This window comes from Pseudochaenichthys georgianus, chromosome 4 (assembly GCF_902827115.2).
Source record: "Pseudochaenichthys georgianus chromosome 4, fPseGeo1.2, whole genome shotgun sequence".
NCBI classification, from domain to species: domain Eukaryota; kingdom Metazoa; phylum Chordata; class Actinopteri; order Perciformes; family Channichthyidae; genus Pseudochaenichthys; species Pseudochaenichthys georgianus.
In genome coordinates, this window is record NC_047506.1 from 10212864 (window position 1) to 10284952 (window position 72089).

Here is a 72089-nt window from a genome sequence, read left to right on the forward strand (position 1 = left end):
ACACACACACACACACTTTAATCAATAGTTGACTGGCAGATGCTCTCTGTGTGTCTACATCTCTCTCTGTGCACCATGTTAAGTCTGTGCAGCGCTCCTTACGGAGTGTGTGGCCCTGGGCGGTTGATTTAATGGATGAATGAAGTGCTTGCTAATAGCTGCACATATGTATGTCTTTGCACTTGCATACACACACACGCAGACAAACAGACATACACACAAAAGTCACCAGTATGCACGCTTCCACCCGTAATAACAGCAACTCAAATCGCTGCCACTCGTGTCTTGTGTCTCTTCCAACACACTAAATTGTTTGTTGTGTGTATGTAAGGAGGACGTTGATCAGAGATGACTAGGTCAGAGAGCAGCCACTTGTTTACACAAAGCTGCCTCTCATCATCTTGTCATGAGTGAGATAATGATTGCACAGGCGGAGCGACTGGTATGGTCCAAGTCTCTGACAGTTGGCCCCATTTTTAGCTCCCAAAATTCTTTTGACTGCAGCAATTTGATTTCTTTCATGCTGTCAGAAACTGTTGCATAATGGAGTCATAACATCAGTTATAAAAGAGGAACGTGTCAAGCTGTTGCATAGCAGTTCCTTTAATCAGTCCCAGTGAGATTGTATCACAGAGACCTCACACACCCTCCAAGTGCAGAAACGACTTTAATCTAAATGCAACATTTGTCAAAGTGCCGGTTACATATTTCAGTTGAGCGTGTATGTTTTGTTCCTTGTATATGTGTTTGTGTCTCGTGAGGGAAGGATAAGCTTAATGTACAGAGAGAGAGAGAGAGAGAGAGAGAGAGAGAGAGAGAGAGAGTGTGCTACAGAGGAGTATTCAGATGCAGAAGGGATTTTCATCGGCTTCATGTAATGACACACAGCAGCTTGTAATCAAATTCACATCACCGCTGCGCCGCCTGCCTACACTGTGTGTGAGGGCGTGTGTGTGAATGACACCACGAGGATGTTTTCCATTTAATACAAATATAGATTTTTCTATCAAAGTTTAATGTACTTATCCAAATTACTGCTGGTATGTTCGGAGATCTTCCAATTGCGAATGAAAGTAAGAAAGTCTAATTTCTACATACCTTTTGAGTTACATTAAAGGGGCCCTATTGTGCTTTTTGGGGTTTCCCTTTCCTGTGGTGTGTGTAGGTGTATGGGGATCTAAATGGTCTGTAAAGGCTAACATCCCAAAGTTACTCTCACACACACTCACTGCCTCCGTCTCCATTGGACTGAAAACACAATGACATCACCATGTAACACTCGTGCTTCTATTGGCTAGCGTTCCAACACACTGTATGTGATTGACATAAGAGGTTGACCAATCACAACAGAGACGGCCAGCTAACCAATCAGAGCAGACTGGGCTCTGGTTTCAGACAGAGGGTGAAAATATGTGCTGCAAAACAAAAAATAAAGAGCTTTTTGAATATGTCATAGTGGAGGCACAAAACACAAATATGAACCTGAAAGTGAGCAAAATACGGCCCCTTTAAGTGTGTGCCTGTGAGTATTTGTGTATATCTGTGTGCATACTTTTTTTTTCGTGTGTACAGCAAATGAGTGGATATGACTCTCGTGGCTGGGACATGGATGTCAGCCGTGTAATCCAATCACAGGGCTGGTAAATCAAATTACAGAGAGCAGCTAAGAGATGGGTGTGTCTATATAGTGCCAGGAAGATAGATGGTGCTGGGCTCTGTGCCTAGAAACACTGTTAGTTGTCATGTTGGTCAACTGGTGTGGAAGATTAACACTGAGAATGAATGCTTGCAGTTGATAGGTCTGAATCAGGTATCCAATGGGGCTGTGGATAGTCAGTAACTACAATTGCAGTTCTGTTGAATTAGCTAGCTCATAATTATTTCTGAATGTGTTGACTAATTCACAAAAAGGTGACTCTAAATCTTGAGTGCAGGGGTGTCAAACTCAAGGCCCGGGGGCCAAATCCGGCCCCCGACTTCATTTTATGTGGCCCCACAAGAGCTTGCAAAGAATATACTATGTTTGTTATACGGTTACATGGCGATTTACAGAAGCACGTTGCCCATACGTGGAGCGCAATGCATCTCCGATTTGACGTGTTTCTGAGAAGAAGGATGGGTTGGGGAATCTTAGAGTATAACAGAGCTGGGAAAAAGGACAGAGGCTGCTTTAGTCAAATTGAAAAATTAAATACACGGATGTAAAATCTGTTGAGCTACGAGGAAAAGATTGAAGTGATAAAGGATATAAAGGGTATGGAACAAATTAAATGTAAATGGCACTTGAATGTAATTGTATGTCTCTTCTCTATCTTTTTTTCCATCAGCAGGAAATGCTATTAAATCTCTATCGAGGCCTTGGAAATGGAAAACAAATCACACTTGAAAGAAGCTACCTTGTTAGAAAGTTCTCGTCTAAAAAGCCCCCCACCCACTTTGAAAAAGGATAGATGCCGCAATGCTGTTGAAAACGTTTAGCGCATGCCGTGTGAATCTAAACGGGGTTAGCAATTGCAGCTTGTGCTTTGGTAATCATGACGTTTGTTCTCTGCTGAATGCTAACGTCGATGCTAACCCAGTTTCATCAATGCTAACGCTGTCTTCCAAATTGAATTAATTCACAGGAGGATGTCAACAATAACCCCTAGAGCGTGTATGAGAGGGAACAGCTGAATCCTGAGTGTCTTCGCCTCTTTTTGATTCTGATACACACGCAGCCTTGCCTCGTCTCGCAGTGTCTATTTCAATTTTTCCTTACAATCTTCTCCCTTTTTTACTGAAAATCAGACGTACATTCACTCAACATGCCGAAAAGATTCAGACCGATTTTAATCTGCCTTTTGCATCAAAAATACTGAGTCTCTGTGTGTGTGTGTGTGTGTGTGTGTGTGTGTGTGTGTGTGTGTGTGTGTGTGTGTGTGTGTGTGTGTGTGTGTGTGTGTGCGTGCGTGTGTGTGTGTGTGTGTGTGTTAAACTTAATGTTATGCATTAGCTAAACTTGTCTTCATCACAAGAGACTGGGTTGTATAATACAAGCCTGTTTGAAGTATAAGTGTGTGTGTGTGGCTGTACACACACACACACACACACACACACACACACACACACACACACACACACACACACACACACACACACACACACACACACACACACACACACACACACACACACACACACACACACACACACACACACACACACACACACACACACACACACACACACACACACACACACACACGTGTTCACGCTTGGGTCCATGTGCACACACATGCTTGCCCGGATGGATTATTTGCTGTGTGCAAGAGATCCAACGGCCTCAGCCAATTCTAATGAACCAATTATAGTAAAGTCTTTTCCTCCTCTTCTTCCATTTGATAGTGAGAGTCATACTGTGGACTAAGCTGCTTTACTTTATTGCATCTCATTAATTGAACCAAAACAATGTTTGAAGTCAAATCAGCAGTTTGAAAAGAACATGCCTTCGAAATAAGTCGGAACAAACTTGTACCGCATGGGTAGAATGTGGAGTTTTGTCCAGGAAATAATCAATTTGGTCGTGTTAAAACTACTAAAATGGAACACCAAATATACTTGGGTGGTCGTTAACATATCTTTGCGGAACACTCAATGTATAAAACACTGGTTCTTGATTTGAATATATACCGAAAGCAATTGAAATGTTTGTTGAAGCCTTAAAAAAACCTTTTTACACATTTAACCAAAAAGTCACAGATCTATGGTCTTAGAGGTGCAGCAGCTCAGGGGGTTGGCTTGGAAACCGCAGTGTCGCTGGTTTAAGCCCCAATTGGACCAATCAGGGCACCTAGGCCCCCTGGCTCAGATACCACTCCTTCAGTGCATGTGAATAGGTACATTTTGTGTACGTGTGTATATTAGTGTGTTATATCTAAAGCAACAACTGTGAAGAAGTTTGAGGGATTAAAACATGTCTGGTTCTTCTTGGTAAACCAATTGTTTTTGGAATTGAAAAGTTAACAACACAAATTGAAAGTGCATATGTGTAAAATATGGCTATGATTTATGTTTAAAATCTTAACTTCGATCCTCACTGGAGATAGAATATTACCGTATGCTATAACAGGTTATCCTTCCTAGGACACGGGTTTGTTGTGTAATGTTATGCTTTAACTTCTGAAGGTGTTTGCCTATCTTTATTTGTTTACATCTTGCATTTGTTCAGTTAAAGCAGTTGTTTCTGGTTTTCATACAATTCAGGTGTTCTTTGTTGCTATAGGAACCATAAAGGTCAATAGAATGTGTTTTGAGTGGGTCTGTGAAGGCTCTGCGTAGGAGACACATTTACCTGTCTAAGCGACAGAGAGAGAGAGAGAGAGAGAGAGAGAGAGAGAGAGAGAGAGAGAGAGAGAGGGAGGCAGAGCAAGACTCTTTCTTTCTTTTTTGCATCTCCCTGTTTTTGGTCCCTCCCTCAAAATAAACCCTTTCCTCCCAGCCTCCTCTCCTCACGGCTTTATAGACAGATCTCATCTCCTCTCTTGCACCCCACATTGTACTTCCAGAGCCGCATTCTCATCGACACTGACAGCTATCTAATTGCCCTTGCATCCCTATGAGTAGCCGTGAAGCACAGCCCACCCAACCCCCCCCCCCCCCCAGCTATTACCAGAGCTAGTTCTCTGCTACATTGTGTGGTATTGTATAGTGTGTCTTTCATTGTGCAGCGCCTGTAGCCAGTAGTGCCTCATCAACTTACAGTTCGATAGAGTTTAGTTCAGAACGGAGGATTTCCGTCAATGATGGGAATTGGTGGGGGAATGAGGGGAGGAAGAGACGGAGAGCAACCTCTCCTTTACTGATTCAGTTCAGACGTGTTTCCGTGGGCTGGCATGTCAGAGAGAGAGAGCGTGATGGCAGTGTTGATGCACAGATGGACATCGCAAATATCAGCATGATAAATCTTTGTTGCTTGGTTTTATGCATTTCTACACAAAGCTATACGGCCATAAACACACACACACAGACAGACAAACAAACACACTCGACGGTTCTAAACTAGTTTTGCTAAATTCTGTACATTTTTAAACAGTGCATTTGATTAGCATTTGTTTATCACGTTTTAAGAGGCAATGAAATGGAAAAGCACAAACAATCCTTTGCACACATACAGACAAATGCCCACATTATCAAGAGTGAACACACACACACACACACACACACACACACACACACACACACACACACACACACACACACACACACACACACACACACACACACACACACACACACGCACGCACGCGCGCGCACACACAGATATACAGAGTTTGACGAGACAGATGGCAAACGGCTGGTGGAGGAACCAAACTGTCCGTGTTATCTTTAGGTGTAATGGTGCGGTTAATGATTCTGCCTTGCTTGAATGCTACAGAATATTACATAAATTACAATGTATGCATTATCAGTTAGTGTGAGAGACAGAAGGATTTATCTTAGTTTGAGTAGCTGTTCATGAGCCCTCTCTCGCAGGCTTCGCGTGATATGAGAGTCTAAATCAGCCAGACGAAGACTCAAAGTTTCGCCCTGAAACTCGCCTGAGGATGCAGCGCTTAGCTTCAAGGCTGCAGCATGTTTTATAACATCTAAACCTCAGAGTGGATGGATTCAGCTATGGAGGGGGAGACAGCGAGAAGCATACAGACTGTGTGTGTGTGTGTGTGTGTGTGTGTGTGTGTGTGTGTGTGTGTGCGTGCGTGCGTGCGTGCGTGCGTGTGTGTGTGTGTGTGTGTGTGTGTGTGTGTGTGTGTGTGTGTGTGTTAGTGTGTGTGCCAATGTATTGTGTCGTATCTAGTGTCTGTTTTAGGAGGATCGGATGGACAAACCTCCTCTGAGATTATTGATTCTGAACTTTCTTATCCTCCCCTAGGGACCCCACAACTACCTTCTACACTGTGTGTGTGTGTGTGTGTGTGTGTGTGTGTGTGTGTGTGTGTGTGTGTGTGTGTGTGTGTGTGTGTGTGTGTGTGTGTGTGTGTGTGTGTGTGTGTGTGTGTGTGTGTGTGTGTGTGTGTGTGTGTGTGTGTGATGCCCCTACATGAGCACTATCTGGCGCTATGTTGTGTTGTTTATTGCTACCTCAGTGTTACTCCCCTGAGCATACAAGAGGCGCTGCGATGATCCCGGCCGGTCTCACGTCACCTGAACCAAGTCATCAGTCGTGTGTGTGATTGTACATAATACATTATAGCTTTTTTCTGTTATTTGACAAGGTGAGAGTATTTGTGAACAAAACAATACCAGTGTGTTGTGTCTGTGGCTACACATGTGTCTGTGAAATGATCTGTGTTCCTGCACATGAGGGAATATGTGTCTGTTGAGGTGCTACATGCAGTATGATAAGCAGTGTTTTGTTAGGACCAGCTAAACAAAGATACAATATTAAACTTCATGGGGAGTATGACAAGAATGACAAGAAGAAATGCTGTAAAAAGAAATAAGAGTGCTTCACACATTTAAATATAGTAACATTTTAATATAGGTTTGTATCCATGTTACCAAACTTCTGATTGCTGTATCTTAAGAAACTATGAACACTGCTTTAGGCTCCCACAGACATTTTTCACCGCAGACATTTAGACGTGTCATAATGTATAAAGCCCTGGTGTTACTAAACATATTGACAGTGCCTCGGTTCGCTCTAACAGTAAGCCAGCGTGCACAATACTCAAACCATAAACTGAAGCAACACAATTGAATTCAGAAATCATTTGTTTTATCATTTCATTTACGCATGTGCCTTTCTTACTGTGTTGTGACAAACATCTCTATAGACACAATTCTAAAACATATACAGTTGAGACATGCATACTTTATTTAATTAATAACCGTATATCCTTTTGTGTAAATACATCAGATAACTGCTACTATGTTTATATTGAAAAAAACATCTTTTACAATAAAAATGTATTCACACAAGTTTTTTAATACGGGTTTTAGTTACTAATTGTTACTAATGAGGCTTAGAATGAAAGAAACCAAATGTATTTATTACAGAAGAATATAACAACAATGGTGTCATACAGTTACCGAATGCCTGAGCATAATAACAGCATTGTTTATTTAACTTAAGCTGCTTAAATGATTGAACAATAGTTCCCTTCATATTGATTCCCTTACCTCTAATACGGTCATGACTGGGGCTGCAACATATGTAATGTATTTCCAATGAGACCATGAACCCTACCTTCTAAGTGTTTGCTCTGGGGGAAGGGGCTTTATGTCTGTAGGACATAGCCAACCGGGTCAGAGGTCAGGGCCGCAGTGACAGCAGCACATTCTTACACCTCCAGGCAGGTCTCATCTAAATGCTGCTCTGGGGTCAGATGTGTGAGTGTTGCACTGTGTTGTGGATTGATGCTGGCATGGGGAGCTGATTTGTGATCAGACAGAGACTGGTAGTTTATTGAAGTCGTCTGGAGGGCTAAAAGGTGAGGTAATTGGTTGTAAGCTGGTGCTTTCAGGTTATAGCAGCAATGAATTGTTGTCCTATAGGTGCAAGAGAAGGCTGCCATATTGATGCAATACCGTATCACCGCCAGGCAGTGTTTCAACCTTATGAAAGATACATTATTATTTTAGAGAAGGACATGCCAACATCTAAACACTGGCAGGGTCTGTTTTTTATTATGCTTGCTTACTAAATAAATTAGGATGGAGGGCTTCAATTTCGGTGCCAATATTACTTCAAGTCCAATTTGTTTCCCACCGTAGCTCTAAATTGAAGCGATCGAAATAGAAGTGCGAGCGCTGGCAAATGTATTACTGACTTTGGATCAGAGCTTCATTATACATCTAATTTTGTTCGCCTAATATTGTGCTGCGTGTAATTTCCCTGCAAATAGCCCAGCAGGATCTATTAGTGTGATCAGGCTTTGGGCTCTGATCTCTGCTCATGCATTTGAAGGTCAGACCTCATGGAGGAAATGGAAATAAAAAGTATAATTTAATTTCAAGTGTATTATAATAAAACTAGACACACAAAATGAACCATAGGGACAAGCGTGCGGTCCATTGTTTTAAAAGCTGAGAGACTAATTGTATTGCAACAAGTACCACTTTGGAATAAGAGAACCGTTCCGCGGACACATAATGAAATACAAAATGAATTGATGGGGGATAGGGAAGTGCTTTGAGTGTGTGTGTTTATGTGTGACAGAAAAAGAGAAATGCACTCCCAGGAAAGCCCATTCGTTTATGTAGATCCATGTCTTTCCTTGATGTCTTGTTTTTTATCTCCAAATGATGTATTTTTGTTTCCCCTCTGTTTATTCAGAGTGAGCCTAAGAGGTCTCAGGCTGACTATGTGTTGTCTCCCACCCCGGCTGATAATCACTAATGTGTTCGCTGTTTCCACAGAAAGTGCCAGACGTTCAGAGGGAAAGCAGCATCCCTTTAATTTGCACCTTGTCTTTCAGTGCGGTGTGAACAACAGCCAGAGAGTGCGAACCAAAGCTGTGGGGAAATGGTCTGTAAAGAAGTGCTTGTATAATGCTGGTTTCCAAAGGAATACGTGTGAGAAAAGAGGGCATCATCATTAAGAGGATGTGGTGTGTTCTTAGAGGACTCCCTATGCGACGGTGTGGAGGTTCTCCTACAGTATGTTCAGCCGGAAGATGCAGCGCAGATTAAAAATGACGGTGATCCATCGAAGGCTGAGCTTCATAGATAATGTGAGACGAATCGCTGGCAATATAAAAGACCATTTTGTTCCTAATGTGGGGGATTGGGCCTTTGTGACAGTCCCTATAAAGAGCCTTAGCGTCCCCCTCAGTGAGTCCCCTGTCCCAAAGCCTCACTGCCACCTCTTCATACATATACATGGCTTTTAAAGCGGTGCTTCATGAATACTATCAAGGACTCAGCCTCTGATAGCATTCTCTGTGATCCAACGTGAGTGTGTTTCAGAAAGTGTGGTCATTTTGTTTCCTTCTCATCATAAATGCTATTACTGGCTGCATGTATTCAGTTCTTCTGCATGATCAGCGCCGCGCTCCTTCGTCTTCATGCAGCCCTTGTGTTAACCAATCAGGCTTTGAGTTCATCATCCTCAGCTGTGGTGTGTTTTCTACAGGTTGCTCCACTGGAAGCTTTGCGCCTAATGGGTTTCTCCCTAGTGGGAATGTGCGCTTAAAGAAAAGCTTTAATAGGGTTAACCTCAGTATTGTGTGTGTTTTACTGTGTGTACGTTTGTGTCTGTCGGTCTTTTAATCTGTGTGTCTGTCCATGAGGGTGCACTCTTTTAATGTAACTGTTTATTAGAGGGAAAGCCTGAGGGCAAACATCTCGTTCTCACTCGCGCGCAGGCACGCACGCGCCCTTTAATGAAATGTTAGCTGCTGCAGAATTTGGTAGTAGGCCTGTGTGTCTCGGTTGTGCGTCTTCATCAGTAGTGACTTGATAGTGTGCATCTTCAAGGGGAATTAGCCGTGTTACACTGCAGCTGCAAGGCTTCTCTTTACTCCGCTTTTTGTAGCTGAGCTGGAGCACTAGTCGCAAGCATAATCTCTCTGTCTCTCGGTGTGTGTGTGTGTGTGTGTGTGTGTGTGTGTGTGTGTGTGTGTGTGTGTGTGTGTGTGTGTGTGTGTGTGTGTGTGTGTGTGTGTGTGTGTGTGTGTGTGTGTGTGTGTGTGTGTGTGTGTGTGTGTGTGTGTGTGTGTGTGTGTGTGTGTGTGTGTGTGTGTGTGAGCGAGCTGGTGCGTACCTGCGGCAGGTGTCACGAGCATATTGTCGAATCATCCAATGTGTCACTCTTCACAGTGGAGCATGCTCCGGTCTCTGTCACTCTTCCTGGGAGCCATCTCCTCTCGGTTAGTGTGTCAATCAGTGTGTTAATTACACCGCGGTAGGAGGGTTTCTCGAGGGCGAATTTTAACACAGCAGCTTTAAAATGTATACTTTAATAGTGAACGTCTCATTTGAAGCCATGTTAACATTTTTAAAACCAATGACGAGGCAGACGGCGAACTGAAGAGTTGTTACTCGAAGATGGATCTTACTGAGAGCGTTTGTACATTGATGCGTGTTTTGGATTCCAGCATTCCTCCATTTGAGTTGGTTGTTGCTCAAATGGTACATACAGTAACTATGAATTGAATGTTGACACTATTTGATGTTTCTTTCATCTGAAATTCTTTTCACGCCACGGAAAAATCGGAGTTGCGGCTTTAAGAGTCAGAACGGCTATTTCAGATGACAAGCTATCTGAAGACCGACTTGTAAAGGCAGCACTCCTCACTGTGTGAAAGGGGTCCTTCAAAAACATCCCCTAAACACTGCCACTGCAGACCCTTTCATATCATTGTGTATGTTTACTTTGATCCTCCAAATCCTTTTCCTGACCGTTGACTGATTTTCAATAGACTGTATGGTATGTTGGATTTTGTGACTAACTATACGTCCATAGTATTTTACTTGATTTAACATCTTTCCTCCGGCCTCGGTGTCCAGATATGCTGTTTGTGAATATATTTAAAGCGTTACTGACACCTTGACTGCTGCTGCTGCTGCTGCTGCCGCCGCCGCTGCCGCTGCTGCCGCCGCCGCCGCCGCCGCCGCCGCCGCCGCTGCCGCCGCCGCCGCCGCCGCTGCCGCCGCCGCTGCTGCCGCTGCTGCTGCTGCTATTCACCACGAGTGTCCACAGCAGAGGCTTTCTCAAAGACACAGCTTAGCTTTAACAGCAGCTCGATGTGAAGTTGTGAAAATAACAACTTTATGACAGGACTGAACTTGTGATCTTTGAATAATTGGACCCTCGCTGGTGAAAGACGTGATGATGACAGTGAGTGGACTGCTACCGAAGCCGCACTGTGACTGGAGCGGTGAGGAGGGTGGCAGCATGTGACGAAGGAGGCCGCGCTCTCTGACACTTTTTGCTCTAACGCTGTCTAAAATGTGACTCCAGGTGACGCTAATTAAAATTGATTACATAACCCTGCTGGTTCTGTGCCCTTCAGTAATAGTTCCCCTCTCTCAGCTCTCTTGGTCATTCATTCTCTCCGGTTCTAACAGCTTTTGGTGTATTCTCGTCCTTCCTCCTTTGTCATTCGATGCTTAACTCCTCCATTTGTGACGTGCCAGTTGGCGACGCATCTGAAAATGATGGTTAGACTATTTCCATTTATTACAGTTACACAGCGTGCGTTCACATCCACGCGCAGCCACAGACGGGCTCAAGGATTTCTCAGCATGACCTTATTAAAAGAAGTCATCATCATTGGAGCAAAAGAGCTAAGTACCTGTGGAGAAAATGACACCACTGCTAATGAGGACACTCACGATGAGTTCCTCAATGAGCGTTAGGGATCGAGATGGAGAAGAAATCAAATGGGGGAAAAAGCCTAAAAAGAAAGGACAAAGGGAGAACAGGTGGGATTGATTTGGTCGAGCCGGGCTGCAGGCTGAAGAGTGCTCCGAAGCTGTGTCTCTGACAAACGAAGCACAGATGTCTATACATCAGCTCCTCGTTCTCCTTGACCACCTGTATCTCCGAGCCCTTCTGTCAGCGTCTCAACCAAAACATTTTCCCTGCAAGACTTCTTTATAGCTTTATTTCTCACTCTCTCCGCCTGTCTTCTCCGAGCAGTTGAGTTCACATCCTCTCATCGCTCTGAAGGATCCTTAGGTGTATGCTTGGAGTTTTGACTTATGTTTCTGTGTGTGTATGCGAGCAGCTGATAGTGTGTTTATGTTGTGTACGTGTGTGCTCTGTGCATATACGTGTGTTTCTCGACCTGCCCAGGCTTGGGATTAAACGTCAGTCTCGTGGATTGATGTTCTCTCTGATAGAACGCCACTACAGGAGTGAATCTATTGCAGCTCACAGATGGGACAAGAAAGACACACTTCAGAGAAACATATCGAATATCCAGTTTAGATGTAGAAGTCGATGCGGCAAAGGCTCAAGTGCAGGAGTTTTCGTAGATACATTGTCATATTCTTTCAGCATTTACCTCACACGCATAGAGATGTGTTGACTGATATTAAACATAGGACGGGCTTTTATGAGATAGTATCAACAGAAAAGGGCAGGAGGTTAAATGCTTCTTTTTCCAGCACATGCAGGGGTCACACGCTGGTAATATGCTGTGAGTGGCTGGCAAGGTGCCAAGCAGAAAGGGCACACTTTCAACGGTGTGTGTGTGTGTGTGTTTTTGTGTGTGTGGACATATGAGTGAGTGTATACTTGTGAAACAAAGTGTGTGCAAGTGTATGAAGAGCGAGTGATTCATGGTGGAGGCCAGGGAAGGATGTCCCTCTGCAGTTCTGGCATTCATCCATTACTTCAGAGCATTTATATCCGACTCTCCTCTGTGGGTGACCTCCCTAAAGTCTGTGAGCACTTCTGTATGACTCAACTATTGTTTATGCAGACATGTCGGGTGTAACAGTATCTGCTGATGGGGGGAAATAGTGCTAAAACAAAGACATGTACTTAGGCCTGTCACGATAATTAATTTTGTTGGACGATACATTTTCCCGGAAATTATTGCGATACACGATAATATTGTCGGCACCGTTGTAAGACCATTTTAGACCACTGACATAATGATAATATATAATAATAATAATTCAAGTACATCCTTTTGTATTGAACATTCAACTTTGAAATGTGAAATAATATATAAATTATATACAATAAATAAAACAAATACATTTCATTATAACAAATTAATTAAAATCACACACAACCAAAACAATCAATTAAATAGACTCAGGCTGGAAAACAGAGCTCTCTCTCGCATATATATCATATATGTATATAAATAAATAAATATGAGCACACATTGTCTCACAAGCTCCTTAAAACAACAGTCAAGTGTACAGTCCACTGTCCATACAAAGACCCAGATGCCTCAACAGGCCATATCCAAATCTGTTTTTCAAAGTGTTCGAGCAAGGAACACCAACACGTTTGCATTGTCGGGCAAATGCATCTTTGATTGTAAACTGTCGGGACGGTGGGGGCTCTCCATCTCCAGCTGCCGTGTTTGCTCCCAGCTGGGAACACGGAATGGGTCGCTTGTGTTTCAGGTGCAGTTTAAGGTTGGTCGTATTGCTAGCTTTTGTTGCTACCTTTTTAAAACAAATGCGACACACCGCCCGGCTCATTCAAGTCCGTAAGTTCGCCTCGTTGATTTGGCATGAATCCTAAATATTCCCACATCGGAGATGTGATATTAGGTTTTGCAACCACTTCTATTTAACTTCAAATTCCCCTCGAGTAAGTCACACGTTGTCTCCTGCTTGTCTCTATGTTATTAGTTTGGCTGCTACACTGCTGCACGCACGCGGAGTGTCCTGCCCTGGCTGTGTCATGGGCTGTGTGTGAGCCCCGCCCCTCACAGCGCACGAGCCCCGCCCCTCACAGCGCGCGAGCCCCGCCCCTCACAGCACGCCTGGCTAAAATGCTGGTCACATCCTTATGTAAACAAACACGCATGTAAACAGCAATTTATCGAGCTCAGAAAAGTTACCGAGTCCATTTTTATTTATCGTACGATAAGTCAATGTATTGATTATCGCGACAGGCCATGAGTCATTTACCAGTGATATACTTTTTGCAGCTTCTAAACGTGAGGATTTGCTTATTTTCTTTTTGTTTATTTCCCTGTTCATACAATCTCTTTAATTGTTAGACTGTCTGACAGCCCAAATAAGGAGTTTGAAGATATTATTTTAGGCTCTGGGAGATTGTAATGACCATTGTTAGCAGGTTATTTGATCAAATGTATTGTTATTCGACAAAGCCAACTATCTAAATATCTGAACATCTCTTTTTTCTTCCCTGCTCTCCTTGGAACAGCTGTAAGAGGTAAGTACCTTTTCACTATGTCCATCCCCACCGTTGTACGCTGTGAATGATGCTGAGCAGGCTCTCTTTATGTGGTAGCAGAATGGGTGAATGACACGAAAAGAGCCCGGAGAACTATTATACGGCCTCTCTTTACTGTTGTTTCCCTTAAATGATGGTTTAAGATCCCGAATGGCTCTCAATCCTTCTTGTGGGATGTTGTGGTAGCAGACAACATTTACAGTGTGTTTTCAGCGCGTCCACAAGAGTCCTGAAGACGTCATACTAGATTTGTCATTTCTGCACTGAAAAGACCGGCATGGTACATTTACAGGCATTAAGTCAGAACTAGTAAGTGTGGAAAATGTAATTCATTTGACAAAGTCCCATATTGTCCGGACTCTCAAGTCTATACATGAGCCTCTACAAATCCCCCCAAAGTGGAAGCGTTCTGAGCGAGCTGCAGCAGAGGATCTGTCCTCGGTGCTGAACTCACAGGAGATGTAAGAGCTGGAATTCGCCGCCTCTGCTTAAGTTTTCTGCTGCAACACCGGGTAATAACCGGGCTGTTTGGGACACATGATTGTATCTAAGACATTTTGAGAAGTTGTGCTTTTATGTCGAGTAGACAGTTTGTGGCAGAACTCAGGAGAGGAAAATGTGTTGTTTCACATTGTAGGTTTTTTTGTGGCACTCCGACTGTTTAAGTCTTTCTCGCTCGGACACTTTTCCCCCCACAGTCTCTGCATGCACTTCCTCTCCCTCGTTCCGAAGCTTTCATCGTGAGTGGATCCAAATAGTGGAAAAACAATCAATAGTGGTTCAACTTTTTGATGATTTCTTCATGCACTTACACTTGTGAAATATCCATCAAACACACTGACTGCATGACATAAATATAAGGGCCCATTTGGTCCTCCGCCTTAATGAATACTTTAAGGCAGAGCTACAGATCCAATCCTGTGTGTCTGTGAGGAATGAAGTATTAGTTGATCTGACGCTGGCTGTGGATGTTTGGAAACCTGATTGATTTTGGCTCAGTCTGCAGGACAGCAGTGAATGTGGCAGCATTGCATCATGGTGCTGCTGTCTGACAAAAACCCCATACCTTCTGCTGATGTTTTATCGTTCCTGACTGAGATTGAATTTTGCTTTTCTGAGCGCTGTTGTTTTTCCCCGGGTTTTTCTATGACCGAAAGGGCCCTCGGGGACCCATTACAAATCCGTTGTGTAGTTTAAAAAATGCCCAGGCATCAACAGGAATATCTGACAGTATGTGAATCAGTTCCTTACAAAAACATACATTCCTGCAGTGCAAGTCTTGAGTCTGACAGCATCACTCGGTGCGAGTACGGAGTGTGTGTAAACAGATGGTGGCGAGCGGAGATGGCAGAAGGCTCAGAACTGTCTTCACTTCCCGCTCGGCTCTCTCCATGCACGGGAATGCTATCTCACTGAGATGGGCCTCAAGCAACATCTTTCCTGCTGGTGTGCATTCCTCAAAAAGGCACAAACAAACACCATCTCTCTTCTTATACACACAGTCTCCTCTCCATTGAAAAGGATGTCTGCCAGATGTGTATATGGTGTTGTCCATCTGCCTATTTTCTTGTGTGTGTACAGTGCATGAGTGCATGTGTTCCTCAGTTGTAAAAGACACACTCATTAGATGTACATTCTGAGGTAAACTAATGAACAGCCTCGTTAAGACTCAAGCAGCTCTCCTGCTGAGGTTGAGGAACAGTCAGACCAACACACACACACACACACACACACACACACACACACACACACACACACACACACACACACACACACACACACACACACACACACACACACACACACACACACACACACACACACACACACACACACACACACACACACAAACACACATATACCATGTATACATCACTTCAGGGGACATTACATTGACTTACATGCATTTCCTGGAGACTTATCCTAACCATAACCATAACCAACACATGCCTAACCCTTACCCTTACCCTAATCCTAAACCTAACCAAGTCTTCACCCTAACATTAATGATTCCCCTCATGGGGACCTCCATTTTGTCCCCATAAGGGAGGCAAGTCCCCACACGTGACTGTGTAAACAGATTTAGGTCCCCACAAGTATAGTAATGCTAGTACACACACACACACACACACACACACACACACACACACACACACACACACACACACACACACACACACACACACACACACACACACACACACACACACACACACACACACACACACACACACACACACACACACACACACACACACACACACACACACACACAGCCATCATAATAACACTGGCAAACAAGCTTTCTTTTAATAAAGACACCAGGATGAAAAAGCGGCTGCCTTTGCATCAATAAAGGTCAGTCGTCATGCATGCCAAGTTATTGTTAAACTGTAATTCTGCATTAGGAGTCAGCTGTGGCTGCTGTCGATCCAACCTGCATATGTCACAGTGTGTCTGATTTCCCATGACACATTTCCATGGGAACCAGAACAGCCCTGCGTCAGCCGGCCTCCAACGACCCCTTTTCTCCACGTATGTTAGTCCTCATCCCGTCACTGGCGGTTCTTCAGTGATGTGCACATGTGCTGCTGGATTTGTAATGATAGTTTATTGCAGTGACAGCACTGCACTTATCAAATGCAGTGGCCATGCATAGCAGACCGTAAGGTTACACAACATTTTGACATGCCAGAAAATGCCTATCCAAGCAAAAGCTTTACAGTAATCTCCATTAAAAAAGGTTAGTTGAATGTAATTATATTTAATTTGAACGCAGCATTTCAGTTCTTATTTGTTGTAATCACACTCAGACTATCATTATATCTCATTTTTGTTAATCGCTGTATGATTACTGTATTATATGCTCCTGTTTGTGTACAGTTGTGTTGTGTGACAGCACTGCACTGTGCTTGCTTTGATAGTCCCGGTGTGGATGTGTGTGTAATGCTAATGTATTGTGACTGACATGTTGTACATAAACACTCTGAAGGACATGTTTGTTTCATCTGTCTCCCATTATGTCGAAACGTATGTCCATCCTCCTTTTTTATAGTAATGTGTATGACAGAATAATACATTTTAAATTCCTGACTGATCCTCACTGTATTCTCTCTGTGCCTGTGGACCATTTTAACACACACAGTACAGTACTACCCACACACACAGTATCAAACACACACTGACAGTGGAAAGGCCATTTGCTCCTTGCTGCATTCTGTCTTCATGTCGCCGCTCTCACCAGGCAACTCATAGATCCCATCATTTAGCCCTTATCTTGCTGGTGGAGGTTGTTTGTAGGGGAATGTGTTTTGTGTATGTGTGTTGGTGTGTGTGTCCTTTCAAGCAGCCATGTGTGTGCCTATGGACCAGGCACCAGTAACTCTACCACCACCTTCGTTTGCTCCATTGTTTGAGTCTTAAAAACAGTTGCCATTTGAAATCACTCTCCACTACTTTGGTTAATTACTGCGTCCCATTGAGTAGGCGAGCCAGTGAAAAGGCCAACTGCAGGCTGCGTGTTATAAAATACACGATGATAAGTCAATCATCCAAGTGATCCAGTTCAGGTTTGAGAGTTTAACTTGGGTGATGGGTGCAGGGGTGGAGGTTTAGAGGAGGTGGGCTGGCTGGCCTTGAGCAGACGGCATTTACAGAAGCAGGAAACCGAGATGGGATCAATGCTGCAGGTCTTGTTTAGATTCCAATTACAGCCATTTCTGATCAATTGGCTCTTCTCCAACCCCGCAATCTGGGGCTCTGGCTTTGATCAATGGCCACACACACAGTTGAGCTCACACACTCGGAAACACAAGCGTGAACACACTTCCATTCTTCCTGTTTGCTGCACGGAGGCAATGCCAGCCACATGTGTTTGATCAATGTGCACTCGGCCTGAGAGCAGGATCTGCATTATTTCATGCTCTGTACTTTTAATTGATCGCAGGATAAAATGATTAGTGAAGGAATCTTTCATGTTGTTGTTTTCCTCTTTCCTTACATTGAGCCTCATGGAATCCATTTGCCAGGAGAAGCATTTGTCCTCGGATGTGTGTGTCTGTGATCTTGGGTTTGATGGTTAAACACGTAGCAGGTACATGCTCAAGGCGCTTGCAGACCCCAGTCGCATATTGTCATGCTTTGTGAGTCAGAAAATGATGGATTTATCTGCTCGACACCAGTTTTCTATTGTATTCCCTGTTATGTCTTTTACTGAAATGATTTCACTCATTTTGGGAAGAAAACATCCTAATCAACACAAATCATTAAGCGTTCACATTCATGTAACTTTTCGTCTTATAATGTAATAGTCTAATAAAGTTCCACATCGTGCTAGCTTTCCAAAGGAGGAGAGTAATGGTTCAATCTACCCACTAGTGGCTAACAGTAAACACATGGGCTGTAATAGTGTGTGAATGTGAAACATACAAAGGCAGTCTACCAACTTTGTTTTGGACTGTATCCATATGTGTGTGTTAATGAAGAAGAAGTCACACTAGGGGAAGACATATTTTTAATTGGGAAGTGTTAGTGATCATTGTTTACTGAGAGGGAAACCTCTGTTTTGTTAAACAAGCAGTCGATGACCTCAAGTGATTGCAGATGGCTCCACACACACACACACACACACACACACACACACACACACACACACACACACACACACACACACACACACACACACACACACACACACACACACACACACACACACACACACACACACACACACACACACACACACACACACACAGCCGAAACACCTCCCGTGCTCTCTTCCAGCTTGCGTGTGTGTCAATCTGTTTGCTTTGTTTGGATGAGTCAGTTCATTTTGTTGACTTATTTTCTGCATCAGAAACAATCGCTGCGGCAATTTGGGAAGGGGATTAATTTTATGCAAATGAATGCAAATAACTGTGACACGGAACTCCATCCGCATCGGTTCTATGCAAATGATGTTTGCTTAACAGACGTATTGGAAAGGCCAGCGTTTCCCACCCAGCCCTCTTCCCAACGCATCCTCCTCACCCACTGCACCCTCCCCTCCCCCACTAGCAGTGCCCTATGCTTTCTCATTTTAACATTTCCCCGTTCGTCCCCCCTTCAGTCTCCCTTAATCCCCTCTCCACCCTTTCCCTCACTTGGCTCTGCAACTCTGCCTGGGCCGTTCTCCCAAGTCTCACCCGCTACACTCCCCCCCCCCCCCCCCCCCACCATTCCTCCCCCTATCATGCTTCTGTGTGCTGCATGGCTGTCAGCAGTGTGAGGAGGCACTAATGGGGCTTGAGGAAAACATTGTCATAGTGCCTGGAAAGCCGTGCAGGAGGCAGCCAGGACGGCCTGACATTAGACTTGCTAATGGGGGGTTAACAGAACGCGGAGAAGACGGGATGGAGAGGGAAAACAAGGACCAGAGGAGATACACAACGGGAATCCTGAAGGGGAGATGGAAAGTGTGACTAAAGGGGGAGAGAGAGAGAGACAGATAGAAGATGGCAACCAGGCTCATCCTCTGTCGTCCTGTCCTGCAAGTATTGGGGGAGGAAAGGAAGGAAGCAGAGAAAAGGGAGGGAGGGAGGGTGTCTCTTTCCTCCCTTTATGCTCCAATCCTCTTTTCTGGTTTCATGAGACGATTGTGGCATCACGCGTGACGCTTCCCTTCAAAGGCGAGGGACAGAGGGTTTGTGTGTTCAAACGTAAGGGAATTCATAAAAGCCCTCATCCACCCAACTCAGATTCCCCAGTGACACGCATCACAGCAGGGGAGACATTATTTTAAAACCTACCCGTCCATGGCTTTGCGCTTGTATGCAATGGCACCAAGGGAAGTGCCATTGCTCAAAAATAGATGGCCATACAGAATTAAACCTATTAAAGAGAGTTTGCCTCACTGTGACTGAAGTGGCAAAACAGAACTGTGGTGACTTCTGTGAGTGCATTGGTCACAGGACGGGGGCTCAGAGGGAAACTATTTCCACACGGCTTTTGTGGAAGCACAGCCAGCCACAGTCTCACGCCTAAATGGCATTTGTGAGTAATATGCTTTTCTCTGCTGCAAGTGCAAGCAATGCAATACAGCTAAGTAATATCTCTCTGCAGAGCAATACTGGCTGTCAGCATTATATGGATGAGTTGACGTGTGTGTGTGTGTGTGTGTGTGTGTGTGTGTGTGTGTGTGTGTGTGTGTGTGTGTGTGTGTGTGTGTGTGTGTGTGTTTCTATGCGTGTTAGCCATGCATTGTTAGCATTTGTCACCAGTCACATGCTCGACTGTGTTTCAGCCATTAGGGAGAAAGTGTGGAATGAGGGAGAAAGTAAAACACAAAAATCACCAACAATACAAATGTTCTTCTCAAACACTTTATTAACCTCCATCTTAAAGAAAAATCAACTTCAACTTGGGTCATATAAATAATTGCAATAGCTGTCAGACGAGAGTCAATACTACATTATCCAAACCACCGTATTTTGACTTAAATCCTAAAATATCTGTAAATCTCCGTGTATGTCTAAGTGTGTATCTACATAAAGTCTGTTACATCAGAGGCGATATCTCACAGTTTGCTTTGTTTTCCCTTCCAAATAAGACTGATCGCATAACTACTTGTGTTTCCAGATCTCATCATTCAACTTGGTGAGCACACAGCATCAACAGGAATAATGGCACATCCTACAAAACAAAAAAACACACGTTGTAGTAAAACACAATTATCCTTTAATTCACACTGACAACAATGTGAAAGAGTAAAGAGCTTGTGAAGCAGGCAGAGCAAAGCGAGAAACAGACCAGGCGGGAGTAACACACACATGCACGGATGCACACACTCACTCAGGGCACCAGCAAATACAGATGTATGTGGCAATACAATGGCGTGGCAGTCGGTGACAGCCATTGCGGGGACATCTAAAATCAGCAGGCCTCTGGCTCTGTTCTCTGTACTGTATGTACACACTGGTGTCTCCAGCAGCTCTCATCTGTCATGGCTACAGATGGCTGCTGTGCCACCGCGCGACGCTGCTCTTTGACAGACATTTCGCTGTGTCTGTTCCTACGTTGCTGTTTATGTATCTGATTTGACAAGCTAGCTAAACGACGGAACTACACGCCTTCAGCTCACAGCCCAAACAAATGTGCATTCACTGCATACACACAGTCTTGATCTATGAACACTTATATCCATATCTGCTGCTAGGATTTGTTTTGATCCCATAAGGCCAAATGTGTTTTTCTGTCACTCTCGATACCATGCGGCAAAGTTGTCTGAACAACAGCCGCTCTGCTGTTCCCGTCGCCTGCTTTCTGATTCACGCTCTGTCTTCCCGCCGTAGCGGAGGAGAGGGTAACGAAGTGAGGACAGATGGATGGGCGGGGGGGAAGGAGCACGAGGGGTGACGTGGGGGGGGAGATGGAGAAAGAAGGATGGTGGAGGAAAAGGTGCGGGTGTTTGAATCTTCTAGTTGTCAGAGGTGCTGCATTATTGATGTGCTGAGGATCCCACATTGTCGCCGAGTTTGTGTGTGTGTGTGTGTGTGTGTGTGTGTGTGTGTGTGTGTGTGTGTGTGTGTGTGTGTGTGTGTGTGTGTGTGTGTGTGTGTGTGTGTTCTGTGTACACGCGGCGTTGTACTAGAGTTTGTTGTGGTTGCACAAGTCCCGCCGGAGTGCTACCTGTCAACACCTCCGCATTACATGCAGCTCAGTCGGTGACAGTGCTGTCTCTGTCGCGCTGACCACATGGGAGAGCCAACTTACACACACTTCCTGAGCGATTTCTGGGAGGAGGTGATTGTGTGTGACGGGTATTCTGTTGTACTTCGGGTTCTCCTTGGTTTCCACTCACTGCGTGTCTGTGATGTGGCTTTGTCAGTCTGCATTGTGAAGTTAGAAGTAAGCCGGAGTAGCTCGCCTTGTGTGTGTGAGTGTATTTTGGGATGAAGAATCTCTGACATTGAGCGATGGCCCTTCTGCTCTGAGCTTTATCTCATGAATTCTTTAGACTGTCTCCTCAGCAGACAGTATACTTCACTATTGGATACAGACACAGCGGTGCATGATCAATATATTCATGTCACACTGGTGCAATAACAGGACTGCAGCTAACAATCTCTTTCCTCTCTTTTCAAATTAAGTGGTTCATGTTTAGTCTATAAAATGTCTTCTGTTAACAAGTATAAATGTCAACTATGTTTACACCAGCTCAAGGTAACATCTGCAAAGAGATTTAAATACATAACTCAAAAGACAGAAAGCAAACATATGTTCATATATGAGAAGATTAAACAAGCATACGTTTGGTAAATGTTACAAAATGAATTTTCTCTAGACTTATTTCAATCAAGGACAGCGTTTTTTTCATTCCTTAATGCCCAACTGAATGAAAGTACCGTGCTGCAGTGTTGAGGGCAAGGTAAAGGTTAAGTGTGCACTTTGAGGAGCTCTACAGAAATGAGTTTTCTCGTTGTTCCACCTCATCCTGCCTGTATGCTTTAAACAAGCTCCTATACTCTAAAAACACTTTATTTCCACAGCTCCTTTTTAATCAGACTGAGACGCTGTGCAGGTATCAGTGCTATAAGTCACTTTACTTAAACACTTGATATATTCCATTCTTATGTTTCAATAAACACCGACCTTTGTCAGCTGTTAAAAATGTGCTTATTTACTCTATAAAACAATTATTTGAAGATACAGAATACAAAAAGAAAAGCAACTTAATAGAAAGTTGCTGCAATTTATTTGTACCCTTCCAATGTCTAGTGAAATGTAATGTCTCATTACGGGCCCGGCAGCGCAGTGTTTGAATGTATCCGTGAGAGCTGATGGCTTGTTTCCAATCTTCTATATGAAGTGTTTCTTTCACACACACGCAGGGATGTGTGGTGTTGTAGTGTAGTGTTGCTAACGGTAGCACATCCAATGAAATGCCAGTGCTCCTAATAAGTAGTACATCAAGTAGAGTCATGAATGTTTTTGACTCAAATCATATTTCATCCGTGCTTCTTTGGCTTGCATTGCCGTGACCTATACGCCTGTATAAGCAGTCGCTGCCTTTGAGCTACGGGCGAGCCCCACCATCAAGAAGACACACACACACACACACACACACACACACACACACACACACACACACACACACACACACACACACACACACACACACACACACACACACACACACACACACACACACACACACACACACACACACACACACACACACACACACACACACACACACACACACACACACACACACACACACACCCTTCAACTCGCAGAGCTCCCACTCGTATTTTGTTTTTATCACATGCCATGAACTGAGCTCTGGACTCCATCTTTCGGGCACTTTAACGCTAGAACTTATAACTTTTTACGAGGATTTGTTCATCAGCGAAAGGCATTCACTTCAAGAATTATCTTCAGTGAAAAGCAATTATCTGAGAAAACATAATAGAAGCCAAATGACAGACAGAGTGGTAAAAAAGAGGGGGGAGAAAACGGAGAGAAAGGAATAAATAGATGGAGAGAGAGAGTGTATTGTGCTGGCCCTCTTCCCAGCACGGAGGGATCGATCAGCAGAACGAGAGAGCCTCACTATTTCCTCTGTCGGTAGAATGAGCCAGGCTAATAATGGAAAGCAGTCATCATCTCCCCTCTCTCCCTCCCTCCCTCCCTCCCTCTTTCTTTGCCTTCATTCCGTTCAATTTTTCTAAGAAAACGATCATAGCGTAGTCGGAGGGCTGCCTCTCTCTCCCACAATGATCTGACATTTGGAAAACAAACGCGTTTAGTGGGAGAAGTGGGCGTCAAGCGGCAATGAGCCTTCTGAAACACTGACTCGAGACATCCGGGGAGAGCCAACACACAGATGCACGTAAGTGGTACACGGCGGGAAGCTGTCACCATCCCTCAGTGTATATCCCTGCACCAGAAACAATATAGGAATCAAGAAGGCCAGAACTCAATGGTCTAATCACGGCGGCTGCAATCTTAGCGCCGCTACCTGCTACTCATAACGAGCTAAACAACCTTTTCCCCCGCACTTATTTCTGCCACTCACTGTCCGTCACTCGGAATTACTGCCATTCAAGAGTCCACATGTTGCCAATTGTCACTTATGCAAGAATGTGTTTTTGTATGAGTGTGCATGTGTGGCTGTGTTGGTCTTTTCAACCGGTGGTGGTTTTATGCAAATTGCTAACAAATGTCTTCTTAAGAGAACCACAGATAATGGCTGAATGTCTTGAAGGCCTGTACCTCTGATCACCGCGACATGTTCACATGGAAATTGTGATCGTCTTTGTTTTTTTTTCAGTGACTCCTATTCGTTATTAAATGCTACATTAGTGTTTGTTGGAGTCTTGGGTGCTTTGATAAGCTGTTAACACAACATTATAACTTTTATCAGATGCTCTGAGGAAGAATGTAGGCAACATTTACACATCCACAAGACACCAAGTAACATTTGGCATCATCTAGCAAAATGATCTCTGTATTCAGGCGCCTTGCACCTTTTACCCTTCTCTGGTCTACACAAACTCTTTAGCTTCTTATTGCACCACAAAGATTCTACCTTCATCCTTTCTCTTTAGTCTTCATCATTGGCAGCAGCTTGTATCAAGTTGTTGTCGTGTTGCTCTTACTCAACATACCTGCAGTCATGGTCGCGGTTTGGTCTAAACTCAAAATAAAGAGGCTCCATGTTGCTGTGTAGTTTGCACAAGGCTGCACAGTACTTAACCTCAGAGTAAAAGTCATATGTGCGTGTGTGTGTGTGTGTGTGTGTGTGTGTGTGTGTGTGTGTGTGTGTGTGTGTGTGTGTGTGTGTGTGTGTGTGTGTGTGTGTGTGTGTGTGTGTGTGCGTCTTGCTGATGTAGAACAAGCTGTCATTCAGACTATCAGATCACAACAGGGAAGTGGCACCAGTCTGTGACACATGTCAGTGACGGCTTACAGGCAGCCACTGTGTGTGTGCTGTCTGACGTTCAGCACTGGGAGGCAGAGGCACGCAGACAGATGGATCACTGGTGGACTAGTTCTACATACTGTAGGCAGATAAACAGACATGTCCTTCTAACCTCCCTCTTCCAGCTAAAGGATCCCGGTCTTCTTTTATAGATCTTTACAGCTATGTCATCATTCCTCTATTTTGTCTCATCATGCCACCACAAAAAGACTAATCTGGGTCACGCCCTCTCCAACTGTCCTTCATCTTCTCTGGTCCTGCCATCAGTCTTCCTTTCCTCTCTTTTCTTGTCTTTCTTAATCCTTTCATCTCCCTCCATCCCTCTTTCCTTTCCATTCCCGTCTTACGTGTCCTCTCCCTCTATCTATGATCTCAACCAGAGAGTAATCTGGAGCACAGTGAGGGGTCATTAAAATTCAACAACCTTGAACAATAACTTTAAAAGCTTCCTTTTTAATAACACTAATGAGCAGCACTTCCTATCCGCTGCTCAATAAGCTGTTTGTTTATTTTCTCTGTTTTCAAATGAACTAATGAGAAACGTGGTGCAGTACATCTTCTTATCTCCAAGTATAGGATTTTGAATATTCAATTTAAATACTTGTTATATTTCAAACCACAGGACAGTCAGTGAATGAATCCAATGATTGTCCTGTATAGTTGCTTTTCCCTTAAAGGTCCCTTATTATACTATTTTCATCAATATATTACAGGTCTCAGATATATACAAAACATGTCCTCTGAAGTGTTTGGCTCCAAATACCAAACAGATGAAGCATTGCAGCATTACCCATAATCCCCTCTGTTTCAGCCCCGTTTCAAAAGTGCTGATTCTCTGTCTGTTACTTGAGATGAAAATAAGGAGCCACTCCCCACGCCCCTCTGAGAGAGATTTGGTTAAAAAGAACACAATGGTGCTCTAAAGGTAGGGACACACCAAGCTGACACCAAAGAACTCACACAGACGGACCCGACTGTTGTGTCGCCTCGCGTCTCTGCGTCTCGGCCAACAATCGCACTGGAACACACCGCAAAGACTTCAGCCGACGGCCAAGTAGCACGTACAAACTGCGATGCGTGAGTGGCAATAACTCTCCTTACCAGCAGGTGGCGGTAGTGTGTATTCGTCATTCAAAAGAGGCAACAACCGGAAGACAGACTGCGTGATAACCGAGAGAAGAAGAACAGACTGCGTGATAACCGAGAGAAGAAGAACAGACTGCGTGATAACCGAGAGAAGAAGAACAGACTGCGTGATAACCGAGAGAGGAAGAACAGACTGCGTGACGGCGAGAAGCTCATGGGGCTTTCCCGAACCTGTGTCCAGAGCTGGAGTTAAATGAAATCTCAGATTTGCCTTCTTAATAGTTTGTTTGTTTGTTTGGGTCCCTCACTTCCGTTTAGCTTCTTAAGGCACTGACTCGCTACCTGAACAGCCAATCAGAGTGATTTATTTGACCGACAGCCTTTGGACGATTGCCTAGGTTGTCGGCCAAAAAGGTGTCGGCACGGCCGAAAAGACACGACGGTGCGGGACACACCAATCTGAGTAGGGCGACAGGACGCTCATTGTCGGCCTGACATCCATCGATGGCCAAAATCGTCTTGGTGTGTCTGGGGCTTTAGAGGAGATTCAGGTGATAAGGTGGGGTACCTTGGTTGGTGATTGGCTAATGGTTACACAAGCCAAAAAATCGTTATGACATCATAAAGTGGCCAAAATCTGATCAGCTCATTTTCAGACAGGTTTTTATAGAAATGGATCAGGACAAAAAGTGAGAGAATCTTTTTTCCTGAAACTTTCAGATTCTCTTTACACAGAGGGGACACATGTTTATGAATAAAATATGTGAAAAAGTAGATTTTGCATAATAGGTGACCTTTAATATCCCAGTGTAAAGATGTAAAATAATGACTTTAATTCACCAGCTTTTTCTCTAATACATGTTTCTCCATGTGTGAGTTTTAGTGTGTACCTGTGTGGTCTTTTGTGTGACTTTGTGGTCATTTATTCATGAAGTGTGGAGGATCACGAAAGCTCGTACCAGTGCTTCAGACCTCAGCTTCACTACACACTCTTTATCAGGCAAATAACCTTTTGAAAGCTCGGACTGGCTTCGTAAAGATGATTAATGGTTTCAAATTCTCCTACACACCTCCTTGTGTATCAATTAGCCAGCGGACGTGAAGTAGAGTAAATGAATGAAGACGGAGAGCTTATAGTTTAATGCACTTAGTTGTCAGCATTCTATATTATATTCATCTACATTGTGCCTTTATTTGCTCGCTTGGCAATTAAGTAAATGTAGAGATGCCTTTGATGTAAACAAATGTTTCTGCTTTGTTTGCACTGCATCTCATTTCAGTAACCCACTCCCTGACTTGTTAGTTCCCTTGACCGGCTTCTCCGGTGTGTGATGTGCACGACTGAAGCCGTCAGATAATCCTCAGCCGGGTGCTCACATGTCTTTGATCATGGCGGCAGAGCTGCTCTGTCAACACAAAATCGGCATCTTTTAAGACAAAATATGCCCATTCTCTACTTCTTTCTCAGCTCCTGCAGTCAGCCATGGGTGGTGTGTGTGTATGTGCACGCCTGTGAGTGTGTGTGTGTGTGTGTGTGTGTGTGTGTGTGTGTGTGTGTGTGTGTGTGTGTGTGTGTGTGTGTGTGTGTGTGTGTGTGTGTGTGTGTGTGTGTGTGTGTGTGTGTGTGTGTGTGTGTGTGTGTGTGTGTGTGTGTGTGTGTGTGTGTGTGTGAGTGGGAGATAATTTGTAGTGTGACATCTGCTGCTGACTAAGTGTTTTGAACTTCTGTTGATATGGACTCTTGGCTTGTCTAGACATTTCCTCCTACATCTGGGTGGAGAAGAGAGTGGGACAGAGACTTTGATGTTGAAGTCTACATAAAAATGGACAGGAGAATGTCGAAAAGCAAAACAAGACGAGGTGAATAAGAAGCATAGATAGCACAACACAATTAAATGTTAAAGTCATACAAGTAGAAGAGGTTTATTGTACCAGATTTAGCTACTAGCTCATTTCCATCTGCAGAGGAGCAAAGGAATTCTCCGAAGATGTATTCCCGGGAGCCATGGCAACTACAATGGATGGATATGCAGCAATATAAACATATGCATATTCATACAGGCAAGCACCGACTACAAACTGTCATACAGTCTCATAATCTGATATGTGGGTGCATGTATGAGTTTCCATGTGCAAGACAGTGTTTTGCTGCCGGGTTTCTGTGCGAATAGCGGGTTTGGGAATCACTTAACTTCTGTCACTAGCTGTTATGTCTCTTGCAGCCGGAGGGACGAGAGGGATAGCAACAGAGTGGGAGACCGAGAGGGAAGGAGAGGCAACCAGCTAGATGCACAGATATGACCTGAACTGAGAGGAAGGATCACAAAATGCTTCTTATTGTAGTTTTAAAATGTTGATCTTTTATTCTCCTACTGTCTCTTTTCTACACGCAAACATACGCTTAGTTCTCTTCGTCTGTGCTTCATTCTTGAAAATTGAGAGACATGCAACGTCTGGCCTTTTTAACCCAACCCAGGAGCCCTGAGCATGGTTGAATATTCCTCCGCTCCTGCTCAGCCTCTTCAGCGCAGTATCCATGTCATATTTTGAATGATCTGTAGCTTTTGACAAACATGTACATACTGTACCTCAACGGGTGCCCTCCATGCCCAAATACACAAATGCACGGCCTCAGAAGCATACAAGGGCACCCATCTTTCTGAGGGGTCTGTGTCACCCAGCCCCCCCCCCCCCACGGCAGTATGTCTCCACATCCTCCTCCTCTCATCCTGAAAGGTCAGGGCTCGTCACTGTGTCGGATGGAGTTTATTCATCCTCCTCTCCCACCAACGTCATTCTCACCAAGTCGGCTGTCGGAGTGGCTGAATGTCGTGCACTTGTCAAAATCACATCTCCAGGACTTTTGTGCATCTGAATGCTTCGACTCCCGTGTCTCCCTCTGGATACTGTATGTCTCCTCTATATGCATGCATGCGAGCAGGCTGGGATTTCGTCATTGTTCATCTGCCTGTTTGTGTTTCTGATTTGCTTGCAGGTGAGAAGAAGAAAGCATGTGATGAGATTTCACTTAAATCCAGCCATTATCTTGACTCTTAGCTCAGCCTCTCTGGCTCTGCTGCGTATTATCTCATTGAGAACAGAAATTCCTTGATGCCGCCTGTGCAAATTGCTTTGCCAGACGGCGTACACATGAAGGAGAAACTGAGAGACGGAGAGGAATCAGTGGCAATTAACATCATCTCTTTACACAGGCTACTAAAAACCCTCTCACTCTAAGCATAAAAAACACCCTCTTCTTCTCTTCATCTCTTTGCTCTTGTGGGCTTTCCCACTCCTTTTTATATTCTCACCAAGACATCTTTGAATCCCCCTGTTGGAGTGGAGAAGTACAGAGCGATTGCTGAGCCTGTCTGCGCACACTCAGACGCTTGTTGGAGAATTGCTGGTGTCAGGATGCATTAAGCAGGTCAGACTGAGAGCAGTGTGATGTGGGCTAATTTAAGGCATTAAACCAAACGAACATTAATGTTTTGCCAAATAGCCCAAAGCTACAGTCAAGACAGATTAGAAGTGGGGGCTGAGATCTAAAATTGAATCTCACTGTCAGATGTGTTACACTAAAAGCAGAAATATTACATGCCAGAAGATGCAGCTTGCCGTACTTGGCCCTTAATTACCCGTCTTGTAAAATCCTGGTTTGAAATGAACCGTTTGTGGTTGCTGGCAGCCATAATGGCCATCATTAATTCTTGTCTGCTTTGCTGTTGTGGTCCTCCAGCTCCTATTGTCCTTAAAGCGGAGGCTAATATGAGTGCAGTGTATTGGGCTTTCATTCCGGCTCGGCAGCCAATTAGAGCGACAGCAGCTCGTGTGTGTGGCCCAGTGGAGCATGACTCTGGTTCTGTCCAAACCTGACCCGGCTCCTGCTCCCTCACCTCCCGCTGAAAACTGTGGGTCCATAGCGACCGCTCGTTGCTGTTTTGGGCGGCAGCATCTGTGGGAGGATATGTCAAGTACCAGGGGGCCTGAGGGCCTCTGTGACCGACCATGCAGAAGATTTGTTCTGAGATTTTCAAGAAAGTTACATGGATTGGCACTGCATGTGTGTGTGTGTGGTGCGGGGGCACAACATGGCTTTTCCATCAGCCAGGCAAAGTGCACTGATCAACCAATGTCAACAGAAACTAATACTGTAGGGGTTAGCCGAAATCCCCTCGCTTTTAGAGAGTGCAGAGAGTGAACAATAATAAAAGCGAGAGAATGGCAGGTGAATAAAATGCTACAGGTCTCGCAGTGATTGTTTCTGAAGAAAACATTGCAGAAGGAGGGAAACAGTGACAGAAAGAAAGAGGTGGCTTGAAGAGATTTAAAATGGCAGCACGAAGTGAGCAAATGGGAAACTGAAATACATTTAAGTCTGGTTTATTGATGCTGTGGATTTGAGGCAATAGCGGATGTGAGTTCCCTTTCAACCTGCGGCACTGCAGGATCACAGCCCCAGACTCCCTGGGGAGCTACACTTCATCAAGCACCCCACTCTGCTATGGATCGAAAAATAGAAAATGAAGGATTTTCTTTTTTTATCCCATGACAAAACAGCTGATGGAAATAAATGTGTCTCTGTGTGTCTCATACTTGTGGGAGTCGTATAGGTCAGCTACTTCAGAGAAAGTAGTCATGTTACTCTTGTTGTAATTTCGCCTTACATCAAACAGCTACCCATGGCCTTTGCACTAGATCCTTAATTATAAATGATAGCTTTTGACTAAATGTACATGAGTCCTAAATTACACTTTTCTCTCACACTAACAGTATAGTCTAACTTGTGCATGCACCACATTCATCGGTGTAAGCTGGCTGATATAGAGATACAGGGAGTCCAGTCTGCAGCAGCGTGTCCTGATTACAACTATGTGTGAACAGCCCGCACTGTGCTGCAGCTGTCAGAGAATATAGGGAATCCATGGGGGGAGCTCACACCCACCCTCAATTACAGGCTCGCACTGACAGCCAACCCACCCAGCCATCAGCCGAGCCTGACTCCCACTCGAGGCATCCCCTACCTACACGCTGAGCCTTCACCAGCCCCTGCACACTAGCTATCCTTTGCTATCATACGGCTGAAAAATGTATGTGTGCGTGTCCTCTGCAGCCAAAACGGCTTCACTCTTATCCTTGTGCTTCCTTTCATGAAAACTAAATGTGTCTAGCTTGTGCACATGTGGTGCCTGTTGTGATTACTTGTGAATGTGCAAGCTGTCATCTATCAGCATGTGGCAACAGTCATGAGACTACTGTAGGTGCCATAACGCTACACATCCCAGCTAGATCCAACTAGTACCCAGCCAAATGTAGCTCTCTGCAGTCCCCAACCCCACCTCCCTGACCCCTTAGGATCCATAGATTATCTTGTATGTGCTGAGCCCCTGGGGGTACCAGTAGGCGAGAAGAGAGGGGGGGTTGGTACACAGCATCAATAACACAGGTTAACACAGCCCCCTCTCTCAGCACTCCTCTGATGTAGTCCCTCAGCTCCACCTGCGCCTCACCTTCTGCCGCTTGTCCGTCATTCGTCCTAATATCCTCTGTCCACCTCAAAACTTTTCTCATGTCACTATTGCTGTTATATTAGAAACACATATAGCTGTATAAAACATATGCAACCATCCAGTACATACTTATATGCTTATATCATCTTGAATCTCACCCCTAGATAAGACTGTTTCTTTTTCCCAATGTTCTCTTCTCTCAGTTTTTGTTATATACCCTCTCTGTCTGTCGCCATGCTCTATGTCTTCTGGTTCCCTGCAGCCCTAATCAAGGCTCTCAGATGAGTCTCACAGAGGCAGAAAGAAGAGAGCGCAGAGGCTCCCAGTATGTTCACTAATAGGGCAGAGGTTAGAGTCTGTCAGCTGTGGCCATAAAGACTCTGGTGCTGTGGCTCTGACAGCACATAGCTTCTTCGAAATAACCAGGAGACCCCAGGGCTAAAGCAGACGGCTCTGCACGGTCACAGGCTAACTGCTCGCTGCAACACTGTTTGGACGCGTCAAGGGTCTCCAGATTAATCCAAAAATCAATTTTTAGGGACATCACATATACAGGAGCCCACTTTTGTTCTTTTTCTCTCCTCCCTGCAACTTATCCTTCCATCACTTCTTCCGTCTCCTCCCCCACTTGCTGTGACTTAAGCTCAGGCAATTTGAATATGTAGATGTGAGGTATGAATGATTAATTAGGGTAATGCAGAGGGTGCTATACCTCTTCTATGCGGATATCGAATGACTACAGCTCATTTGCATAGATCATAACCTTATCCCACTAGTGTAAACTGAACACCAAGGTGCACACTCAAGTCAACTTTGAATAAATGCACGTGTCCAAAAAAAGGAACGATCGACACTGAACCATCAATACAAATCGGACTGTCGGTGCATGATACCTTGACAGTTTTGTCATTTTCAGTCAGCAAAACTATCCCCGGCCCAAATGTTCCAGTCACAGTGGGATTGTTGGGGGTTAGCTGATGTATTATCCCAGCTTATAGCCTGACATGTTACATATACGTATGTTACACACACGGGGTCAGAGTGATCGATCATTTTCCAAGCTCTGACTGGTTTGATTTTTCCTTTTCGCTAATTGGGCACAGGGGACCTGCGGTGGCGGAAAGGGCCTGAGATATGATCACACTGCCCTTTTGGTGCGGCAAATAAACATTCAGCACATCCATCTGCAGCCTGGCACAGATTCATAATTACAGAAATCTACGACTGCATGTGGTGTTTCTTATACTGAAAATCAGTTGGAGACGGCAAAAGAAAACGCTATTTGTGATTGGAACAACTGTTGTATATAAAAAAATTATTATCTCAGTAATCATTTTCCCATTAAGTCTTTCATCAAGCTCCATGGGAGGTTGGAGCGTTTTAATCATAAATAATAATGTTGATGTTAAATCTCGTCTGTCTGCCGCTGGAAACAGAACAATTGTCATTTAGTCAAAGACGAACCTTATGTTGTCTAATTTCAGACCACAGGGAAAAACATTCTGCTAAGAACCTGTGTGTGTGTGTGTGTGTGTGTGTGTGTGTGTGTGTGTGTGTGTGTGTGTGTGTGTGTGTGTGTGTGTGTGTGTGTGTGTGTGTGTGTGTGTGTGTGTGTGTGTGTGTGTGTGTGTGTGTGTGTGTGTGTGTGTGTGTGTGTCGCAAATGTACATACTTCCTCTCAGCAAACATTTCTCTGCACGTTATTTCTTTGACCAATCACACCTTGGCGGACTGGTTGCCATGACAGCCTTATAGCCTATGCAGGGCTGTGGGGTGGGTGTGTGTGTACATTTTTAAATGTTTTGTGTTTCTGCCATAAACACATTGCTGGAGAAAAGTAGTAAGCTGCGATAAGGGTTCAGTTTAGTCTTGTGGATGTGCTGGTGTTCTTATCTGTGTGTCAGGTCACATGGCCTCGCTGTAAAGGGAAATATTCCCTGGAGAATTCCCCCGGTCTGATTAATAGCTCATTGGTGAAGAAGCAGCATAAAGAGTCTGTTAAAATCAGTGTCCAATCATTCTTTATACCTATATATATTATCATTAGATGGATTTTTAGGAGACATATTGCGAGGTCACCCCCCTCCCCCCCTTTACTGCCCTCTGGGTGTCTTTTGCTTATTGTGTCTTATTTCTGTGCACAAATGTGGCTTGTTATATGTTTATCTCTATATGCAGTGTATGTGTGTGTGATTGAATGTTATATAGCTGTTTGCCAGAGGCTTAGCAGGGGTGCAGAGGGGGAGACATATTTTCTTTTACCCTTTTTTTCACAAGGCCTCATAAATGTCAAAAATGCGTTGAGATGATGATGCTTGTTTAGATGATTTAGATTCATCCCACAATCATTCCCAAAGACTGGATTTTCCCTGCTCCAATTTGCTTCACAAATGGACAAACTGGTGTAGATACAAGTGCTGAACACACACAGGCACACACACAGGCACACACACACACACACACACACACACACACACACACACACACACACACACACACACACACACACACACACACACACACACACACACACACACACACACACACACACACACACACACACACACACACACACACACACAGATAATGGATGTCAAAAAGAATTGTTTGGAGTGGAGAAAAACGCAACCTCACACAAAAACACACTCACGTGCAGAAAGCTGAGGGTTTGGATAGAATATGCAATGACTTCCAGGTCCGGTAAAGTGTTGCAAAGGAAAGGAGGAGTTCAATGAAACGTGGAGGTGCGGGCGCAGGGGCAGTCTGGGGCCAATTAGTATTCATAAAAGACAAATGAATCCATAGCTGCGGCCTAATACCAATTACTTTTGATCACCTAATCAATTAGAGTTGGTTAGGGTTACTGTAGCTAAATAGAAAATTAAGTGCGACATTCACCATTGGCGTCGCGATGACTTCTCATCAGCCACCACATCGGACGTGTTCATTTCCTCATCAAGGTGGAGAATGGAAGAAACACACACTGCCAAGCACACACACAGTTATTACACAGGCCCTATTATTAAATAGATATTAAATATCCCTGTGGCCCTTAAAGGGGAATGGAAACACTTTTCAAACTGCTTTCCATGCGACAATATTCCCATTAGGAAATGTATTTATCTAATCTATTTCCAATGTAAACGATCGAGATACGCACATTTATTTTTTGAAATACGTGCCTAATGACCATGAGCGCTTCCATTGCTCCGGGACTTTCCCAGTGACGTCACTGAGTGGGTACGGCTTCCTGGGCCAACGCTCAATAACAAACAACATGGCGTGCAATGCACCAGTAGTTTACATTAAAAGAAAACGGTCGTCGTCAGGAGTTTATTGTATTGCCCCAGGCTGCACAAATGGATTTTATACGAAGAAGGAAGAAGTACATTTCCATTGGCTGCCACTAAAGGATGAGAAGCTGCTCAAAGCATGGGTTATTTCCATGAAACGGTCCGATCCGCCGCTGAATCAGTACGCACGTGTGTGCAGCGAACACTTTAAAAATGAGGTTTGATGAGTCTGGATGCCTGGTTCAATACAAAACATCGGATTTGAAGCCAGGATCTGTTCCCACAATATTCGATTTCTCAACGTATGCAGTCGGGAACACCGACGGTCCCAGCACGTCGGCCGCGCAAGACAATGACAGTGTCAACAAACGTGAAGTTCGAGCCACCAAACGAGTTGCTTCAGCTGCCGAGAGAGAGGTAAATATTCCAGCACTACCAGATTACTAGCTCACACATGTATTTACTGACACAGTGTGACCTTATTAATTAACGCAATCGCGTCCAAACTAAATGGTAGCTATTATTATGACGTACAATGGAGAATTGGGGGTGTTCTATAGCTCAACTAATTAAACTGGCATACACACGCTCATCTGTCGAAAACAGCCCTAAAAAGGCTAGTATTGCTGGACTAGGTGTTCAATGGATGGTATTGCCAAGATGTATGAAGAAAATAATACAAAATATATGTCAACTGACCACTGGTACATGTGGTAGCCTGGTAGGAGTATACTTCATCAAAATGACTGCCCATCCTTAGCCCTGCTTGAGTATTTTCTGAACATGTCCTTAATAATAACACAATCCTTTATAAATAATATATTTTGCTCTGAGTAATAACAGTTTGAGAGTTTGCTTAAATAGTCTTCAAAAACAAATATTTTCCTATTTTTTTTCCAACGGCCGAGATACACATAGGTCTACATAATTATAGGGCATCTCCATGGAGCTCAGGCTGATTGTTTGCTCTCTGATAGGCTGTGGTGGCTCGATCACGTTCTTTTAATTCTTAGGTTTCTATGAACAGTTTCTTTATTTTACCATTATGGAATAATCACATTGTTAAATAGTGGCGATGGGGTTTTTCCGGCCAACTTATCATAGTCATGATTTTGAATATTTCTAGTTCACCTTAACCTGTAACATATTTGTATTGTTTTGTTTCAGGTCAAACGAGCTGTCCATACTGCTGCAGGATTGTTGTCCTGTCAGACAGAAGATACATCCTGCATAGGTGCTGATGATGCAAGTGATGATTCCCAGGTACTGGAGGCACACACAACTAAACATGGGCAGTCAGTGACTGTGGCCACACAGACGGAACCACTGGAACCATGCCCGTGTAAAACTGTGACTTTGGTGAGTGTGCAGACTGGGACCGATGACATCAACAACAGTCAGTTGCTCAGTCATGATCATCCATATTGCGTCAGCAGGGACATTGCTGGTGGATCCGCCACACTGGCACCTGCAGATGCAATGGCCAAAGCACCACCGGGTCCAACACCTGATGTGTCAATGCCTGAAGAAGATGCTTCCAGCTCTGGGGAGAGCATTCCAGGGACTGAGCCTTCTTCGTCGGACTACAGCCCTACTGAAGATGACATTATACAGAATGACGGCGAAGACAGCGAGGATGATGGAGAACATTCAGTGGATGGCGGAGAAGATCCAGTCTCAGACAAAAAATATCTGGTATCCCATGCACAACTGATGAAGCTGTTTTGTGTATGCAACTTTGCCGGATGCGGAAAATGTGTGATCAGCAGGCTGTACTGTTCAGCCAAAGGCTTTGGACTGACAGTGAAAACTGACTGCATAGATGGCCATGAGTTTGTGTGGACTTCTCAACCCCTCTTAAATGGCACAATGTCCTGCAACCTGTTAGTGCCAGCCGCGATTTTCCTGACTGGAAATGCTTATTGCCCATTTTCTGAGATATGCCAGTGTCTGGGCCTGGAATCACTCTCGACAAGACACTGCTATAACATCCAGAGAGTGTATGTGCTGCCAGAAGTTACCAGTGTCTGGAACTTGCACAATGAGGCAGTGATGGCAGCAACTGGCGATCAGGTTGTCACTGTGTCAGGCGATGGGCGATATGACAGCCCTGGTCATTGTGCTACGTTTGGAACGTACACCATGCTTGATATCAACTCAAGGCTCATCATTGCCCAGCAGACAGTGAAGGTGACAGAGGTCAAAAATAGCTACTGGTTGGAGCCTGTTGGACTTGAAAGATGTATTTCCAAACTACAGGTATTCTATTGTTAGTTTGTTTATTTCACAGGTCAATAGTACATGTAGTATTGCTACAATATATTGTATAATCGTTTGTCTAATTTTAAATAACGATTGTCAATTTGGAATAGAAAGGTTGTGATGTCTAGCTGTCTGCCTGTGCCATTGTATGTATGGGATCTCTGCTGATAGCCAAAGATATATAATGTATGTACATTTGTTACATGATATGCTAGAGAGGCCATGATTTCGGACAAACATGTTAAAGATGTTGGCTTTATTAAATAAAATGTAAATATCTTTTCAGGGTCACAATGTGACAATTTCCATACTAGCCACAGACTGCCACCCTGCAGTGCAGAAGACGCTACGTGAGGACCACAAGACCATCAAGCATGAGTTTGACTTGTGGCACATTGTGAAAGGTGTGAAGAAGCGGATGCTGCAGAGGAATACCGAGCTGAAGGAGTGGAATGCGCATGGTATCCAACCATCTTTGGTACTGTGTGTGACGCGTTACTGCTGAAGGAGAAATGGACGTCCATCCTCCATCATATCATCAATGTTCACGAGTGGCTGTCGGCAGAGAAGATGCTGAAGTGTGAACACGAGCCTTATTCTGAAGAGGATGGGAGTTCCCGACCTTGGTTGGAGCGTTCATCCAAGGCCTTTGGCACTCTACAGAAAGTGGTCATGAACAAGAGACTGTTGAAAAAACTAGATAAGGTATTGTCTTAATTGCCCTTCTTCATTTATATATTCTGGCCTTATAGATTCACCACAAAGCAGTATATTTATCTAAAGAGAATATATTCAACGGATGTAGACCTGAACAAACAGTAAAATATGAAATTGAAAATATGTATAAAAAAAAAATACAAACACATTCATAATTAATATCAGTATTTGAATTATCCACCAACCATGGGTGATTATTCAATAGTGATGTTTGAGAATTGCATGTCTGGCATCTCTCGACTCCAATAGTTCGCAATCTGACAAATTAAGTAATAACAAAAATGCTAAATAATGCTGACATTCATGACCCACTCTGTTCAATTGCAGGTTACAGAAGGGATCCATACTGGCGAGCTGGAGAGCATCCATTCTTTGAATACAAAGTACGTTCCAAAGCGCAAGAAGTTCACGGAGGAGAGCTTTCAGGCACGCCTTCGCCTCGCTGCATTGGATCACAACCACAACATCGACCGTGAGCAGGCACAGACCAAGAAGGGGGCACTGCAGTTCAAACTGTAGTACTCGAAGCCTGCTGGAGAATATGTGGTGAAGGCGATGAAGACACCAAAAAGCTACAACTTCCGAAAAAAAATCAATTTTCCCACACCACTCCGCTCCTCCGCTCCCTCCACTGGCTTCCGGTAACTGCTAGAATCCACTTCAAGACACTGGTACTTGCGTACCATGCTGCGAATGGATCTGGCCCTTCCTACATCCAGGACATGGTTAAACCGTACACCCCAGCACGTGCACTTCGCTCTGCATCAGCCAAACGACTCGCTGCACCCTCGCTGCGAGGGGGACCCAAGTTCCCATCAGCAAAAACACGTGGGTTTGCTATCCTGGCTCCAAAATGGTGGAATGAGCTCCCCATTGAAATCAGGACCGCAGAAAGCTTACACACCTTCCGGCGCAGACTGAAAACTCATCTCTTTCGACTCCACTTCGAGCGATAGAATGACTAACAAAGAACTGCTAACAGAGCACTTATATACTAATAAAGGAGCCAGTTGAGTAGCACTTGAAACGATTGGCTCTTTGAAACCTGATGTTCTTATATGATTCTGTTTTCTTCAAGGTTGTGTCTTCCTGGTCGAATGTACTTATTGTAAGTCGCTTTGGATAAAAGCGTCAGCTAAATGCAATGTAATGTAATGGTAGGGGTAGTCGAGAGGTGTTTATCAGCATCGTCCATGAGGTCCGAACTTACAGAACACCGTCATACAGATGCAGAGAAGGAGAAAAGGACACTTGGTGCGCATAAAGGCCTGGTAAAACCATCGAAGGAGGATGCTGTGGCACACCACCTAAGTCGATTTGTGAACAAGTAATGTCGGTCTCTATGTGTCTGTCGTATATATGAAGTCAGCCTGTGGGGCTCAATGTGTCTGTGGTGTATGAAGCTTAGTCAACCTGTGGGGCTCTGTGGCAAATAAATAAAGGACATCTATGGCTGAAGTAATATATGCTGGTAGCAGAGATGGAGTACTCGAGTCCTGGACTCGGACTCGAGTCGGACTTGAGTGCCGATTTTCGGGACTCGTGACTTGACTCGGACTCGCGCACTGATTGACGCGACTCGGACTTGGACTCGTGAATTCTCGCACAGGATGACTTGGACTCGGACTCGGACTCGTGAATTCCCCCCCCCCACGATGACTCGGACTCGACTCGTACATTGACGCTCCGACTTGGACTCGGACTCGAGCACATTTTCTCTGGAGTCTGATGTCCTCTATCCTGTATGGCGAGTTCACGTACTGGGCCCCGCTGTTCCAGTCTAGAGATGTCTACAGACACACCCCGCATCGTGCTGTATGCTTTCACACATTCTGCTTCCACATTGGAAAAGAGCAAAATGCTCGTTATGTGGAAACAATATAGAAGAGAAGGCTCCGTAACACATTACTCTAAGGATCGAGTTCAGACATATAGGCTGTCTTGAACACTATCATCAGAGTAACGTGATCTAATCAATAAATAAAGATTCAACGAAAGCACATGGCTACTTAACATGCATAATGACATCATTTTGCATGCTAAGTAGCCATGTGCTTTCTGGGGCTAAATCTTTATCAGTAAACTGATTTAACCCGTAAAAGTTCCTTCAAAATAAGAGTCCCAATCTTATTACTATCAAAATAAAAGTGCAAAACGAAAACTTTACCATAGGAAAATATCGGCATACAAATATAATCACTTCTCTAAAAGGTAACTCATTTTAAATATAGTTTATTTATATATAATAATAATATGAATATTAGAAATAAGCTTTATATTTGTATAGCACCTATTACAAGAATTGTAGCCAAACTCGCTTCACAGCAGTTCAATAGACAGGATAACAGCAATGTAGAGGAGCAGCTACATTTCAAAACATATATCCACGAAGATTAATACATGAAGACTTATGACTCGGACTTGACTTGGACTCTTCTTAAGTGACTCGGAATTGGACTCGGACTCGAACACAGGTAATGATGACTCGGACTCGGACTCGACTTGGACACTCCTTGGGTGACTCGGACTTGGACTCGGACTCGACTACGACTCTCCCTTGGTGACTCGGACTTGGACTCGGACTCGAAGAGTGGTGACTCGAGGGTGACTTGGACTCGTGAATTGGTGACTTGACTACAACACTGGCTGGTAGTATTTGTATATTATTATTTGAAGGGTAAAAACATAGTTTGGTTCAGGAAAATGGTCTTTATTACTTTATGAACATCGAGCACTGAAAAACATTTGTAGAATCCAGTGAGATACATGTCTATGCTTGATAATATAAGTTGTAAATACTGTTCTGATATATCACAAACATTGTATGAATGGTTCCAATATCAAAGTAGAATTTTCTTTGCTAGCCTAAATGTCACGATTTCACTGTCAAATATTTGCCTTCCATGCATGGAATCATTGGTCACATCATATCCCTCCAGAATATTCAAATCCTGTGTAGCTTACTGATGGGTAGTGACTTCGTATCCGATTCACAACACAGGCAGGTATCGGCACTCTGTTCCCTTTTCCAAGGAAACCTCTAGTCCAGATGGTGAATTGCCGATAAGCTGTTAGTCTGTAGAGGCTGAAATAAATAGGATACACATATAAATACAAATCATTTAATTTAAAACAATTTTATATTTTTAAATAGGGCCTACACTTACTCGCTATTTATTGGTTGTTCGAGGGTTGCTGCACGCACGTCTCGTAGCGATACCATTGCGATCGCCAACATATCATTCTCGATGGAAACCATAGGGAACAGTCGGTGTTCCATGATACACTGGAGATTATTCCCGTCTGAATTGAGCATGTGGTCGATACCAATTCCCCTGCAACATCTACATTCATTTTCCGATGGCATCACCACACAATTGTTACATGTACACCAATCTGTGTTGTCCATTCGTCCCGGGTTTTGAGCAACATCTTCTTCCTCTGAGACCGAGTCGGTACTGGAACTGGTGGTATCCCACTCGGCGAGTTCAGAACCGTCGGTACTTTCGGCGGATTCCGGATCGTATGCCACTCTAGTATTCGACCGAATCGGTTTATAAGCATAGGCCATGGGATGCCTGGTAACTGTAGATGCTTCCACATCAATGTCATCTCCCGACGAATAGTCAAATTCATCGTTCAAAACGTCGATCTCATTGCAAAATTCCTCCATCGCTGCCATATCTGCTACGTTGTGTTGACTTCCGGTATGGATACCCGGAGCGAAGACCCACCCAGTGACGTCACCATTTGGAACTCCCCTAATGGCGGCGGCCTGGTCCCGGAATACCCCACCCGGCCGGCGGATAATTAATTTTCTTTTGGCGAGTAATATCATATACAATAAATATTACGATCAATATCCATTGTAAAATGAATAAACTACCGGAATATTATAGCTGTAATTGGTGTTTCCTTTCCCCTTTAATCGACAAATAGCATCTGATTCTATCGAGCCGAGTATAGAGAAAGCGAAGCAAGGGAGGGGAGAAAGTGAATGGAGTCCTCGGTGGCAGAGAGAATATGCAGCAGTGAGATACAGGGTAAATGAGTCATTCAGAACTGATTGATTGTACAAGAGAGAGTGAGAAGTGGAGAATGAGTGCAAAATAGGGGGAGATATAGAGAGGTTGAGACAGATAAAAAGGACCAACGATTCCAAGAGAGCGGGAGCGATTGGAAGTGAGGGGAAGAAAATGGAATGCAGAGATGTGATAGATGGATATCGAGAGAGAGATGGAGTAGCATTCGCCCCCTGAACCTTTGCTGTGTGGTTATTATGCAAACACTTCTCTGTGGGCTGCATGTCTGGGGTTACTGCACCTATTTCCATCTCCACCCCCTAACCTAGTTTAAGTTCAGCCATCGCCTCGGGCTTATGGAAAAGGAGCGGCGGGAATATCAGGTCAAGCCCAGGGAGGGGAAAAGCCCGGTGGTTAGTATTCCCGAAGTGACGGAGGCAGGGGGGAGGTGGAGGGGAGAGGAGAGGGTGTCTGCTGGGGGGGGGGGGGGTATTCTTTGCCAGATACATTTGAAAGGAAATGTATTTTCTGCCTGGCATGTACACACTTTTGAGAAAAGGGTTTGAGTGCTGCGTTCCCTGTATTGTGGGTTCTAAGCTTCTAAATTGCTTGGAAAATGTAGTTTTTTCTTTAATGTTGTCAACATGTCCTAATCACTAAGGTGACCCTGTAGCGGCCAAAATCATATAGAACTAAAACAGATAGTTAACTTAACAGCCGCTGAGGCACTAGTTAGCGGATCTTACGCAGGGCAATGATCCAGGTCCAGACAAGATTCTCCGTTGTGCATTTTATTCCAACCTGATCTCACCAGAATGCGTGACTCCACCACGACTACTTAACACCACAATGCGTGGTGGAGTCACGAACTTTGTTACATTTGCGTGTCGGCACCACGCAAACAACCCCAATGTAAAGTGAATGAGGCTCCTTTGTCGTGGTGCACACACGCATTTCTACAACGTGCATTGTGTGTAATGCAACTGTTAATTTTATTAAATTAGTTTGTTTTTAAGGAAGGCCAGAGCTTCAGCTGTGTCAAATAGATTGTTCCCTTTAGTTAATGTTATTTAAAAGATAATGATCATGTCTTGTATTACGAGCGTCCATTCCCATTGGATAACGGAGAATTTTACACCCGGAAGTAAGTAGCCTATTCTCCTTACTGTCGATTGATTTTACAGTGATATCTGCACTACTCATCGACTAAAAAACACCAAATTGTCCTTGTTAATTACACAACATTGATTGGTTTGAATTGTGTGCAATGCTTTTGTATTTTCCCCCTTCGATTCGGAGAAACAAATATTTTTTCGGAGTTTTTGGACGGCAGAAGACACTACACTACCCAGAATCCTCAGCTATCGTTTGGGACTACACCATGAACCCCGTGATCAGTCCTCAAGTTCTTTGATTGGTTGACCTCCAACTGCATTCCATATGAAAAAAAACGTTTCGTAAAAGAGAAAATCATACTTTATTCAGCAGTGCTTGCTTTACTCTTTGATAGTCATCACATGAATGCATTGTAATAAATGGTTTGGCTGCATTAAATATTACACATCTGTCTTAGTTCTTTATTTATCTACAGAGATCGGGCATCAGAATACACCGGAAACTATTCTTTTACCGTTCTGTTTTAATTTCACAATAAAGTTAGTAGTAATATTTTGTTTTGATATTATTGTTTTTTATTAACTACTAGACGACTGGGTCATGTTAAGACCATCTTTTTTTGGTTGCTATGGGTTTTTTCCATCGCTTTTGTGTTACAAATATCAAAACAATAACAAAATAATATTCGTCGTAAACTAAACCGGAAACAGCAGTATATTTTATTTTGTTAACACTGTAAACTTGACAGCCTTTTAACCCAAACCACCTACTGGTTAAAGCACGTTATTGCACGTTTAGAGTAATTGCAATGCAGGAAGATTGTGTTGCTTTTTAATGACTGTTTAAAATGCCTTTTTCTTAATGTCTTTCATTTTTGTAACGCACTTTTGAATGTGTTATATTTTATGAAAACATTCAAATATTAAGAGTACATACAAAATAGTGGGAAAGTAGAAGGTCAATTATATAAATATAGAATAGAAAATATCAAGAAGATACTCAAATGATATCTAGAGTAAAACAGTTTAGTGCCTGATAGGAGGATGTGCTAACTAATAAGGCTTTATTTAAAGAAATGTGCAGAATACGACAGTGTAATGGTGGAGGTACACACACATTGATAGATGTCTTGTAATGCACTGTTGATGAACCTGTGACCCAAGTTGTTCATTCATTGCATAACTACACTGTTGTGTATATGATATGTCAATAAACCTTAGAAAATCTTGAAATCTTGAAAGGGATGTGCAAAATAGCAATTATATACAGTCTTTAATGAACTATTAGAGAATAACGAGTAATGAATATGCTTTAAACGGATCTGCAGATAAATATTTAGTCTTCTCAAGCACCAACTATCAAATATCTCGCCTGATTGTTGGCACTTGACAATCACCTTCACTGAATTTCATTCAGGTGTAACTAAAGTCTGATTTAAGGGTTGTTTATATTTCACATCATTAATCCAAATCTGTAAAGTAACTAAAATAAATGTAGTGGATTAAAAATACCAGGTTAACCTTAAAGAAAGCCCTCAGGATTATAAAAGACCACAGAGACAGCTTCATCCCACAGGCCAGAAGACTATTAAACACCTGAACTTAGAAATAACATTCATCTGGCTGCTACTTAGAAATTATTTATCTAATATATCATATTCCAATCACTTGTATATAGACACTTATTGCACTATTTCACTATTTTTTCTGTGCATCTGTTTTATTGCGTAGCACTGTTGGAGGAGCCTGTGACCTAAGGGGGGGAGGGGGGTAGGACACGTTCGATTCCTGTTTTGAATAGTGTGCCGTCGATGGGTTTCATTCCATTTCAAAGTCCTTTTGGACGCTCTGTGTAAACGTCGCGCATCCAATCACAGAGGTTGAGGACTGATCACGGGGTTTGTCAAGCTAAGCACATGGTGTAGTCCCAAACGATAGCTGAGGATTCTGGGTAGTGTAGTGTCTTCTGCCGTCCAAAAACTCCGAAAATATATTTGTTTCTCCGAATCGAAGGGGGAAAATACAAAAGCATTGCACACAATTCAAACAAATCAATTTTGTGTAATTAACAAGGACAATTTGGTGTTTTTTAGTCGATGAGTAGTGCAGATATCACTGTAAAATCAATCGACAGTAAGGAGAATAGGCTACTTACTTCCGGGTGTAAAATTCTCCGTTATCCAATGGGAATGGACGCTCGTAATACAATACAGGGGACATGATCATTATCTTTTAAATAACGTTAACTGAAGGGAACAATCTATTTGACACAGCTGAAGCTCTGGCCTTCCTTAAAAACTAACTAATTTAATACAAATAACAGTTGTATTACACACAATGCACGTTGTAGAAATGCGTGTGTGCACCACGACAAAGGAGCCTCATTCACTTTACATTGGGGTTGTTTGCGTGGTGCCGACACGCAAATGTAACAAAGTTCGTGACTCCACCACGCATTGTGGTGTTAAGGAGTCGTGGTGGAGTCACGCATTCTGGTGAGATCAGGTTGTTTTATTCCTATAACAAAGAACAGGTTTCCTATATCTCGTTCCTTAAGCCTTTCCTATGGCTTTCCCTTGTGTAGCTTGAAACACCCTGGTAAAAAACCGTTTGCCTACTAGTGCTCTGGCTCCCACCACCCACCTGTCTCCAATATATACAATTACACCAGGTGCTCTAATCACCCAGTGCCCAAAACATGCCTTCAAAATAAAAGCATAGAAACTACTTTAACTTATGACGCTAACTAAGAATACATAAATAAATGATAATAATAAACAGCAAGAAAATAAATGTTAAACTATTAAATAATATAAAGAGATATATAGCTCCAACAGACCCCCTGATCCTTATGTCCTCATAGGGTCAAAACTCTAAGCTTGTCCAATACTTTAGATTTAAATACATGCAAAACCGATTCAAATATGCATCAGCTGTACTTTTTGTAATGCTAATTAGCAAATGTTGGCATGCTCAAGAATTTGACAAACATTAAACTGCTTAATGCTATGCCTAACATTCTGTACATGCATGATCATGTTAGCATTAAGCTTAAATCACTGCTATGGTAAGTGCAGATTCAAAGAGCTGCTATAACATGCTGTGGACTCCTGCTCTCCTTCAATATTTAACCAAGGCCGCAACCTTTCTGCAAGCATGCATGTATGTATATGAATTCCAATGTAGCCATGTGTGAGAACCTAGTGTGTTTGAGGACAGCTGATGAATGTATGCAAAGACGCAACGACAGAGCCCTCTCCAGCTGGCTCTCCATCACTTCCATACAGTAATATATGGATCGGATCACACTACATGTGTCACACCCTGACAGCCATGTGAATTCTTCTTCATTGCTGCAGACTCATTTCTCTCTGCCCGCATGTCTTGCCTTCTCTCTAATTTGTCTCTCTCCACTTCCTCCTCCCCATCCCCTCCGTGTCTCTGAGGCCAATGGCCAAGACAGGCTCACACGATGCAGTATTGATGTGGACAGTTAGTTAGCTCTTCCTCCACATATACTCCTTCCTGTCTAATTAGTGTCGAAGGAGAGGAGCCTGTCACAGTGTGTGTACATGTGTGTCCTAGCCTCTGCTCTCTTATCTCAAAGCTCTCATTAACCAGACTTTGTTTTCTTTAGCTTCATTAGCATTCCCATGACAGCAGCTGTTACCTCAGTGCAGGGCTAAATTATAGGCTAAATGTTAGCTAAAAGAAGTCAGTCTGCCCCTTTTCATTAACATTAGCCTGTTTACATTGTCTACGTGTTTGTAAGTGCAGTGACAGATTGCCTTAATCGCCCTGTGGCAGTGGGACTACATACCGAGTGTTTTTCAGCCTTTCTGCTTTAGAAAAGTGAGAGACAAATCATCTCACCTGCAGAATGTGTGTCTCCTGCTTTCAACGTTGGGTGAGTCTGTGCACATGAGGAGTCCTGGCTACTCTATTAACATGAAGGCAGCATCTGCACAGACATATTTCCTCCAGGTTCGGGGTCTCCTTGCAGTCCCTGATATCACTTTCTGGCTCGAATGCAGAGAAAACCATGTAAATAGGAACAAGCAGTGAAAGCATCAGAAGGGTGATTTCACTGCTGCAAAGATAGACGTGGGGGAGGTGGAAGCAGAAGACTGGTGAAAATGGAAAATTGATGAGTCTGGCGGGGGGGTTGGGATGGAAGGGGATGTATGAGGTTGTTTTATGGGTCCCAGTATATGTACCTCATTATGATGAGGTCTTCTCTGGGGAGCTTGTGGAGAATCAGGGGATATATGTAAAGGAGTCCAGGCTGTTACAGGAGATCACCTTTGCTTAGGTGGCGCAGGGTGCAACTCCCATCCATCTGTAATGATCACCATGGGTACCGTGGAGAAGCGAGATGAGGGGCCAAAAAGGTTTTAGCAGAACCCACTATAGTCCCAGAGGAGGGGGTTAGAGCCCCTCCGCATTTCCTCCATCCATTTTAACCTACTCACATGCACCACCATCGGAATGATAAACAGTACAGCACATGACACGTGGGTCCTTATCCCCAAACCACTAACAAAGCTCCATAATGGTGGTTAAGTTGTTTTAACCAGCATTAAAAACATAGCCACATAGCATCATGTTTTTTTAGTGTCATTGTTTTGTTATTGTCTCTCTTCTGAATAGGTGATGTCGCAAGGTCAGGGTGGAGAAAGTCTGAGTTGATTATTTTGTCTCACACAACTCCCAGCAAGAACCTGTCTGTTACGAATGGGTGAAGCAGGTAGGACTCAAATGCAGAATAACGAAAAGCGAGCTTTATTAAATAATATAAAGCTGTGGCAAAACAAGGCAGAATCCAAAATATCCAACACCAACGAGCAGCACAAGGAACACAGACCGTGGAATGACATGGAGGGGAAACAATGAACCGACATGGAACACAGGGGAAGACTAGACTAAATACACAGAAGGGTAATCACAGAACAAGACACAGCTGGGCAGGGGAGGAGAAACACAAGGACATCAGGTGAACACAATCGGGTAATTAGGGAGGGAAACAGACAGAAAGCAGACAGGCAGGAAACGGGGGTGAACACTTTACACAATAAAACAGGAAACCCAAAGACAAGAAAAACACCAACACAGACAAAACTACAAACGTGACATAACATGAGAATCGTGACAGAACCCCCCCCTCAAGGGACGGATCCCAGACGTCCCAAAAAAAGGTCCAGCAGGGTGGGTGGAGGGGGACCGGAGGGAGGACACATAACTAGGGCCAAGAAAGGGTGGGTGGAGGGGGTCTGGAGGACATAGGATTGGGAGGACCCCCGGCAGGAGAGCAGTCGGCGGGACCTCCAACGGCACAGGACAAAGGGTTGGCAGGACCCCCGGCAGGAGAGCAGTCGGTGGGACCTCCAACGAGATGGGACAAGGAGCTGGCAGGACCCCCGGCAGGAGAGCAGACGGCGGGACCTCCAACGGGACGGGACAAAGGGTTGGCAGGACCCCCGGCAGGAGAGTAGTCGGCGGGGCCTCCAACGGCACAGGACATAGGATTGGCAGGACCCCCGGCAGGAGAGTAGTCGACGGGGCCTCCAACGGGACAGGACATGGAGTTGGCAGGACCCCCAGCGGAACCTCCAACGGACCAGGACATTGGGTAGGGACTTGAGACGTGACTCGAGAGGGGGACTTGAGACGTGACTCGAGAGGGGAACTAGAGACGGAACTCCAGAGGGGACTAGAGGAGAGACTAGAGGAGGAACAAGAGGAGGGACTAGAGGAGGGAACTCGAGAGGGGACTTGAGAGGGGAACTAGAGAGGGGACTCGAGGAGGGACTAGAGAAGGGACTAAAGGAGGGACTAGAGCAGGAACTAGAGATGGAACTCAAGAGGTGACTGGAGAGGGGACTCGAGAGGGAACTGGAGAAGGGACTAGAGAAGGGACTTGGGAAGGGACTAGAGAGGTGACTAAAAGGGGGACTGGAGAAGGGACTAGGGAAGTGACTAGAGGAGGGACTTGAGAAAGGACTTGAGAAAGGAATTGAGTAGGGACTAGAGAAGGGACTATGGCAGCTGGGAACAGGACTGGAGCCGGAGCCACTGGAGTACGGGCTGGAATCCTGGCCTTGCATCTTCCAGAGACCTTTTGGAGGCTCCGTGGACCTCCAAACGCCAGACGAGTTCCTGAGAAAAGGTCTGAGGTTGGAACTGGAGCGGCTGGAACCGGAACAGAGGCCTGGACCATGGCTGTGTGGGCCAGGTAATCGAGCAAGGAAACATAGCTCTGTGGGCCGGTACTGGTGCATGGATCCATGGCTGTGGAAACCGGAACTGAAGCCGGGATCATGGCTGTTGGAACACGGGCTGGAATCCTGGCCCTGCATCTCCTAGAGGCTTTTTGGAGACTCTGTGGACCTTCAACAGGACAGTAGTTGGATCCCAGGAAAGGGTTAGAAGCTTGTGCCAATTCTTCAGGGCTACTTGAAAAGGTTTGTAGCCACTCCGGCAACAAGCTCCTGAGCCAGGGCTTGCGAGCAACCTCCCGGCCTCCCGTGCCTCCTTCAAAGCAGCCTCTTTACCCCGTCTCGATGAGGCGTTCTTCCAGGTGTAAAAAATGTACTCCAGAGAATACCCAAGACATTCCGCCTGTGGGGCCAAAACATTTAAATCTGCTGAGTCCAAATTTGGTCGGTTCATTCTGTTACGAATGGGTGAAGCAGGTAGGACTTCGGAGGGAACCAGCTACTAGATGGTTCGATTAGTCTTTCGCCCCTAATCAGGGAGGGAAACAGACAGAAAGCAGACAGGCAGGAAACGGGGGTGAACACTTTACACAATAAAACAGGAAACCCAAAGACAAGAAAAACACCAACACAGACAAAACTACAAACGTGACATAACATGAGAATCGTGACACTGTCTTGCAAAGTTTTTAAACATTGAGACACTTCTTATAAGATGTTGCCATAACTATGAAAAAGCCAAAATAAGTGAGGCCTCTCAAGCTGTACAACAGATACAAAGCAGATTAGTCTTTAATTTTCCAATGTACCTTTTGAGCAAATTCTCAGTAAAGGCTGATTTGAACAGAAATGTGAGACTGTTTCTGCAAAAATGTTTTTAAATGTAAAGGTTATAGCAAACCTTGAGCTTTATGAAATACCAGTAGAGTGTAGAATAAATAAATGAGACTGCACTGGTCATTTTCTGGGTGAGAAATTCCTTTTAAAGTAAAATGTGAAATAATGATGACCCAAAGCACTGCTGCACTGGTAGATTTACATTTATTTCAAATCAAATTCATTAATTCACCATATGCTGTCGGACATTGTAAGATCTCCACCTCCCGTATTCAGAAGATGTTCAAATGAATCCCTCCCACGTGCACATGTCATCTATTTGGCTGGATATGATTAATGACTTCACAGTGTGATTAATCACAGTATTTGTTCATGTTACATGCAGGAAGAGCACATGCCAGTGTGCAGTGGTGTATCCAAAATCATAACAGCAATCATTTTCTCATGTGTAGGGATCAACTTTTCTGCCTGGTTGCCCTTTGTTTTTAAATTTTTCACTGCAGCTCTCGTTTTTTTCCCACAATGCAATATCTCGTTGTTATGAATGAACACTATCTGAATCACAGTTACATTTCAACATTACTGAATGTATGAGTACCTCAGAATCAAAAAGTCAGGGCTCTGTTTCGTACTCGTACCAAAGCTACAAAATAACAGAGAGAAATCTGTTGTTGAAGACTGAGGATCCTTCAGCAGACGGTAGACTCAATCATCCATGATGGAATGCAGCCACAAGACATGTATTTTGAGTAAGGATGTCCCTATCTCTGTCTCCTGTCAGATGTATATTATTCAGGGATAAGGATTGGCGAGACAGCTGTGAGTAATTATGAGGAAGGCTGTCATACCTTCTATCCTCCTCTTCCTCTCTACACCCCCTCCCTTCTCTCTTCATCACTCTTCACTCCCCTCTCTTTAAACTTCCCACTAACCCTGTCTATCAGCGGCCCGGTGCTTACATATCCTTGCAGAAGCTGAAGTGGTCATTATTCACAGCTTAGTAATGCCTGGCTGTTTGCTGTGAAATAGCTCACAGTTTGCTAACATGCGCTCAGAAATGCAATTAGCCCAGCGATTAGCATAGCTATTTCACATGTTAACCCGTCAAACGTACAGGCACCTCTCTCAGAACCCCAACAGTGAGGCCTGACAGTACACTCAATGAAAGGATATGCATTTCCATCAAACACTCTGAGGTGGAGATATAGCACAGGGAATATTGTGTGGTAGATAGACGTGAGAAAGCGAAGATAAGACCTGCATTTTCCTTTCCTCTTTTTTTTCTCCTTCCCCCTTCCATCTCAGCATCATGCAATGTTTAGCTCGGTATCAGTTTGGCCTTTTTGTCCACAATGCGTCCCCAAGGATCCATTCACTAAATGGGAAACCCCTCACTCTGATGGATTTACACACACACACGTGCACACGGGGCACAAAGTGGCAATATAATAATGTTATTTCAACAGCATGGCCAGTGACCCCTCTAAAGAGGACCCCGACTGTGGCTGTATACACATAACCTTAATAATTCACTCACACACTGCACTCCGACACACACACAAAAGAAAAGGTTTAAATAATTTACAGGGAGAGACGTCTAGCGCCTAGCATGAATAAGTAAGAGGCAGCCCACTGGCCAATTGCGTCCCTCTCACGACTCCTCTCTGACCGTGTGCACACAGTTCAATCATCTCATGAATATTGCATATTGCTTACTATGATAGTCTCACTAATTCTTTGTTTTCATTTAACTTCTACTTAGGTGGGGTGTATACATTTGGGTGTTAAGAGACAGATTCGAGATTTTTCACATGCCTTTGAGCGATGGAAATGTGAGGAGATGCAGATGTTTAATTCATCGTTGCTGTAATTGGATATCATTAACCTACGGCGTACAGCTCTCATCTTCTGATTTCATTTATCCTTCAGACTGAGTGCTTGTTCCTTCCCCATCTACTTCCTCTTGGTATTGTGGCTGTAAAGAACTCTTTGCCAACTGTAACAAGTCCCAGTTTGGCTATTCTCCTTCTGTGATTCAATTCCACACCACACACACACACACACACACACACACACACACACACACACACACACACACACACACACACACACACACACACACACACACACACACACACACACACACACACACACACACACACACACACACACACACACACACACACACACACACACACACACGCACACACGCGCACACACACGACCACTAGGGGTGTTTGCAAATGGATTTTATTTCTCCATTTCATCTGTTTGTGTAACTTTTAAACATCCTCTCTTAGGTTTTGTGCAGTGTCACATTTCTTCTAGTAATCTTCTTGCGAAACCTCTCAAGGCATTTATTGTTACAACTGAAGGAATTTAGCGGAAACCGGTTCAGTTTGTTAGGGAATAATGCATTTCATTGATATGGCGCTTTTCTACGTACTCAAAGTAGCTTTATGAAACACTTCACAAAACAAAGAAAGACGCAATGTAATCAATTGGAAACATTAGAAGAAAAGTACAGAACAGAGAGTAGGGCTGCTCGATTATGGCAAAAATCATAATCTCGATTATTTGGGTCAATAATTGATATCACGATTATTAAAAACGACTATCTATTTACTTGGAAAACATCCATTTATTGAAAAAGAAAATTTGAACAGTATGTTTTTAACAGTTGATTACCCTGAACTTTAAGTATAATTCAACTGAAAAACCAATACAAAATAAATAAATCGTTTTATTTCGATTATGTTGTTTTCATAATCGTTGCAAGCCAAAATCGTAATTGCGATTAAAATATGATTAATTAAGCAGCTCTAACAGAGAGCGTTATGAACTGGCAGAATAATCATTTGAGGAAAGGGGTTTGACAGGAAAAGGCAAGTCCGAAAAAAATAGGACATTTATTAAACCTAACTGAAATATGATTGACTAATCTAATGTCCTAATGATTCCTAATGGAGTACCAAATTGGGGAAACAGCATCAGTGGAAATCTGAGAAAATGCTATTATTGTGGATTTGAGAAAAATAATCAATCCTTAATGATAAAAGCGATAACCTTTTATGTAGCAGCGTAGCCAAAAACCAAAAATATGACGAATCAAAGGGGATACATTTTTTTCAAACTAAACTACATCTTAACAAAAACCAGAACAAAGACAAAATGCTTGACTCAAACTGATACATGGATGTGAAAAAGGAATTAAGACTTTATATGGATAACAAACAGTGCAGATTTGTGGGTGAGGAGTATTGACCAAGCAACCCTGTCTCCTAAAAATTACGTTCCCACAGAACTAAACTGCATTCTCAATTACGTTTAGCAAGAAACGTATTTTCTCCCACGTTACGTTCGTTATGAACGTATCTCAAATACGTTTATTTTCTACATATCTTCTAGAAACATATTTTCTCCCTCGTTACGTTTGTTATGAACGTATCTTAAATACGTTTATTTTCTACATATCTTTGCTATTTATTGTCTTGCTTATAATAATGATAATAGTCATTTATAAATATCATTTTAGAGCACACATTTGAAATCAGTAGGCGAGGCTGTAATTTTGCCAGCTGTTACTCTCATGAGCGAGGCAGACAATAATAGTTTTAACATGCCAAAAAGCTGCTCTGTCGTTTATTGCACCTCAAACATTAAAACAAATCCAGTTACGTGTTTCTGTACTTCCTCTAAGAAGAAAGGACAGTAACAGAAGATCTCTGTGACGCCAGATGTGGTGTTGTTAATGCGATATGATATCCGAAAAACATTTCAGTTTAGGATGGCCGAAGAAACTACACTACCCATAATCCCTTGCTATCGTTTGGGACTCCAGTCCCGTTGACAAACCCCGTGATTAATCTTCAAGCTCTGTGATTGGATGTTGGAGTGGCAGTGCGCCAAGGTTGCGCCGAGCGTCAAGCTCTTTGAAATAGAACAAAACCACGGCAGACTATTCAAAACTGGACTCGAAGGCCCCCCCAGAACTACACATGCTGGCTATTGTGTTTCACAACATGTTCTCTATGGCACGTCTCTACTGGGAATTGTAGTTTTAAAAGACGTCTTCGTTTTTCCAAAAATTAGAAGTTGACAGTATTAAACTGTGTACAGCCCTGGAGGTTTAGGCAATAGGAAACACATTGGTGTGTACACATTTAAAACATGTAATTACCACATGGGTGAAAATTGCTTGTATCCATAATGGAAAGCATTAATATATATTCTACTCCACTACAATTCAGAGGTTAACCTGGTATTTTTACTCCACTACATTTACTTTAGTAACTTTTCAGATTCTGATTAATGATGTGAAATATAAACAACCTTTAAAGCAGACTTTAGTTACACCTGAATAAAATTCAGGGAAAGGTGATTGTCAAGTGCCAACAATCAGGTGAGATATTTGATAGTTGGTGCTTGAGAAGACTAAACATTTATCTGCAGATCTCTATAAAGTATATTAATTACTCGTTATTCTCTACTAATAGTTAATTACAAGACATCTATCAATATGTGTGTACCTCCACCATTAAACTGTCAAATTCTGCACATTTCTTATTCTATCTACATACATAAGAGTATAATTAATGTGTATAATATCAGTTAAAATAAGTGCTTCAACATAGTTAACATTGCAGGAAAGCAATACATTAGACGTTAAGTACTTTCTCAGGCTTAATATTTATCTGTAGATAGATACCCTCAAAGCTTTTTTCTTATTTGAAAGAAGACCTTAACCTAAAGTATTATTTAACGTTTAAATAGAGGTTAATTAGTTTGTCTGTTTTGCACATCCTCCTATTAATATCTTTGTACATCGTGCACTAAACTGTTTTATTGTAGAGATCACTTACAGCAGGGGTGCCCAACCAGTCGATCGCGATCGACCGGTCGATCGCGGGGAGATTCCCAGTCGATCGCGAGATGTGTCTAAAAATAGAACAACAATATTCTGTTTTATCGCTAATGTCCTATAACATAATCTTCCCGTGCCAGAATAATGCACGTGAACGCACCAAAGCTTTGTGATTGGCCGGCGTGACCCCATGTGTGGGGGCGTGGCTGGTGGGCAGTGGGCACTATTTCGCTGACGTTCTCCGTGTCAACAGGAGTCTGCACACAAACAAGACCGCAATTATGGCTGAAGCAAAAAAGCCCAAAGTTCATCATTTTTGTATCTATTCCAATTCAAAGTCCATCTGTCTCACCTGCAATGCGAGCGTGGCTTTATCGAAGAAGGGTCATTTAGGAGCGGCATTTCAAAACAGTGCACAAACGCTACGAGACGGAATTCCCTCCTAATTCTGCCCTCCGCTCCAAAAGGTGAGGGGCCTGAAAGCAGTCCATTTTCACCAGGCCCAACAACAAGAGCAAGGCTGCTCCAGAGCATCTTATCGTGTCAGTCATGTTCTTGCGAAACACATGAAGTCTTTCAAAGACAGCGAAGTTGTGAAAGAAGCGTTCCTGGAGGCTGCCGACGCGCTTTTTGGGGGACAGTAAAAATAACAGTAGCATTTCAACAGGTTTTTGATATGATAAAAACTCAAGTTAGATACCGTTATTAATCATCTGTACGTTTTTGTTTGTTTGAACTTATCCATTATAATTATTGTACAAAATGGTATAAGAATGCAAACTTAAATTGATTATAGTCTATTATCAATTCAGGTTAAGAAACTAGTGTTGCTTGCATCCTATTTTAAAAAGGCATTTCTTTTTATACTCTACTAAAATGCAACAAAAAAAGGGTTTGATTCTATTAATTTTGTCTTTTTTATTGCACTTTGGCAGCAGATTCCTGTGTAGCTTCAGATCTGAGTCGTCTTATTAGTAAGCCTCATTTATACTTTTGTAGCAACACTATTTTTATATAATGGCAAAGAAAGGGTTCAGAGTATTTTCTTTTTTCCTGTGTCATATGTGGCAGCACTGTTCAATGTTTCTTGAAAACATTACCCACTGTAGTACGTGACGTGTGAATAAACTCCAACTCTGTATCAACAACACTGTTGTGTGACTTCAGTTAAATACTTGTATGTGTGTAGATTAGAAAGAGGAAAGATAAAGGATCTGCTGTATTTTATGAAGTATTAATCGTACAAAGGTCAGTTGTATACAAGTAGAAGTGTGTATTTACCTGGCAGTAGGCTGTCAGTAATGGCTACACCTCTCTATTTGGACTGGTAGATCTCGGCAGACTGGCAACTTTAAAAGTAGCTCTCGGTTCAAAAAAGGTTGGGCACCCCTGACTTACAGTATCTTCTTGATTTGTTATATTCTATATTTCTATCACAGACCTTCTACTTTCCCCCTATGAAAGTATGTACTCTTAATATTTTTTTCATCAAATAACATTATTCAACAAAATAACATTATTCAACAAAAATAATTCAATAACGTGCTTTAACCACTAGGCGGTGCACACAAGATACACCAGCATTACTAATAATAACCTTTGTATAGGACACTTATGTATGTATAACATCTGAAGATGTGGTAGTTTTATTCATGTTTTTACATAATTTTACAGGATATTGCTATACTATTTCTCATGCTTTACTTCTACACATCAATATCTGATTTGTAAAACATCTCAGACAGAAAGGCATATCCGTCATTTAATGGTAAGCTACTGAAATGGTGAATCCACAGATGTGTCTCCCCTCACCCAAACCCCTGACTATTCTCTCAACTCAGTATTTACATTCTTATATCAAAGAAATGCAGATCCTTTTCTATCAGTTGTGCACCGTTATGGTGAAATGTAACCTATCTACCAATTGGATCAAATATAAAAGACAGCCGAATTAGTGTTGATACTGCAAGGAGACGTATTTTGTGAAAGAAATGGCAAGGTGTTGTTTAATTGTTGATATATTTATGATCCACGTCACATATTCAGTTTTGGCGGCAGTTCTCCTGTTTTTTCCAGAAGTCTTCTCATCAGGGCTCTATATAATAAAGAACTATCAGCAGATGTGTAATTATTTAATGCAAGCCGAACTGTGTGATTACAATGCCGTTATGTGATGACTTCCAAAGAGTAAAAAGCAAAGAACACTCGGAATAAAGTATATTATTATTATTTTTTTTTTTTCGGATATCATATCGCATTACATCATATCCCAACATGCATTGCGGCTAAACATCCAATCAACGAGCTTCAAGCTGAGATCTTGGGTAATCTGTTCAGTGGGTTTGTGTGTATCCTCAAAATGTCCCTTATAGGCCTACGTCCTGTTTCCGGTGACTTATTTACGGCTAAAAAGCCCAAGATTATAGAATTAAACGAATAAATAAAAAACAAGGATAATTGTGTGTTATTGTTGAGTAAATAAGGAAAAAAAGATTTTCAAAAATACAGATTTCAGTATTTGAGGGCTCTAAGCCCCATTTCTTTTCCTCACAGACGGGAAAAAAGTCTGACATTATACGATTTAAAATAAAAACATAAAACACTGGCATGTAATTTACTTAGAATAAATAGAATGGTTTTGAAATAATAGATGAGAGTAAAATCGCTGTCATTTGAACGGCGATCAAGCTGAAGCCACAGAGATCTTCTGTTACTGTCCTTTCTTCTTAGAGGAAATACAGAAACACGTAACTCTGGATTTGTTTTAATGTTTGAGGTGCAATAAAAAACACAGCAGCTTTTCGGCATGTTAAAACTATTATTTTCTGCCTCGCTCATGAGAGTAACAGCTGGCGAAAATTACAGCCTCGCCTACTGATTTCAAATGTGTGCTCTAAAATGATATTTATAAATGACTATTATCATTATTATAAGCAAGACAATAAATGGCAAAGATATGTAGAAAATAAACGTATTTAAGATACGTTCATAAGAAACGTAACGTGGGAGAAAATATGCTTCTAGAAGATATGTAGAAAATAAACGTATTTGAGATACGCTTCATAACTAACGTAACGTAGGAGAAATACGTTTCTTGACTAAACGTAATTGAGAAATGCAGTTTAGTTCTGTCGGAACGTAATTTTTAGGAGACAGGGTTGGACAAGCACTCTTGTTCAATGAGAAACAGAATAAGATCAAAGTAAATGATTGTCACTAGTTGTGCAGTTACCTTGATTTGGTAACGTGATGGTCATTACTTGCACATAAAGGATTTGATTTTAGGCAACATTGAAGGAGAGGCGTCAGACTTCAATTCTCTCTCAAATCATAACATAGATATTACTCTCACACTGTACTGCTGCGAAATGACGGATTTATTTTATTTATAAATAAAAAAAAATATTGATCATAACTCTATTATAATTGAAATACTCAAACTAATAAAGAAATCATATAAAGCAATATTCTATTACTGAATTGCTTATATTAAATACCCGCAGAGGTCCTATAACTTGGGTATCAATATATTGATGTTTTTAAGTTTGCTCTTTAATTCGATTGAACATTCCCATATGTAATCTTAATTTGAAAGTACGCGCAGGAGACATTGTGCACTCACACAACGCATGAAATAGTGACTCTAAATCAGAAAACAATTACAATAGTGGATAGTCAATGTAACTCCAGGGTCCTGTGCTCCTGATACAGAGGTTATACAGACGGTCTGCCTACAGGGGGGTCCCAGGACATAAAGCTCACTACAGGGAAAGTGTTGTATTGGCTGTCTATGACGTTATGCTGCTCAGTGTAGAAGATATCCTGGGTCCATGTGCTGGTCTGTCTGCTGCTTGTTTCTTCTCCAAAGGCCTCTAAGATGGAGATGTAGTCGTTATTTTACCAATTTTGGCACTTTTTATTATGTTTCAGTACACAATGGTAGATCTCCTGTTCACTTCCTGTTTTAGGCGTTAATCACGTTTACAGTGAGAACATATCAGATTCCTCCTATGAGGGAAAAACTCCTGTGTTTTAGGGATAGTTGTTTAATAATAAAACAAAGCCTGAAACACCAAATAACTGGGCTAACAAAATCGTACAAACAAGAAACACTCTTTCAGGTTTTTTTTTAGGTCTTTCACTTAATTGGTGCAATTGATGGTACCTTTCTCCCCTCGTCTACTCGTTCACTTGTCCCCCATCCTGACCTTTCAGCCTCTGTGTGCGGAGCCTGGTAATGTCTGGCACTTTAACGGTCAGCAGGGCAACATTGTTTAGATCATAACAGTTAGTCCAGACTGAGGAAGAGGGAACAGGAGGATCAAAAGAGAACACTTGTCTGTATTCTTACATGCACTCCTTTCTCTCTCAGCAGGGGATTCTTGTCATCTTTGTAGTAATTACAAATATCAGTGATGCACAGGCTTTAGGAGCCAGGCCTTGGCTCTTTCTATTTCAGAAGCTTTGGGAGCTGCTAGGAGGAAATTCTATGATAACTGTGAGTGTAGAAAGGGTCTGCCGAGGGGATCTCAGTATGTATGCATGATATGTAAAGCAAGAAAACTATTGAGAGACACATGGAAGCAAAAGGTTTGAAGAGAGAAAGTGAGAAGCTAAGAGAGATATAAGAGAGAGGCAGAGCAAAAGGGAGAAAAAAAGTGAAATGGTGTAAAACGCTGAGCGCAGGGTGCAGCATGTCGGCGGGTATCAGGGGGAGAATTTGGTGGCCGGGAGCCAGTATGAGTGAGATGAGGGGAGGCGAGTCTGCAGAGCCAATAAATTACGGGGCTTCAAGCCCCACTTTACATTAATGGAATGTGCAGCGCTGCTCCCTCCAGTCTACCGCTGAGATTAAAGAGTAGGGAAATGGCTGTGGACAGGCTCTGTGTGATACGGGCCTTCAGAAACCCAAACAGTCGCCCTGTGGTGCACGGAGGTCCAGTCCCGGGAACTTCAGTGAACAACACATACAAACAAAACCCCGTAAGGTGTGTTCGCCTTGTGATCACGACGTGTAGGGTCTGTGCTGCCGTGCTGTTTTTAGGAGCATCAGCAATAATAGTACAACATCCTGCAGTTGGTTGTTTATGTGAAACACTGTACAGACCAGTTTCTGGGAAAGTCAACCTGACACAGTGCGGTACGCTGAAGATTTCTTACAGATGATGTGGGATAAAGTGTGTGAGTATGAGAGAATGGCTGAAGCATATCCACCTAAACCCCGCTCTTTTTCACAGCCCCTAAACCCATTACCCCACTATTCATCTTTCAATTGAACTGTGCCACCGCGGTTCCTCCGCCCGCCTGGTGGTTTTAGACTTGTTGGATTGAATCTGATGCATCTGGGAAGATTCAATTAAAATACCGTTGCCTTTCTTAACTACTTCTCATCGCTCGCATGTCTCCTGCCAGTGTTTTAAAGTGATTACACACAATTATTTCAATTAGATGTCAGGAAGTAGTGCCATCACCATCAGACAGTAATCAGGTTGTGGTGGAGCAGTGGGAGACAGCAAGCGACAGCTCCTCTCATTCTCTTTCATTAAAGATGGAGGAGAACATTGCAGAGCATTTCACTTTGCTTTTTTCCATCTATTTTTCACCATTTGCCATACAGAGAAAGACACATTTGCAAGCTGTTCTTATCTATGCTAATGAATGAAATCCTTTTCTGGACCTCTTCTGAGAGACGGATAAATATAAGCGATTGAGTGCAACACAAAATAAGTGCAGGCCTTCTGGAGTGTCCTGAACAGTCATGTTACAGTCAAATAGAGCAGGGAGAGAGAGGGAGATTAGACAGACCTTCTGGCTATTCTTTACAGTGCCAGCATTTATTATTCTTTCTGAATGAAGTGCTGTTGTTTCATTGAGAATTGTTTACGTAATTGTTGTTCATTGTTGCTGGTATAAAGAGTGGCACACATTTCCCCTTTTCAGCTATTATTCTTTAAACAATACTTTTTTCTCTATTTGTTTCTCTCATCTTCAAAAGGTCATGTCATTGAGACCTCTTTTTTAAAATGGTATACCTCAGGAATGGGGAATCTTCTTCAAATGTTGCACAAACTTCCTCTTGGACTCTTTTATAGACTGATTCAATTTGGGTGGTAAAAGATAAAGGTCACTGACCTCACAAAACATGTTTTTTGGTAAAAACTCAATAATTCATAATGCTTATTACAATTAGGTAATCCATTTGGATGGACATTAGTGGCGCCATACAACCTTAAGGCCTTAATTTTAGTTTGAAACCCATCCTTCTCTTCTCTTCCATGTAATACAAAGGCAGTTACAGTTAATACACATAGGGCAAAATGGAACTTGCATATCAAACAACAGAAAACAAAGGCTCCATGTTCTCCCATGGTGATCAGCGGGAGTTCATGAGTTGAGCTGCTTGTGATGGGTGTGTGTGTTTCTTCTGGAGCTCCAGCACACTGTCCTTGAGGAGTAGAATGTGCTAGAGGAGCTCCCGTGGGACTGAGGTATGGTGTGAGAGCCAGTGCAGGGCTCTGTGTTAAGATAACAGAGGCTTTGCGGGAGGAGACACACACAGCATAATGAACAACCCACCGCCCACTGCAGCACAGGCGCCCCCCACAACACCCCACATACAGACGTAGAAACACATGTGCCCTCAGAAAATACATGTTATTTTATAATCCCAGTTTCCCCTTGTTGTGTTATTTTCACACAACGTATTAATCAACAATACATGCACACATGGAAGGGCACACACACTGTTATGAGGCCGCCCAGCCCTCTGCAGCACATGCTTGGTTGCTTTGCCGAGGCCACGCTGACTGCATGTCTTACAGCGGCATCAGTATGCTACGAGCATGGTCCTGTGTCTACACCACTCTCCTCTCCCCCTTACCCCACCTCTCCTTTATGCCTTCCTCTCAGTTCTCTGCTTCACCTCCATCACTCTCTCCAGCCTGACTTGGCTCTGTTACCCCCTTTATTCCCAATCTCTCCTTCTTTCAGTGTAAAACACAGCTGGATCTGGGCTAGTTAAAACTGCAGAGCTTTGTGTATTATCTAACTTTTTCCAGAATCCTCACCTTATGTTCGGGTCAGGTTTTCCTCCTTTACTTTCTAAAATTCCTCTTCTTTCTCCACTTTTCTCTCCATGCTACCCTCCTTCAACACATCTTTGCTTCACTGCTGGCAGTGTTTTTGGGTCCAAGTGGGGAACAGCCTGCTAGGATAATTATACCGTAAGGATCCAAGATTATTGGCTAATGTTGTTTCTTCTACTTCTCTCTGTTGTAATGTAACCAGGGGACGGGCCCATTAATTGCCCTGCTGATGACTGTCATCACAGACACCCCTCTATGGCCGACACACAGAGGGATGGAGTGGTGTGTGTGTGTGTGTGTGTGTGTGTGTGTGTGTGTGTGGGTGTGTGTGTGTGTGTGTGTGTGTGTGTGTGTGTGTGTGTCTTGCGGGTGTCTGATGGGAGGGTGCTCAAGTGTGGAGGACTCATCATGGGTTATTAGGAGCATGCAGGGGGGCCATCAAGCGTGAGAGATAGAGATGAAGAGAGCGAAAGAAGACGATTGTTGAGAGAGGATCATTCCTAAAGCAAAGTAGTGCTGCTCCTAAGGCTGCGGCCACACGAGGACGAAAACGGTCGTTTGCGTTACTGTTTAGTGTCATATAGACCATTCGCCCACACGAGGACGACCGAATACGGCACTAAACGACTGCGGAAACGATAACGGGTCCCAAGGTGGATAGAACGCCATACGCAACGCTCTGGGGCAGAGGCGCGAGAAGGTATTTTGAGTGGGGGTGCTGAGGTGCTGGACTCCAGTGAACACTATTACGGGCACTATAGAGCACGCACAAAAGCACTCCCCACACGCAAACACACAGTACACCCGCGACTGTTACAATGAAGGCTCGATAATTATAGGCAGGGGTAAAGTGCTATTTTTTACGAGTGGGGAGCGGACCTCACCTCCTCTAGGGGGTCCGGGGGGATGGTCCCCCGGGAAGATTTTTTTTAAATATTGAAGTTAAAAGCATCAATCTGGTACACTTTGAGAGCAACTTTAAGAGATCTATGGATACATCTCTCAACACCCAGATGAAACAGAACTGTAAACAGACTTACTTGTTCTTTATGGATATTTTACAAATCACTCCCCTTTCAAACTGTATTCTTGTTTTACTGCCATATAGTATTTCATAACTGTTGTTCCTTTATTCTCTTATTTTTTTATAACTACAGTGATCATATGAAGGTGTGCCGCGAAATAATCTTTTGAATAATTTGTGACCAAACCGTTTGAGACCCACTGAGATAACTTAGACTAAAGTTAACTATCTAAACACTCAGAGAGTCCTTTAGCTCACCTGAGTAATAATAATGATGAGGCAATAGCCCCGCCTCTCCCCACCTCTGCTGCTAACCCCCGCATCAAAGTAAACACTGCACACTGAATTCAGATTATTTATCTTTCTCTCGATATGGACCTAAACGCGAGTGAAGTCTAATCTGACTAGTTATAAATATGTTTATTTTTACTGTCGGCCGGGTCACTCATTACTGGATCAGCTGCTGCATGAGACAGACACTGGCGCTGTCCGAAGTGAAGGAGGAAAAAGAGAGGCTCCGTGTATTTTATTTTTATATTATATAGAGTCGTTATTCATTTGTTTTAAAGCTCAATAAATAACAAAGAAGACCTTTGACCGGCACTTTTATAATTTTATCCGGAAGATTTAAACTTTAATGTTGACTGGCGAAAAACTCTGCTCGCTTCCCTCGGCCCCCACCGCGGAGAATAAACAGAAGGGCAACCATGACAACCATGCTTCTTCGCTGCTTTTGTGGAGGAAGTTACAGCGCCACGTACAGGCTCGGCATATGTACTGCTGCTTCTCCAGTGGTTGGAGCCAGAGCCATATAATAGAAGAGTTACGACAACGGAAGTCCAGAAACGGTTATCGTCACGTGGTTCATGTAGACGAGGGCTGCAGTCGAATAGTCCAAAGATCAGCTCCTAAGTTCTAACCCTATCGTCTATTCCTTGACCTCTGAGTGAAACGTCACAGGGTTAAGGGATAGTGGACAGGAGAATTCAAAAAGACTTAGGAGAAGAGACTGCGGTACTTTAGAGAATCCGAATGCACTTTCACTATCCGACGTGTTATGATGCGCCAGCGGACGTCATGAATGTGCGTCTGCTGCTGTGGGGGAACTATGGAAACTACAGTTTTCTATACAGCGGACTACAACATGGATGTTTAATAAGAACGAGGGACTACTGTAAACTCATCTAGAGACTCTGCACCGTGCTCTGATGCTGCTGCATTATGCTTTATGAACGTGGACAACAGAGAAACATATTCTTCATGACCAAAGTTGGAATTGAAATAAAATAGGAAAGTGAAACTTATGCTTCACATTAATACCAATGATCCCAATACGTATGATTGTATGAACTAAAGATCTTAAAATCAATACAAATGTATTTATTATAAACGTTAGTCCTTAACATCTATCACTGTGTATATCACCATTCAAACATCTTTTAAAAGTTGAACAAACCCCACACAGCTCAGTAAAGACTGTGAAATGTTGACTTTATTTGATCATTTCAGTAAAAACTAACGTTCATATTTCTCTTTTTGGTTATAATACTGATGAACGTTCAAAACAAAGCACTTTGGCAACTCACCACCTATGTTTTAAAATGCTTAATAAGCATGATTTCATGATATCATTTCTCGGTCATAATCGGTTGTTTCCGTGAACGGCCGACTGTTGAGTGATGGCAAATGCTGCGGCTGCAAGGCATTGTGGGGCAGCATTTTCGCTTCTCCTGTCGGTTAGGGAGGTCCAGTGGTTCCTACGCTAAAGGAGGTTATAAAGGAAGTTTGAAACCTCCTTTCCTATCATTCTCATCATTCTAGAGAATTCGAACGGCACTTATCATGGCTGCCACTGAGGGACTTCCGGGTCATTTCACTCCTTTAGGAAGGTTCCTAAGCTAAATGGACTATTCGACTTCAGCCGAGGATCGTTCCCCGGAAGTTCATGGCGGGCAATGTGAATGCATTGATAACAGGAGATAGAACTACGATTTTTGGTAATTATTAGTGAATAAGGTTTTGATTTGCAATATTTATACAACAAATCGATATGTGTATGTATTTACATCAATATGTTTTAAAAAATAAAATAGAATTTGCTAATATTAAGTGATAATATTAGGATTAGTGTGAACAACTAGTTTACATGTTACTAACAGTGCCTTGGTTAAAGAGCCTGTTGTTGTTTATTTATAGCTTTGAATTCTTTAAAACCAATATTGTCTTCTTAAACTTGTATGGTAGTCAGGAGCATCACTTTCTAATGTTTATTGATATATTTAGCGGGAGGGGATCTAAAGTAATGCTTTAAAATTCAGATTAGAATAATGTCTACCATTTTCTTAAATTCATGGTAGTTTCAGTAATCCCCTGGTAATTGAGGACACAAGTTATCTAAATGACTAATGTCATCTTTATGGCTTTCAGAAAGGACAGGAGACCGACAGGTGACTATCAAAGGACTAGCAGCAGCAGCAGCAGCAGCATATGATGATGATGATGATGATGATGATGATGATGATGATGATGATGATGATGATGATGATGATGATGTTAAATGTGTTGTTTTAGGAACATCCTTGCAAATACAAGGAATTCAATAAACATTGAATAGCATATCATGCAGTTTGTCGGTGCCTTTTCCTCCGTGTTGTCCTGGTTTGCTGTGCTGCCTCCTAGTCTCCCCCATGGTTTGCTGTGCTGCCTGGGGATGCTCCAATCGCTCAGAGAAAGGAGTACGACTGTACGGCTTCCACACTGACACAGAGCGGAGGAAGCAGGAGCAATTTCATGACCAACAGCAACAACATTAATTGATTTATATACAAACACTGCATTTGCACTTTTTCACAAAACGAAAACCACACCATTGGGAAAGCTTAATGTTTTGTTTAATACAAAAAAAAACAGGGAAAGGCTTGAAAAACACAGAGAGTTGAGACTCAGGGTGCAGGGTGAGGGTCTCAGTGCAGGTATTCAGGCTCCATTGAATCCCCCTCTGGTTCTTGTGCTGAAAGAGGGAGTAACAGACAGGAGAAAGGGTTATACACACCTATATAGCACACATATTGGATGGGAAATTGCCTTGGGGAGATAAGGTGTGGTCTTTGTTCCCAACTGAAGTTATGGAACTTTATTATTTGTGAGTTTAACAAAGTATGACAAATGGCATCAGTAACAGATGTGATATGAATTTCTATAAAGTTGTCTCACATTCTTGGTCATATTTTATATACAGTATGTAATGAATATAACATGTCCAGTAAGTATAAAGTGTTTCCTAATACTGTGTATTCAACCACTATGGAATATGTATGTGGGCAGACAAAACTGAGTTGTTCTGTGTGTGAAATAACCTCAAGTCACTCGTTTGTCAAGACAAAAAAGGGCAAGACTAGGCTGAAAACAGAGGCTATACCCACCATCTCCGTGCATCGCCCTGTGGTCAAAAAGAGAAGGGCCCCTGTATCTACAAAGCCCATAGCTCATGATCACAGCGATAGTGTGAAAGGTGACACAGGTATAATAAGTATGAACTCTTAGTAACAAAAGTAATATTTCTTATTTTTAAGTGGTATAATATTTTAAATGTTCGAACATTTACAGTGCCATGTCTTCTACTTACATTAGTCTCAAAGATTGAAGGAAGAAGGGAAGGGATCAGTGCCCTCCACCTGCCAGCACCCAGCCAGAGGAGCGCAAACAACAAAAACAAGCAAGGTGTCCCGTCATGTACCTGGAAGTTTGGGTTGGCAAAATGGAGTAAGAGAGGGACTTGAAAAACCTTGGTGGCTCTCTACTCGTGTTGTTACAGTTGTCTTGGTTACAGTTCTCAATTTGTTTTTGGTGCCATTTCCACATCTTTAGAAAATATGAACAAATTGAAGTGAAATCAACCTCTTCTCTGGAGAACAAACTTTGATTTCTCTGTCTTGTGAGTTTGCAGTCTTGCAGTTCTGCTCCTCCACCTGTAACATCACTGCCCCTCCACCTGACATACAGTAGGTTACTAACAAGATTACTTATATAATACAGTGATAGAATACATGTTTAGTATGCTTACTTATATAAAACAGTAGTATTAAACTTACCTTGTGTTTTCACTCTCACTTAAGTCCCTCTCCCTTTGCCATGAATCCAAAATCAGCTGAGCTGCAACATTATACAGACAGGTAATAATCAACATAATCACAAGGACACAATATGGCTCTGCTAAAAACACTCACTCTTACACGCACCAAAGTTATATTTATCTAATATTTAACTCCCTCCACCCCCGCATACAATCCCGTTTAGAAGCCCCTCTTCTCTAATTCAACATGTTGGACGAAATGACATTAAGAGAACGGAATTTACAATTGAAAGGCTGTTCAACGCGTGTTGCTAACTTGCTTCGGTATCCTAGCTTAATCTGTTATCTGTAAACGTTCCCTAAATCTACTAATTTAGGGATAATCCACTGACATCCTTTAATACACATGTTCATTTGAATCAGATGTACTGATAATATCCGCAATATAAATCTTTAAACTTCTTCTTACCTTTAAAGGTCCGTCACGAACGGTCTATTATGCTGCAAATCTACAGCTCTGCTAGCCTTGGTGCTAACTTCCGGGGAACGATTGAGAGGCTCCACGATCCGCCATTGCTGTAAAAAAGTGGTCCATTGGAGTGAACGGAGATGTCGTAACTCTTCTATTATACGGCTCTGGTTGGAGCTAAACGGAGCGGTCTCGTGTGGACAGACACTATCCGGATAACTATTGCGTGTGGACGGAAGCTTTTTTGCGATTGCGTTTGCGTTAATCCTATGCGTTTAGCCGTTTTCGTCCTCGTGTGGCCGCAGCCTAAATTGTGACTTTAAAAGAGACTCATTGAGTTTCTCTGTTCCTCTTCTCTCGCTCCTTAATATGCTTTTTGGTTAACCATCAATTGATCTTTTTGACCGAGACGTTTAATTTCACGCAAGAAGTTTTCCATGAGGCTAAATTATAAAGTTCAAGCAAAGGCCAGATGTCTTGACTTATTTCCCCTGGTGCAGGTAAAGCTCTTTAAAATGCAGGATCCTACACATCCCACAATGCAACTCTACAGCACCTTTTTTCCCACCATTCTTGCAGGTTTATTAATTTGCTGCGTAAGACTGCTGACTCCATTCTGACATCCTTTCTCAGATATTGCAAACCTCTTAGTACACAACTGTTTCCCCTGACTCAGCAGATTCCACACATGACTAGTACATTTCCTGTGATGACTTGACACAATGATGGTGTGTTCCTTTAAACTAATATATTTACCGTCGTAGAAACATTTGTGGGATGAATGAGTGGTATAATGTGGCATTTAGTGACAGGCTTCAGACCATTACACTCTAACAAACGCACTCACACACATTTAGTATACATCCATGCAGAACACACACGGGACTCTCCCATTGGCTAATGTTAGTATCCTGCGCAGCATCTTCACAGCAAGGCAGCTAAGGATAAAAGATAAGAATCTAGACAGCCTTGTACGGCATGATTAATTCATTTCATATTCTGCTTGCCCAGAATGAATGTGCAGTTAATATTTAATATTCCTATGCTGTTTCACATGATTGCAACGTGATTATGAAAGGGACACATAGTGGGGGTGTGAGGTTGAGAGGGGAGAGAGAGGACAAGAGAGAGAGGCGGTGTGAACGAGAGGGTGAAATCACAAGTTTTCTAAATTGCGTTGTTAATACGGTTTGTGCTTACCAGTAATGCTAATGTGACGCTTAAGTAATTGAAATTGAAAACAAAACGAGATAGAAAGAGACAATTAAAGAGAGAGAAGGGACATCTAGGGGGGAGAGAGAGAGAGACAGCCACAGCATATGTATTTATGTGTGGGGGTGAAGTGTTTGTTGTTGTGCATCTAAGCAATAAACACATGCAGTGCACCTCTAGCGTTGTTTTCATGCAGTATGGAACGCAAATACATTTGTTCACTTATGAAACACAACAATGAGTAACTGCATAATATTTGCATTATATATATTTATTTATATATATATATATATATATATTACACTCTTCCCTTTAGATACAGGCGGCATGAAGGAAACTATTATATTTCAACAATGAGACAGAAAATCAGAGAGAGGACAAGCAGATTTCATTATGATGAAAGAAACAACCCTTGAAAATGTTTTTATTGTTCATAATTGGAGCCTTTAATAATAATCCTCCTGAAGGGTCCACACACACACACACACACACACACACACACACACACACACACACACACACACACACACAACACACACACACACACACACACACACACACACACACACACACACACACACACACACACACACACACACACACACACAACACACACACACACACACACACACACACACACACACACACACACACACACACACACACACACACACACACACACACACACACACCTTCGAAAGCAAATATGTTGAAATTCTGCTTATCTGAAAAAGTGGTGCAGGACAGATTTGTGTGTTCATGAACAGTAAAGTTAGTCTTATCCTATAGGAGGCTTGCAGTTCAACTGAATCTTAAACCTCCCAAATCTCCAAGCAAGCTTTTCTTTTGGTTTGAAGTAAAGGTTAACACATCCAGTTCATTCATTTAGGGGGCGGTGGTGACGAAGTCGATAGGGACTTGGCTTGTCAACTGGAAGGTCATCAGTTCAAGTCCCGGCAAGACCAAGTGCTACCGAGGTGTCCCTGAGCAAGGCACTGTTCCCCACACTGCTCCCCGGGCGCTGTTCAAAATGGCAGCACACTGCTCCTACAGTAACACTAGGATGGGTCAAATGCAGAGAAACAATTTCCCCACGGGGATTAATAAAAAGTATATCCATCTATCTATCTATTATTTTTGATATTTCTAGTCAAAATCCACACCATGTCTTAAATGACATCAAATCTGTCTGTTTAATTGGCGGCAGAGAAGCATGATCTGCACTGCAGACAGCATCATGTTGCAGTATTGTCATTTCAATATGAAGTAAGTCATGGGGCTGATGGAGACGTTAATTAGAGGCCAGGCCAGTCATCTCCACCCTCTGACCCATTTCCTGCCCTCCCATCTCCCCTTATCTGTCATTCACAGTCCCCCCACTGCTAATGAGCTTATTCTGAGCCATACACTATGTCTGCAGCTATACTTTTTTCTTTGTACAGTGAAGCTGGGCTTTTTTCTCCACAAGAAACAGGGAGATGGCTGTTCGTTCCCACCATGTCTCCAATTAGATGCCCCTCTATTCATCCTTGTGTCATTTCTCCCTCGTCTCTCTATCCTCTGCTTTCTCTTGTCTGCTCATGTTGGAAGAAGGTTGTAAAACAGGCTGCCTTATCCAAATGGAGACAAGCCCCGAGGTCACCGTAGTTTTGTCACATTAGCCTCTTTAGTGTGTGTGTGTGTGTGTGTGTGTGTGTGTGTGTGTGTGTGTGTGTGTGTGTGTGTGTGTGTGTGTGTGTGTGTGTGTTTTTGAAGCTGAGTGTGACATTAGCCTTGGCAGTCACACAGGTAATGATCTCATCTCCCCGCTGGTGACTTGAGGCACACAGAGAGAATTATACACACACACACACACACACTGAGAGGGAAAGATGTGGAGCAGAGATTGGTATTGTAATGGTACTCTAATGGGCAACCTGACAAGTGCTTTTTCTTAATGATATGTCCCCCCTCTCCCCCAACTCTCTCCTCCCCCTTCCCGCTCTCCTCAACTCTCTCCTCCAGGTGCACTTTCCGTCTTTGAGGAGCAGTGATATGGACACCAGGTGTGGTGACGTCCAGGTATGTCATTTAGTTCCCATAGTGTGTAATATCATTTTGAATTATGCTGCGCTGTCATCACACGATCCGTTTGTCCTGTTCCACCTTTTGTTCAGCTGCCGTTAAACCAAATGTATGGCTGTGTCAAAATCACTAACCCATTACCTATGAAGTGCAATATATTACCCTCTGCCATTTTATTTGACTGTCTAATGGGGATATCTACCATATGCTAGTGCCCTCAGAAATCCTCACAATTCAATGAAAATAAAGAAGTCTCTATGCTCATCAAAGGAACAGAGAAACTTACCTTAGATAAACATCAGTCATCTTCACACATTAACTTAATCACACAAGAACCTTAACATGAATGAGTAAAAACATTGGCAAAAACAAACCAGGGAGTGCTGAGGCAACACAAAGCAACAACAACGCTGTGGTGTTAAACCGGTAGAAAATTTATGAACCAACAAAGGGACAGTTTGCAAAAATCCTGATCAGACCTTGCTTTTATAAATCAATTACGCATTGTACAATATAATATATCTTCAACATTTTTGATTTGGTATTGTGTTGCGAGACCGCCACAGGCCTACAACTTCATCTGATATGTTTTCAACTCCAAACCCTCTATTAGATTCAACATTTGTTTGGCTTTTAATCCTGCAGCCAATCCACCTGCTCTCATATCTGATGCGGGTTTCTTTGTTGGCTCTGAGCAGCCTCTCCACCCCACAGACACCCTGTGATGCTCTTATATTCCTGGCTCTCTATTTTTCTATTTATACCCACTGAGATGAGCAATGAGCCCCAGGCAGCCCTCACTCACCAGCCCAAGCTCAAATAGACACACACACTGACACAGAAACACACGTTCCCTCTCAACCATGCTGTGATTTAAGGCTGGAGGTGGAGGTGAGAGGGTTTCATCAACAGTGTGTCTGACCATATGAACTAATGTAATGTGGTTAGCTGTATTGTCTAGTCTCAGAGGGAGCTCAGAAGTCTGGAGATCCTGCTGTGTCCTTGTTTTCAGCCTTACATTCTGCCGCATAGCCTCAAAGGAAACCTAGAAAACCAACATCATGTGTTTTTCCTGTTACAGTATATTGCTTATCCTAGGTTTGTAAACATAAAATGTAATAAACAAGAGGGTCAAAAAAGTCAGAGTCATTGAGAGACCCCCTAAAAAGCAACACTGTGACAGTAAGTGGGGTGCATTTATGAGGCTTTAGCAGTTATCAAAGAAAAGGTAGTCTTTTTGGAATAAGAAAGCCTAAGTAAGTGTTATATGAATCCATAGTGATCTTGATCATTGCCAAAGAGGCAGCATGAGCGAGAGAGAGAGAGAGAGAGAGAGAGAGAGAGAGAGAGCGAGAGAGTGCAGGTCAATGCCAATAACTGTTTTGAAGGGGATTTTTAATTTAGAA